Here is a 72,089-nt window from a genome sequence, read left to right as displayed (position 1 = left end):
AGAGCGAGATAAGTTTATTGCGGTCGAGAGAGTTGAGCTGTTGGTGTGAGTCAGAAAACTTTTCTGAGAAAACAATCCATTAATTTTCACACCGTATCATCGTCAAGTATGGCGTGTATACAAACCGACCAGACATTTTACTATTTAAATGGGTTTAAACGCGTATACCTACTTATAATATCACATACATTATGGTGGCCGTTTGCATGGTTTCCGTCCCAAAATTATCTAATGAACTCTATGATCTAATTACATATAATATAATATACAAATGTATTTAGTCGAAAATTACCCTTAGCATAGTTAGCGTTAACCTTCGCAACCCTATTTTGTAACAAATTGTGTAACTTATATAAGTTTTGCGTATGTATTTTTCTCATTCTTGAATTTGTGAAAAATGTTTATCTTATACTGCAGTATTTGTGTAAATGTTGTCTTGCATGACCTACGTAATTGACTTCGTCTTCACTCTCAGAGAATAGTTAAGCGTTTGACCTAAATCACATAAGAAAACAGTATACGCATAATATTATTACACTTTTTTAATTCGTTCATAAAAAAAATTAATACTATGTACATTTTATTTTCAAGTATTTATATTATCAATGACCACTTTTAAGGCATATAAATGACGAGCATTTATGTTTTTATAATGTTGTCTGAAAATTTGGCGATTAAAAAGTCGTTATGTTTAATAGAGTATTGATAGCCGTGTCCGACAAAAAAGTCATAAAAAATAAATAAGGTAAAAAAATAATTATCCAAACAAGCAAAATTTTAAACCTGCAGTAAATCGCACCATATATTATTATTCATCTATCAATTCTATTTTATTTTGTTATAATATAATTTATGTATAACTTATAATATCGATGTTTACATATTACATTATATTATTGTATTATTACTTAATATAATATTATTTAGTATTAGCATCGTAATTATTGTATTATTGGTTGAATTCTTATTCTTAAACGATTTAACAATAGTCAATTTGTTTGCGTAAATTAATTGATACTACAATAACGTAGTAATAACTACGTTAATTATTATGAAACTAAAACAAAATATGACTAAAAGACTTGCCGTTCGTCGTTTTGATTTCAGTTAAAGGAAATATAGCATAGTAGGTACGAGAATAATATATCTATATAGATAGTGATCAATAGATTAGGTAGCTGCTAGTAGCAATGTGTATAATACTGTAATTTTATTAGGTATAATATATGTAATTCTTATGGGTATAAGAGGGGCAAAGAAATATATTTTTATATTTTAAAAGTGTTAATTAATTATATTATTTCTTGCGACAGTTCAAGTTTGAATATAATATGGATAGAATTAGAATTTCACAAATTTGACATTAGGTACACTTTCAACGATTACTATTTGAGTACGTCTTTAAGTCGAACATGAACACCTATTATACAAAGAACAAACCCATGACCAAACCATTAATAGGTTTGCAAGGTAACGACTATTTTTATATGATTATATTAATTATGATATATTCATATATAGGGCATAGGCTAAACTTCTTCAAACGAGATCATTAATATTATTTAATTACCCTCTATTAATGCTATATATTATTTATTAAATCCCATATCCGTTGAATATTTCGGCTTACCGAATGCTACAGTGCCTACAAGGACGATGTATATAATATTGTATGATGTAATGTATATGATAAGGACAGTCGTACTATTAGTTTTATCGAAACAAGATAAAAAAAAAAAAGTTACGTAGATACTTCCCAATATGGTAAAAATAATATTATGTACGATGTACCTCATATATTGTGTTTAGTTATAATGTGAATCCATCGAACGTTATACTTATCGTTTCACGTGTTCAGAGTTTCAGACCGTAATATTACAATAGGTACACAAATATGAAAACGAGTGTCCGTTGATAAAAAAATATTACCATTGCCACCGTCGACCGTCGGAGAAAATCCTCCCGGATCACCGAAACCGCGGACGACTATTCGAACCGGAATCAAATAATATTATAATAAATTATTACAGTGTTAGGGCCGTGGTGGACGGGAAAATCGCTCGCCTCGAATATACAACAATACGCAAACACACGCGCGTGCGTGCGTATAATACGTATAAAGAATAATATAATATTATTATGATATTATTATTATTATTATAGTCGTGAATCGTGACCCACTGCAGCAACAGCAGCGCCGGCCGAATCGCACGCGGTCTCTGCGGTCCGCTCGTCACGTCCCGTTCCAGCACTGTTCGCGTACATTATTCGCCATGGACCGGTTCGGGACCGAGCGGGGTTACAACCTAATAGTGTATTATATTACCATCATGTAGGCACGGTATAATAATAATATTATATTATATTATGTGTACGGCCAAATCTCCGATTGTCGATGTGTATATTATAAATTATTATTATTATATAGGTATATTAATATGGGATCACTCACGTCCCGGCGCGATCGGACAGAGTGTAAAAATGTTTTTATTTTCTAATTATAATGGCTGACATGTATGCTAGAACCCGCGCAGCACTGCTGCAGTGTATAGTATAATAGCTGCCATATAGGTCCAACCTCTATCATGGCTCTACACGTCCAAATATTGGTCATAATATAATATTATATTGTGTATATTATAGTATATTATCATACTATAATATGCATTATAATATGTGCGTGTGTGGCGTTTCCATCGTTGCACTATATATATTATATAATATATATCATTATATTATCGTCCGTGCGTTGTTTAAATGTCACCGAAAACACCGTAAACAATAATATAACAAGGTGTGCATTATAATGTTATATTTATATAGGAGGTAAGTACATTTAAAGGTACGAACCGAAAACACCGTGACCGTGGCCAGAAATCCAATCGTGATGATTTAAAAACACGTATATTATAACGTATATATATGTATTATATTTAGCTGCGCGTGTCACTACGTTTTACATCTATATAATGTACATTTAAAACGACATCGTTTCTTTCTTTGTTCTTTCTGTTGTTTCCCTCAAACGCCTGATTGAAAAATTTATGTCACAGCGCATATTAGATTGTTATAATAATTACTCATTACCTATATATATACTACAGGTATTATATAAATCGTGTACAGCAATTTGTTTAATGGCCCTGCAAGTGGTCGATTTGTGTGAAATAACTTATTCTCCTGTTTGTATAATATTATATCTATGCCAATCTATATTATTATGTGCTACGAAAAACGTATTGATATAGGTTGTTAACACCTATCTCATACATATATTATTAATAACTGTGTTGCGTTTTACTTTATTTTAAAACCATCTCAGTTTGCTTTTAGGTTTTTTTTGCTCACTATTGTTATTATATTGTTGTGTGTTTATAGTGTGTATAGTTATGCAATTATGCGATACATTAGTGTTTCTATAATTTATATTGTTGTATGTTTTTAATTAATAACAACGTTGCTAAAACGATGCATGCACAATGCACATTATAATATTATTAAGTGGATTAGTTATCATTTTCTTCGGAATTCTGAGTATTTTTTTTAAACAATCTAGCACTTAGGTACCTATAGTTGTACATTATTTGATATGTCTATTAATAATGGAGAGTCAAATAAACAATTATATTTCAAACACTTACGACGTGTATATATTACGCTGAAATAGAAATGTAATATTATGTTTCATTGATTCGCCTAAATAATTATTGTTTGTAATAGTGTATCACAACGTAAGAGTTACGTTAATGTCTTGTGATTATACTATGTTTTTAATTAAGTTAATAGAAGTTTGAATTACTATGAGAGTTGAGATTATTCAATCAATAAATTAAACTAATTATTTATAGTTGGGTTTGTATAATTGTGTGTATAGTGTATAAAAATCATAATTATCCTTCCAAACCTACACTAATGATCTAAAATGAATAGATTTTAGAAGAGAGTAATCTCTTAAATTACAGAGTAAATACATTTTTAAGTATGAATTGATATTCAATCATTTAAAAGTACCTACCGATATTATGCATATTATTGTCATCTTGTGGAAATCGAATACTTGTTGGGTTCTATCTAATGGATAGATTTTGCTCCCACCTCATGTAAGTACCCAAAAGAAATGTATTTTATGACCAAATGTATTTATTGTGCTATGTAGGTACAAATTATAAGTATTCCTTAATAAAAAAGAATTAATATAGGTAGGTCGAAAGAATTGTAATATTATAAAATGTTTACATTTCAAATCTTTTTTAAAATTAAATTTGTAAACGTTTTTGTAATGATATTATGATAAATTATTTCATGGAAAATGGTCTATTATTCTAAACCATTTTACGCATTTTGCATATATTTTCAATAAATGATGATAAGAATTTCAATCTTGATGTAATTTGGTATTTTATTCCTATTAAAATAATATATTATACTGTTATCAAATAAATTCAAACAAATGTAAGAATTATTAAAATGCTAATGAAAATTTTATCTTTGTTTAAAATGATTTCACCGCTATGCATAATTAACAATAATTTTTAACGTAGATACACAGCATTCATATTGTATACTTATAATATTATAGTAGCCCTATACATTCAGTCGGACTTTCAAAATGTGTTTCACTATTATATTATTTTATGTGCTTTAAGGATTTTTATCGTTAAACGTTGTGCCATTGCATATGGTATTATAATAGAAAATAGTACATAATCAATTATAGAAACATGGGTAAAGGTAAACCTATATATAGCAGTTTGGCACATTATAGTAAAAATATACGTATTATGTTTATAAATAATAAATGTATATAGGTAGGTATATAATAAGTCACGAAATCAATCAGGTGCATTTTTTTCCACCAAAAACCATACGTGGCTTAAATTTTTTAATTTATACACAGTCCAAAATATTACCGTTAACGGTCAAACGTCATATTACGCATTTGTTGTTGACTGAGAAATTGTATACCTACTTAAAATAAACGTGCTTCACGCGCATGACATTTGCGTATATTATATGGACAATAAACACACAAAAAAACCGCAAACGCCGAACAGAGAGCAATAATTATTGAAATCTCTATAGAATACCATTTGCAGGCAGAAATTTAATAAAATAAAATATAATAATAATAATACGCATGCCTAAAACGAGTTGGTCAGGTCATCGCCACCACAGTCACGCCACGAGCACCGATTGTAGTCGTCGTTCTCGTTATCACCGGGGAATTATTGGGCCAAACAAACCGAAACTACTTTACTACTTAACGTCCATTAAACGTGAGATTACTGAGATTTACAGGGAAATATTTATTTTTTTCGTACGCATCGCTTATCATCATCATATACCTGCCTACCGCGTACATTATTCTCGTCGGGTTATAGGCGAACGCGAAAGGATTATACGCGCGAGAAGGGCAGGCGGACCGCTACAACTATGACTCGCGTTTTGGTCGGCGCACGTCGCGATCGATTCCGCATATCGCGTGCGATTATCGCGTTGTAGTCGTCGCGGTACGATCGAGCCGATAAGAATACCGCGGAGGACACAACTCTCGCCGTTATCATAACATGTATTTATACATAATTTTAAAGAGTCAATGACCTAAATAACACATTTTTTGTCCATAAAAAACTTAAATTACTATTAATTGTCATCGATATAATATGATATTTATATTACGTCCATTTATAACACTGTTACTTAAAAAAAAAAATCAAACGGCCATATTGCGGTACGAATAAAATATTATAATATACCTATTATTATGCTATATTATATACCTATAATATATACTAATATATGCGTGATTGTGTGAAAATAATAATAAATAATTATATACTTGACAATTTATTTGTTATCAGAAAAGCGAAATAGTATTCGCTCTGGTGTTAAACGTAACACGTTTTCTGTATCAAATATCAAATTGCGACAAAATTATGAAATATAATAATATAAGATTATGGATCTGATGTGAGGGATCTTACTTTCCATATAATTGAGCGATACATTTTACAATATTAATTATTATACATTATAATGCTCTGCTTAATAATATAATGTATAGTATATACCTACCTATATTAGTTCGAAATCAAAGTCAGGTAATTTCCTTACATTCACTCTCTGATCCCTTATTATATACATACAAAACTCAAGTTCACTATTAATAATTAATGATTATAATTATGATTATAATTATTATAATATAGTCGCATCTTGAGAAGTAATAGTAGGGTTCTTAAGGGTTTACGCGACCTTCAAGTTCCTTAAATGTAATGTTCAAGTATATAAATTAATACTTAACAATCATTTTTTTTCTCGAAAAGATTGCATTGACGATAATTAAAAAAAAATGTTTAAAGCCCAACTCAGCCCGTTTAAGAGGGTTCATTAAACAATTTCATGTCGGCGTGTCGAGAACAAATAAACGTGATCACAATTTTTTAACGGTATAGTCATGCATTTAAATATAAAAACATTATGGACTTGCTTCTTCGACAAAAACATCGTATTTTAGTGCGCCACAAATAATAAGTATATAACACACGTTCATCGTCCTACACTCCAAGTCAGATAATCATTTTTCGAGTGGTCTAAGCTATATCTATCCTCATCCTCATACGGACCCCTGAGTATGGTTATATATATATATATATATATATGTATGTGTGTGTGTGTTTTTAGATTCATCGACTGTTCTTTTTTTTATGAATTTTCATTATACTCTGGTGGCTTGCAATCATGATACTTCATCGACAAGTCCTACGCAAACGCTAAAAAAAAAATAAGAGAGAAAATCTCTCCTCTTTTTATTTTTTTTTCAGCAGTGTAAAATCGAGTTCGATTCCGTGAGATAAACGCCAAAAACAAGAAATGGGGTCGCGGGTAGACAATTTCAATTCTCGTCGCGCTTAACACATGATACTTCATATATAATTTTTCATTCCGTCAGCACCTTACATTTTTATCTCGCCATTCCTACTCGCTCCGTCTCCCACTTTATCCACACAAAAAAAAACGATCTTAGATAGCGACGACTGTCCTGTTGAAATTGTATTTTGAATAAGTTCAGACCGTCTACTGAATGAACGTTTTTATATGACGTAGTGTATCTGATTGAATATAATAAAATAGAATACATATATATAGGGTATGTAATATCCACCACTGCAGAGCATATTTCATAGACATGTTGCCTGTTAAAGAATGGGCTGTGCTCAAAATGGTACGGAAAAAAACTGTTTGTCACTTATATAATATGTTGTTGTTTTAGAAACAATAATGATGACTTATATTATATACTTCATAATATGCAATAATAACTATACAATGTCGTTCGAACAGTTAGTTACACATCGAAAACGAGCGCGTGCTCACACACAGTGTGCGCACTATATGTCTATATAATATACGTAGGTAATATACATATGTGTATATTGTAGTATATTTATGCGTCCATGTACATACGTTTTTTTTTTTTTGGCAATGTTACTTTTTCCACGTCATCTATTGTCGGTGTCCATTTATTCAAGCCCTATCTATTTGTTTACTTTATTTTTTTTTGTGTTTGCCACGATAAGGATATACGTTTAGCGCATCCACTGATAGTGAGTTAAGTCAAGGACGGGGTTCGATAACAGAGAAAATTAAATAGACATCAGGTAGCCGCCGCTGCCGATTATCCTGTGCATCCTGTAAGGCCAGCCACTGCCGCCTGCAGGAAAAGGATAGGTGGTCGGGTGAAAAAGGGATGAGAAAACACACACACTACCGCCGCCGCCGCCTGCACCACCCTCCCATAACCTTATATACACTATATAAAATAAGGTGATTACCTTATCTGACGATGAGCACTCTTCACGGTTGGATAAGCAATTTTTCACCACCAAAACACACACCGAATACCCGTCCTCGCTACCCTGTCCGTGTTGTATAACTCCTTCGACGCCGTTATTTTGTCTATCTGATCAATTCCTTTTCAACAATGATTTCGAAAAATCCTGACTGCCAGACCCGAGAAAACCACTCGATGTATGGGGGAATGGTTAGGGGTATTATTCGGATACTAGATGGAATGTGAATTCCGTTTAAAACGGCTATCGAAGAGGGTGCAAATATAATATATCCCACATAGACACGTGTCCGATAGATTTCTCCGATAAGGTCTTTTATGAACTAAAAGGTCAAGACTTTTGAATTCAACTTTTTCGTTTCAAAGCGGTAGGGTTTACTACTTTTAACTTTTAAGAACTTATAGGATTTAATCCTCAGCACATTTTTATTTAAAATGTAAAATATAAAATGTAAATTGTAAATGATCTCGTTTCAAGATTCGCATCAAGTTTCAGTTGCAAAAAATAAAAATATAAAAACTTATAGTAATTTTGCTTACGGTAATAATAATCAACTTCTTGTTAGCTTTCTTTATTTAGGTTTATCTCATTTTTAAACCCGTACAAGATTAATAAAAATTAATAAAAATAAACAAGTTATAAGAAGAAAAATGTAATAGTGTATTAAAAAAAAAAAATGCTTGCAACATAATTTTCCTACCTATCTACAATGTCAAATCAATCACAGCAGCGCAAGCTCTGAAATATTTATCAAACACATTATTTCGTTTTTATAAACGCTAGACGACATTTGTAGTCATAGATCAACTATAATAATATTATGTAATATTTCGTTGCTGCTTGTATATTATTATAACCGTCGAATTAAAATATGAATCGAGATAACCTTCGTTTAACACCGAATATTTATTTTTATTATAGTTTAATAAAAAAGTCGACTATTAATATAATATGTTTAACTATTCATAAAACCGTATATATTAGGTATGTGGACCTAATCTTTATTGAATAATAATTATTATGTGGTGGATGAATCGCAATATTCGTATAACACTTTATCGTAAATTCAGTTGGTACCCCATACTATATTGTTATTTTCTCAAACAGCTGCAGTCTTACCCATATTATAATTTATAGTATTAAGCTATCGTACCTAATACTATAACTATTTAACCGTTGAAATAAAATACATAATAATTAGACACACATACGTGATAGGTATTTTAGTTCTAATCGCCGCGATGACGTCTGCGGAGAATACATATTGGTAATTATATCACTAAACTGCAATTTCTTGTATACGATAATAATATGCTTTGTTCGCTGTCGTTTGATATTTTTGATTGTACCTACCTGCATAGTATTACCTATACAGCTACTGAAAATGTCGGTCACTGATAGAATTTTATCTCGCTGACGCGGGATATCATTTAGTATAATATTATTATGCAATTATGTGTGCAATTTTATAGGAGAGAATAAAAAAAAAAATGAAAAATAAAAAAAAACCCAGAAGTTACAAAATATTCACTCAATTTTTTAGCAAACACGTATTTCCGCAACAATGTTTTCGTCGTCGTCGCCAAAGCCGCATTACTGACAACTTTATTTTATATACCTATAATACGCGTTATAGTGCAGTATGTGTCTATTATATAATTATTATACTTTATGAAACTGAAAAATAATACAATTGATTGTATACCGCGTGTGCTGCGGTCTGTAGTCGTAATGGTGGCGTGCGTACCTATACTCTGCGGTATATATACATATATAGAGTTCTATAAGTGATTGCAGTATAATACCACATTTAACCGCCTTCTATTCTCCAGTATTTGATTTTATTATTAAAAAAACGATTCGTATATAACATATTATATACACATAACAATATCTCGGACGCCAGACGACTAGACGAGGTTAAGTGATTATCAACCGCGGTTGTTAGCGATATCGTTGCAGTATGGTTTAGTTCCATGGCCAGTGTCTTAGGTATAGATAGGTAGGTTATATTATATACATATGCATACAGGCGTACTCACAGTTGTTGTATTAGTATATAATATATAGATAATATAGCGCATACATAATGAAGACACACAGGAATTGGTTAAGACGTGATTATTATAATATTCTACGTTCTGATAATAAAATATAGATACTATACCTACATATACCTACTAAAACGTAAGTATGTTTTTCTTCCTGACTGTCGACACACACGTAGTTATATATTGTTAATCTCATTTTTTCCGATTTGAAAATAATATAATATGTAATTGTTAGCTGCAGCCATTACTGTTGTTATTAAGTATTGTTATTGTTATTATTATTATTGTTATGTAACCAAAATTACAGCATAGAATGTTCATATAATATATTTAAATGAATTTTGTATGTCGTTTAAATGTTTTAACTGTCCTATTATTTTATGTTAATTCAATATTGAAATAGCTTTGCTGATTTACTCTTCAACCAATCAAACTTGTATACAGCATAAGTCATAAACAATTATAAATGTATATTTAATATTTATATTTCATGTAATTTTATATACTTACTGTTGAGTGGATTATAGAAAAACAAGTAATTATTAATATTGTTTAATCAGATACTTTTGTGTATAATAATGTACAAGTTATAACATTTTATCTCGTTCGTTATTAGAAAATTGCAATCTATACAGTTCATTACAGATAATCGATTTCAATCAATTTCGCGTTAGTTATTATTTTAATTCATGTCCAATACCCTATATACATGCAGTTTAGGCATGGCTTATCCATTTTACTCCGCACACATTTTAGAAATTGTCGATACATTATTTTGTGGCAATCGTGGTCACGGTTTACTGTTTCAAATATTCGGCTATTATGGACTTACGTCCTCCATTATAATTACTTGAATGTTTTCTATTTTTCAATTCCCACCGAATTCTAACCATTTATTATAACAATTAATAATCGATTTTTATGGTTTTAGGTTTCGATATATCTACATGATATTATTATACAAACGCACAATATATACTGTTAAATATTTTTTAATTATCAAATTTTCAATTTTAATCAAACTTAAATTATTTCTTAATCACCATTTTTATGATTGAAATATTAACATTAAACACTTAGACAATGTAGTTAAAAATATGGTTTTAAAACAAATTTTTTTAATTTATAATTATTGCTTTGGTTTTGTTGGTATTAAATCTAATAATTTACCGTTTATTATAGCACTATAGTTTATTATCATCAAAATAATTTGTGTGATCGGTTATGTTTATATATTAAAATGATTTTTGCTTCAAGTCAATTTTCATTTCTAGCACATTCGTTATATAGTATAAAAAAAAAAAGGGAAAAAGATTTTAGATCTATAAAAATATCTACCAACCACCCCATAACTTCACGATTGGTTAGCCGAATGTTAATAGTAGATTAAATTGGTTTTAAATTGAGTGCTATTTAGTCTTGTAGTACATTTTTGTTGCATTTTTTTTTAAATCCCTAGACCCACACACAATACTCGATATCAAAATATGAAAAATAAATAAATACAGTTAGAAGACAAATAAGTGGAAGAGTAAATTTTGTTTGGCTGCAAATATTATATGAAATGAAAAATAAAAATTATAATTCACTCTTTAAGATTATTTTGGATAAGAATAACAAATCTATGATTAACGAGTTGTTTATCTTGTCAACTCGATTATATTACCTAATTTAATATAAATTAATATCTGTGAACCTTGAAAATGTTTTATATAATCCAATATGTGAATGGGTTGTATTACATCGTATTACGTCGTATTAGATTAAGAAATTAAAAAAAAATATTATTCTAGTCAAAATATTTTAATTTTTACTTATATACTGTGTGAAATCTACTTACGAGTTACAAGGGATGATTAATAGACATGTAATTGCTTATAATGATTAATAATCCATTTTTTTTAAATACCTCCCAAGAGGCAAGAAGTAAATACATTAGGTAGCTTTATTCAAATCATTTTAAAAATGCTGTAATTTAAATTACAATTTAAGAAGTATGTTAGATTATTATGTTATGTTAAGGTATCTCGTTTATGATGACGATCCCATTTACATGTTCACATTAAACGTATCAAAATATTATCATAGTATCTATACTTCAGATTTTCGAGGAATATTGTGTTTATAATTTCACTAATCAAATATTAAATCATAACCATGAACTTAATCTTATCTGCAGTAATTTTCGATAATTCGTAAAAAAATTAAGTACTGCAAAAAAAAGGACTCGTATATTATAATATATTTCCTATATAGATAGGTTAGGATATACCTATACCTACGAAATGAAAATGCTAAAAACTTAAAACAGGTTTTCCACTCATTTATTAATTAGTAATAATTAACAATATGCTTCCTATAACATACGTATATATATATCTATACTTATACTTGGAATATTGAAATACTGTCATTAATCATTATTATTGTTATTATATAATTGGAAAATTATGTTTTTCTCTTTTTCATGCCGCTGTCGGGATATCGAGACGAATTACATTTTATTATTTCTCTAGAGGCGTATACGAATGCTTCGTAGTACAGCCCACTGCTGCGTGACTACAGTATATCATATGTATTTAAGTTTATTATATTATACATGTATGTAAAGCGCAATCGGATCCGATGCGAAATCGATTTTTGCCGTTTTGTCATTTTTAACCCGTACTCGTATGTGTCCGTATGAATGTATGTATGCGTGTATGCTGTATAATATTATATACAGGTACTTTAGACGGATTATATTTCGATGATGTACCTAAACACACGAAAGCGATTTTTTTTTTTTGCCATCAGGTACGTATAGATAAGTGTGCTGCGGTCGGGAAAATATATGTATTTATGTTAACCACGTACCTACATATATATATATATAATATTTATTACATCGTATACATAATTTCGCATACATGCGCACTTATACGTGTATGTTATATATTTTCAATTTCCCCGCGGTATATAGTCTCGCCATCGGGTACTGCGGGTGGCCGTCGGTGGCGGAGGGGGATGAAAGAGATGATGACTGATGGAGGAGTGTGCGGAGGGATGGGTGTGTGACGAGAGGGAGAGGTAAGAAGACAGATGGTGGAGAAATATATTATTCCCCTTCGATGCGATGATGATAATAATAATAATAAAAAAAAAAACATTTTATTATCATACACACGTTATTTTTATATTTTTTTTTCAAATATCCCTTTAAGCCTATTTAGTGTTTACATTGACCGAACGTTGTCCGATAACGCCTCGGCGGGGACCCGAAGCTCGGCGCAAGTGTGCGTATACGTATATGTATATATATATATATATATATATATATTCGTATTATATATTATGTTATATTATTATATAACTGTATGCCCCGCTCTCGCGTATACCCACACACACTCGCGCCAGAGTGGTATACGTATATATAGGGTACACCTACCTCGTCATCATACCCCCGCGTACACCGCCGTTGAAAATATCGCCGCTTCTAAAGGGTTGACGTGCGCGGGCGGCCGGGGCGAGAGAGTGTAAACCGCGCCGCTCTGCGTGAGAGACCGTTAGTGTATTCCTGGCATCGGGCGATAAAGGCGGTTGGCCTGGAACGCCGAGATAACGGCGGCGGCCCAGAGGCGGGTCGCGCCTTTATATATAGACTGTACATATTATACATATATATATATAATATATATATACACACACACTTATATACTATATTATATGTATACAGTGCGAGTTACCGATACACTTGCAGCATACATTATATATATATAAATACCTACCTAGTAGGGGTTGAGCAGGTGGGTGGACGTTTGGCGGCGGCGGCGGCGAGGGTTACCAGAATTAAGCTCACCTCAACACGACGTCAGGTAGTAAATTAAATTCGTCCACTACTCCCTCTGCCACATACATACATACATACGTATATATATATATAATATACATAGTGAGCGAGATATAGATAGATATATCCTCCTCCGGCGGGCCGCCGCTCGCGGAAGTCCTTCCATTATCATTTTTTTTTCTCTCATTCTTTAATTCCCTTTAACAGATCGCTGCTACCGACCGATAAGCATTTATATATATATATATATATTATTTTGTCGCGGGTCCTGTAAATCTTGGAGCTGTGTTTCTCCCGCACACCCATCCCCGCAATCTCACCCCAGCGCATATACCTCCGATACCACCGACGTCGAACGGCGGGTGTCGTCTCCCCGGCCGGTATATAGAGTTATGTCAATACCGCGTCGCCGCCGTTATCAGCTCGGCCGTCGGTTCGGTTTGGTTTTTTTATTTTTCACTCTCCGTCCGCGCGTATTTACGTTTGTGCTCTTTGGGTAGATCTCTCTCGCGCACTCGCTCGTCGCGTCGCCGAGCCATATACGCAACTGCTGTCGTTGTTGCCGTCATCATTATCGTGTAATACAACATATACAGGCACCTGCTATATAATGTTATGATATTACCGCTGCAGGTTGATGCGACGCGACGGGATTTATTATTATTATTATTATTATTATCATTATCATCATTATTGTTATCGTCATCATCGTCGTCACCAACGCACCTCGTATATACACCCCTCATCCCTTGCTGCTCCCGGTCGCCAATCGTATTATCTCGTCGGCGTCAGTGTACTTCGCACATAATAATAATATACACACGATATCATAATATACGAGTGATCATTGTGACATGTATGCGTAGCGTTATACCTACCCCCGCCACACAATCCTCACCATCAAGAGTCAGATGATATTCGTCGCCGGCAGATTAGCGGAGTGACTATAATATAGTCCGCATATCGCGGTCTTTTTTTCTACACAAGTCCCCCTTAGTACTCTTCGCCAAGCGTCATCGTACCAGACTTGATTGTGATATACATGTAATCGCTCGGTTTTTTTTATAGACGCATTTTTAATATGGGGGCATATTATCAGGACCGGACGATTCGAAAAAACCGATTGCCATAAATTATAGATTAATAAAATAAATAAATTATAATTCGATAACGAAAACCTTTACTTACGTTCTACATTTCGCTTATCATCAGATGGAGACGCACACGTGACGATAATAATATAATACATATAGGTATACCCACACAAAGAATATAGTAATATATATATGTCGTGCGATCCGATAAAACGAATAATATGACGTGTATTACACGCATTAATTATAATATACATATGTTATATTATATACACGCATGTATTGTCCAGACTGCGACCAAACGATTTCGCACGTGTAAACTCCGAGTATACTATGTACATCAATATAGTACCTACGACCTGTCGTTTGCAGCGTTAACCTATTGGAAAATCGTCTAATATTATATTAGACTGTGGTTTACCATCATGATGGTAAATTAACAGGCAGCATAGAAATTTGCGGTCAGCAGAACCAATTTTGTAAAGTTGACTTTAATAATTATAGGGTGAATTGACCGATTTAAACTTGAAGGTATAAGAACATTGTCTGTGTTCTCTCGTTAGTATTTTACAATACTTAATTCTTACGCGAGCTTGATTACTTTTAGATGGTAATTATTCATGTCCATAACTCGCTTAAAAATTAAAAGATTGTAAAAAACCAACGTGGTCTTTAGTTTTGATAGGTAATAATAATTTTAATAAGTCAATTCACTCTCATATAATATTACAGCCAACAACACAAAATCGGAACAGCTGAACGTACACTTTAGTTTATGCGTTAGTTGGACGAAGGCAACACTTGTGGGTACGACGTCCTCTTAAAAGCGTTTCGTTCGAGTTAAATAATAATATAATAATATGATACGTCATAGAAATAATATAACACCAATATCGCTCGGAAATTGACCATTAGCGAAAAACTATAATAGCTTAGTGTGTAAAAACACTCTTTCGCATAATATTCTGTTTGTAGGGTCGTTGGTCGTGTTATATTACATAATTTCGTATGCTACTATTATAATATAAAATTATATTGACCGCGGCACTTGTGAAGTTGTTCAGGTTATTTATATAGTATTATAATAATAATAATATTATTATACAATGTGATACAGCTCTGTCGGCCGACGACGAGCGATAATGACGCGCACGATGATAGACCGTCATAATAATAATATCGTATTATAATATTATACAAACATTGACTCTGACACTCGGAATAGCAGTTCAAAGTTTACAGACATGTCTCGTATTCCACGTCACGTCAATAATTATTATAGTAAATAGTAATTTTCGTAAAATTAAAAAACTCTACAGCTCTGCGGAACTCTATTGTACATTATTTATTATTTATTATGCATATTATATACATATGTGGGTGTGTGTGGGTGTGTGTGTACACTAGTACGGATTTCGGGATAACAATAATATTATGATATTATTATGTTCCGTTTTCGATCGATCACTTCGCGGAAACGTTAAAAAACAAAACAAAAAAAAATCGACCACACCAATTATTATTATTTTTATAAATTTATAATATTATTGTTATATAATTTGCTCGTATATGCAGTGTGTTTTAGTCGCGCGTGACTCTCATGACTATCTCGCCGTCCATACAATAGTAAAAAAACTCTGAATTTATTATTGTATATAGTTCCGACGAATATTTATCATACGCGTGCGCGTTCTACGTATTAAAATTATAATAATAATAATTTTATTATTATTATTACTATATTATTACTATATTATCATGATGGTTATTATTCAGTTTATCGCGTACGACTCTAATATTGCAGTTAATCTGTTGACGCATCTGGTGGTCTTAGATGGTATCCCCGTATATTGTATGTGTCACGCACATATCGCGCTCAGTTGTCGTTTGAATACGTTTTCAACCATACCAACACAAGCCAACACAAATCTATTGAATTGGTCTTGTACTCGTTGCACATCGCGCGAGTCGTAGTTTTTTGTTTTTACATTTTTTTTCGCGTTGTATCTTGCTAAATTAAACACATTTTGACGTTTGTATTTTCCGCTGTGAACGACACGAATCAAAAGATGGTGAAAGTGATCCGACATTCAATCAAAAGCATGAGTAAGCAATACCTATATGGTTTTTAATTTTTTAATAATATATTGTTACATACAGTAAATAGTTTTAAAAAAAAAAAACAATTGATTTTTGTTTTCAAAATACTGTCAATTTGCATTCGGTGAATATAATTATTATTATTTATTATCATTTACATCAGATTATCATTATTGATATTTATTTAATATATTATTCAATTATTTTTTGCCCAATCAGTAAGAAGCTTGTTTGTACATCTCATTATCTCAAAAACGAAATGTTTACATTACATTTTATGTTTTTTTTAAATTTTTTTTTCGTTTGACTACGATTCGGTTTATGATACTGTAAGTGGTTACAGCTGGTACCTACAGTGTTTTAACAATACTGTAAATACGTAAACAAAAATACTGATTTTGAGTTAATAATCGTTGTATATGGGTAAATGATACGTTCGTTTATTTATTGAATAAAATACAATATCATCTAAAAATATAAATATGTATACCTATAGTCATAATTCGTAATAATTAATAAACACAACTATATATAACAAATCTATAAATTAGACATTGAAGCAAAACAAATTAGATTAAACAGTTATCTCGTACTTTAAAAATGTTTGAGTATTATAATATTATAAATATTTACTTAAACAATAGCAGTAAATACAATTAATTGCGAAGAAAAATAATTACCACTGTATTATTGCTTTTGGCATAGGTATTGTGTGAATAATAACTCGTCGAATATTTCTTATTTGATATTTAAAGCCGCGTACACATTTGTAACATTTTCTGTTACGCCGTAACACCGTTCCACCAGTTGTCGGTAAATTTGGCCGCATCAAAGGATGTTACGCGCATATGTTACAAGTGTGTACGCGGCTTAATGTGCATATAGACATAGAGTTTATTATTTATAATGCATAAACAGTGAATAATTATTTATTTAGCCATAATTGTAAAAGGAAGGTAGGTAGTAGGTACACGTTTATTATAATATTTTAAATTGATTTTTAATATACTTCCGATTGAGTCTAATTAAACGAATATCTCTTGAGTAACCGTGGAAGTCGACATTTCAATTCATATATTAATAAATATTATTATGTTTTATATTGTGTGTACAATATACACGCGTTATGCTGAGTACTTGATACTAAAATGTACGCCTTGTTACGTTAGGACGTGAAAAAAATGGTGCATAGTTACTTTTAATTGTCAGACAGAAAAAATCGAAAAAAAATAATAATAACTATAATGGACTCAATATAGGTAGGCGTATAAAATATATATAATAAAGTCGATTATTAATATTGATTTGGACAGCCGATAAACTTCCCGCTGCCACTATATCACTGGGAAAAAAACTGATAAGTCAGGTGGAAAATATCATCGGCAGCCGGCCGAATTCCAAATGCCACTGATAAGATTTGACCGATTAGAGCGATATAAATTATAATGCTTCGAGGTTGAGTCAAGATAGGGAGCCATAACTCTGATAACAATCATCAATAATCATTTCTATAGATGCAATATTTTTAAACCGTGTTTGACTTTTGCCCGACAAAACGCACTGCAGTCATTGGAGTTCAAATCGGTACACCTTTCACTGCTTGGACGAAACAAATTCACAATAATAAATTAATATAATAATAATATATATACATAGGATAGTCATCGATTATAATAATATGATGATATTATTATGTATAATAACGACGAGTAACAAGTAACAACTCGCATATACGATTTAGTATAGGTACTCATAATATAGTTTTCCGTCCAACGACACGATAAACTTGTATTTATTTTCACGCGATATATAGTCCGCGGGATCCATATTATAGCAGTGCGTACCTGTGTTTGAATATTAGGTCTTATTATATAAATATATATTATATTATGACGTGTATAATTACACGATTTTATTCTACCGAAGGACTTGGTCCTTTTGTCCATCGATTTAATGGCATTACACTCAGTTGTAATTGAAAATCGATGATTTCACGCCTGTATCACGAAATTATGAATACTTTTTTTTCTCGTTAATTTTTTTTTAGTATTTTTTTTATGAGTAATCGTCATACACCTCTAACAAAAAAAATCCAACATTTATTTTAAATAATCTATATTACACGCGACTGGGGTTCGCACGTGCACACACACACACACACACACACACACATATTATAATAAATATATATAATGTAGTGTATACCAATCGCGTTTTGACGTGAGATAGTCTCCCACTACATTTCATTTGTAATGGCCACACACAAAATCCATAATGCAACTAAACCCATTTCTCCGTCCGATACACCATTTTAGTAGGGTAGATAACACTTAGATAACCGGCGTTTTATCTGTACGTTCCTTGCGCGCTGCTACGGCGATAATACATTTATGTGTGTGAAAGGATTCCAACACGGTAAACAGGAGATTGAGATCAGATAATAAGTATTTATTAGCGTCTCCGAAGAACCGACTCATAGTTTCTGTCTGTAATTTTTCGAATTTCCTGTTATAACCTTAAACTCAGGGTGTTCATATAACGCGCGTAAAATCTAAAGATTAGGATATTATTATTATTATTATTATTATTATTATTATTATAAGCTTTTAAAGAGAAACCCATTTCGTTTTCGCTGTTATCTGCTGCGAGTTCGATAAAAAAAAAAAATAAATAAATAAATAAATAAAAAACCATTATATTTTTAATGTTTCAGAGTATATAATATAATATTATTATAAGAACTGGGTTTTGTGTGTATGTGCATCGAATATTTTTACGTCGAATAAATCATTGACCCTAGAAACGTATAATATCGTCGTTATACATCTGCATTCGCCAAAAGTGCCTATATAATATATATAAGTACCTGCATTATGTGCTCTTTTTTTTTAATAAATTCGTTTAGATTTTTTCCTATTCATTATAATCACGGTTTCGTTCACGCGTGGGTGTCACGATCACGAGAACTAACGGAATTTTGAGATCAAATGATAATTTATTTTCCAATATAATATATAATATATATATTATATTAAACAAACAAGTAATTCAAAATGCTTATATTTTAAATTAATTTAAATACCTATATAATATGGTGAGTGTACCTGGTGTACCTAATGTAAACATAATATTATTAAATTATTTTATATATCAAATATAAATATATGATATACAATAATTAACGTCATCAGAAATTCGGAACATAATTCATCATTTTATCTTGTAATATCTATATTATAATATAATATATTTTTATGTTTGTATAAATATTGCATACATTTATATTTTTTCGTGAATATTTTATTTTTAACTCCTTTTATATTATATGACACTCGGAGCCTGATAGTAACAAATTTCCTCAGAATTCAAATTATTCGACAATTTATTTACATATTTATAATAATATTTACAATATAATATGATACTTTTAAAAATGGTTAATTATTGTACGACGATTAGCATAACATCATAATATAGTATATACTATAATAATTATTAGTTATATATGTTTCAGGGTCACTTAAATTTATCGTTCATTTATTAGCTTATTAACTGTTATTTGTTTCTATTATCCATACGCAAATACATGTTAATAAAAGTACAGTAGGTATGTTAATATATAAACATACTAAGTTCTACTAATACAGATTCGTATTTACTACAATATTATAGTTATATTATTATATCTATCTCTCAAACGCCGCGCGAATGTCTCGCCTTGTCAAATATTGAATTGATTTAATGTCATCAATATATTGAAACCTTATATTCGTTTAATGGTAGGTTATTGACCACGATGAAACTAGATAGGTACATATATAAATTCAGATATCGCATATCGCATATAGTATATACAATACAAGACGTATAGGGTCGGTGACATTTTTTGTCGGTCAAGTGACTGACTATATTGCTGTACACAATATTAACGAACTGACAAACTTGTATGTAAGTCTAAAATCTCGCTTATATGCATCTGGAAAAATAAAAAAAATAAACAATTACCTAAGCAAAACGTAATAATAGCTACCAGGTTACGCAAACCGAATGTCATTCGCGTTTACGATATAATATTTATGTATATAGAAATATATATATATTGTACATAAACATGACGTGTAAGCGCGCAGTCTCCGCACAATATGTGCTGCAAAATATGTTATGATGATCAACGCTGAAAAAATGCAGTGTTTTCCGATACTATCAAGTATCAATATATAAACACCATAAACATGCCCAAATACGTAATACATTATTATACACAGCCTGCTGCAGGGGTTCACAAAGTTTATATGGTTAATTGCTATTTTATATAATATACCGCGTGTCCACAAAAACAGGACTCTTACACAGAAAAAGTAAAGTTATAGCGTATGTGAAAAATACAAGATTGAACAAAAAATGTAAGTCAATAAGTAATAATAGGAATTTATGATCCAATATTTTAGTTTCATGTCCCGCAAATAGAATTCAAAAATATGTATATAGAGCACTGAGTAATATAAGTAACTAAGTTATAGAGTGTACCCTGTTTTTGGGGACACACGATGTATCATATAAATTAACTGGACGTATAGATATAATATAATATGTAATTATTTTTTTGGTGATGGGAGAGGGTGTTGGGCGAAGTTGGTTAATACCTACGTTGTCCGTGATCATAAGACTATAACTGAAAAAATAGGAGAGCTTTAGCATCCCCTCCAATTTGTTCATTGAAATTCCTTTCTCGTTTGTACACATTGAGCCTATAATATTGTTGAATAGCTGTATATTATAGTGATTAGGTAGGTACTGAGTATATATTATTATAAAGTATAGCAGTTATTATATCGAAATAAACGTGGCAACTTTTCTGACAATGATAATGACGACGACGATATCTTCACCAAAACCATCGTGCGTCTCACTCTCTGACTTACATTTTTATGATTTCCCGTTCAATGTTTTTGTACCAGTCTTGCATATTCGCGTATGGGTCTAAGCGTATAACCACGTAATTAGCAACATGCTAAACGGTAATTATTATATCGATGAAAAATAATTGTCGATAAACTGTGCAAAGATGAGTGGGTAAAGTCATGTTTTTGATTGTAAACGACGTGTAAAAATGTCTGTTAAAAAGCTCTGGAAAAAAACGAACTACTGTCACGATCTGCTTTAAGACTAGAAAAAAAAATCTAAATTACATATTCAGTGCATTTATTTGTAAAAGGGATACTTGGAAACTATTTCAAAGCGAAAATCTGATATATCTGCACAATAAGACCTAAGTGGCTATGTTATATATGTCCTATAAGTACCAATTTCGAATGTCTATCCTCGTGTTGTTCTTCGCCGCGGATAATTATTCAGAGTGATTCACTAATTATTCTCACTAGCCTATTTTATGTAAAACCATTATAATAATATTAAGGACTATTATATAGTATCATATTAGTACGCATCAAGTGTAACGACTCAGAAACTACTGGTTTTTATTTTGATTTACACTCATCGAAAATATCTAAAAATCATGAGTATATAACAACAATTTACTGTATTAAAACTGTAAAATAATAGTTTGTATATCACCACAAGATTCTCTTTAAATCATTCAAAACCCAAAAGTATAAGTTTTGTTTAAAAATATATAGTATATAGGTAATATACCTGATATATAATACGCACTTTATCGTTATTATAAAATCAAAATTTCAATATATGCGCATCGTATTATTAAAGGATAAAACCGTGTGAACGCACATGGTCAATCACCCTGTATAGTACATAATATATTATATAAACACCATCCCCCAATAGAAAAACGCGTCCCCCTATTGTTCGCAACAATATTATATATTATATTATATTCCGCGACCGAGTCCGATATAACGCGCATATATTATTATCACTATTATTATTATTATTATAGGACTCGTTTCTACCCGCGCGCGCGCTCACACACACACACACACACACACACGCACGCCGGACAAGTATATAGTTAGCTCCGAGCTAATTACAGAGGGTTTTGTCACGATTCGATTATCGCGTTAGCGAAGAGGTACCTATCTATATATATATATACACACACACATACACTGCATTATAATATTGTGTATATATATATATATGTATATACGTTACATAACAATGTTGCGGGACCGCCGCCGCCGCCTCGTCTTAATCTCTCGTACGTATCGGCGGCGGCAGCCCGAAAACCGTTGACTGATATCGGTCGTCGGCGATCAGCTCCTCTCCCATCGTGTCGTCGTCGTCGTCGTCTTCGTCGCCGTGGCCGTCCCGCAAACACCGCACACACAAGCGGACGACGCGTAATAATACTATGTATACCTATACGTTTAACGAGTGCTCGGACACAAGCAGGAGTCTTCGCTCGCCCCGCGTAACCGAACCGCCGCGCCGCCCGAATACGCGCGCGGAAATTCGAAAATTAATGCGCGCCGCGGTTATCTGCGGACGCGAACACGCGATCGGCAAAACGTGTTTCGTATTATGCCTCTAAATGTTATATTGTATATGCACAGTGCACACTAACCGTATATACATAATAATAATAATAATGATAAACGCGCGGCCACTATAGGTAGGTACAATATGCCTCCCGACATCACTGTTTTACACGGCTGTACATGCGTATTAAGTACACACACATAGACGGCGTGGCCAGACATTTTAATATTTAAAATGTTTTTATACACATTGCGGCCGGGCGATGTGCGGTGGGAGACGATCTTCGAAATTTTAGTATACCATTTATACCTCGATCGGTATATGTATGTATGTATGTAAAAAAAATTGTGTGTGCATATTGTACGAACAGATGTTTTGTGGTACTTATCACTTTTTCTACGATATTTATTACAAGAGTAGGTACGCGCCACACATGCTGTGCACGTGTTGCATAACTCGTCATATCATAAACATTGTACATTTGTGATTTGACCTACTACATCGAACTAAACGATTTACGAGTACCCATATAAGTAACAATATGAAAATTCTCATAACTGGCTTGAAATAATCAAAATATCAACAGGCAAAAAAAACAAACATATTATTATTTTAATAAATTATCTGTTCTCGCTATTAAGTTTGATCGATTCACTCTTCCATAACAATATTATACAAGTGAAATCACAAAATTGGTTTTACTGAACGAATATTTGTTTAGTTGTACGCGTTTACATAAAACGCTGCAGAAAACATCACGAGATGTGGCATACTCTTAAGAATAATTTAAAACGCGTTGAATACAAATAAGTAAATAATAATGTAAATGTAATTTCTTTATTCACACCCTTATTTCATTGGGTGTTTTAAATGATCGACGATTTATCATAACAATATTATTATCAATGAATATCTGGAATTATAGTATCATAGTATAAACTGTTCGTATTTTTTATAGAATATATAATCGAACCTTATATAATATTTGTTTTGTATAAATATTTTATTTTTATTCACACAACAATTATTGTCCCTGCTGTACATGCTACGACTTTTGGAATCTGTCGGATAAAACTGCCCATACCCCCCACGAGGCGCTTATCGATAGGTCGCTGATCCGTCCGAGATAAGACCGCGTGTATATTATATTTTGTGTTGTACTACTGATGTCCCATACAACATAATATTTTTAATATTTGTATACATATATTATACGCGACAACATAATAATAATAATATAATATATTATTACTATACGTATATTATATGATTATATATTACGATAATAAAATATTATGATCTATACGCGTCTGCATTGCTGATAATATGTGTGCATTATTTGATGGGTAATTAAATATATGCACACACTGTATGGCTTATAATATTATAATAATGGTTTATGACCAGGTACAACGTCATATCACGGAGCCTTCATTGTACGGTACGAAATAGAGATCGTATTATATCTATGACAATAATAACGTTTAAATAAGTATAGGACCCCACGCGTCGGTTCGACACACAGATTATTTACTATATATTATATAGTAAATATAGATATATGTCGAATAGGAGAAAATAACAAACTGTGTTATCAAAAAAAAAAAAATGAATAATATATAACGTGCATAATACAATTATTATTACGTTATTACTATAAAAAATAATACAATTTCATGAAAACGAATGTGCAGATTTCGTGTTCTTCGCGTTACAGAATATTATTGAGAACCATTCGGTTTTATAAACATATTTTTTACCTATGTTTTCTATATTGCGTGGATCGACTCTGGTGGTTTGAAATCAAAAAAATCGATTTCCATGGTTTTAGCTACAAAATGGTAGTTTTTCTCTCGGGGCAATCACCAATTTATTACATTGTAATCCGGTAACGAAAACCGACACAATTTTGTAATATTTGGTAGGTAGGTACTCGGACAAATATCACGCAGCGGCAGAAGTGAAGAAGGACCGAACAGGCGATAACGGTTTATGGATAAGCCGGTCGCCACCATATAAAAACACTATATAATACCCACTATATAATAATATAGTATTATATCTATATTATATATTATACACATACACTGTGGGCGAGTCGCCGTGGTGCAGGTCCTTATTCCTCGCATTGGACGTGATTTATAAGTTGTTCGTTTCGATTTTAAGTATTCCAAAACTAAATGATAAAAGCCACACGATTTGTAATGAACCAGATGACACACACGTGGATGATAATATTATTTTACAATAATATATTATATTATTGGGTAGACACAACATAATATAGGTATATAGTAAGTGATGGTGATATAACGACGTTTCAACTGCTGGCTCTTCTACGATATATTTTATCCGACTCAGTTAATAGATATAATAATATGTGTTAGTATATTGTATATATATATGTATACACAGTAAAACATAAACCGCATATAGTGTGTGATAGCTGTATAATGGTATATAAAATGTTTATTGGTCATTATATCACGACGTGTTGTTATAAACTCGAGTCGACAATATTGAATATATCTCATATTATTATACTATAATGCATATCGTGAGAAATCTAATACGATAAATATAATAATACATATATGAGTAGGTTAGGTTAGTCATATAACTATTGTTTATAAGTCTATGTTCTTCTAGGTGTATATATATAGGTAAATTGTATAATATTATATATAGTATAGTTTTTTTCTACTTCGAGAAAATAATATTTTTACCTACCCATATGACGGTAGCTTAATGTATATTATAGTTCATAGTTATTAATTATATATATATATATGTTAGCTGAAAATTAAAATACAATATATATGATTTGTACTATTTAAGATATAAATAGGTGGGAGCTTACCAATTGTGCTTATAATTACCTTTTCATATACCAATTGCGCTCTAAACATTTTAGGGTCGATATACCAATTGGGCTCTAAAAATTGTAGGGTCGATAGACCAATTGCGCTTTATACATTTTAGGGTCAATAGACAAATAGCGCTCAAAAAATTTTACAATACCTAAGGAAAAATTATAAGTTGAATACATTTTTTATGCGAGTATTAATACATAATATAATATAAATAAATAACTATAACAAACAAGTGCTAGAGCGTAAGTCTCCAGCTGTTTAATACTCATAATGGAGATTCATTTCGGTAGACACTTTTCTGGATTCGTTGGGCAACCATACTATCTTTAATCGTGATTATAACCAGTCACTCTAACCAGTTATGAATTGATCAATAATACGTTTTTAATTTTCAAGCATTTTAGTGTGTTTATGTTGATGTTGATAGAATTAGATCAAAAAACAATATTTCTAAATCTGAAGATATTCGCCTGGTGGCCAATTTGAATACAAGCGCAATTGGTATAAATACCGTAAAATATAAGAGGCGCAATTGGTACACTGACCCTAAAATATAAGCTGCGCAATTGATATTATATTAACCCTAAAATACAAATTTTGTTTTGGCGCAATTGGTTCATACCCAAATAGGTATACCTACCTATAAGGATTAGGGAATGAGCTTCGTTTACGAAAAAAATATTCAAATATTCAATAGCGACGACCTTGAGACCGGAAACTTAGGCCATTAGCTATTTTATTTGTTTTTAGGTTGTTTGTGGGTTGTTAGTAGGGGGGAATAGTTGAAAATCCGTTTTTATGTGTGGCAAGGATTCGTTGCTAAAAATCCCGGGTGGTCACCCATCCGGGAACTAGCAACGCCGGCCGTTACGTACACTCAATGCGTTCTCGCAGATGAGTGCACGCACTGCGCCACACCAAGCCACAAATTTTGAAATAATATACTTTATAGCTTATAATATCGGTCAGCAAAATATTAATTGCAACTGTAAATCGATTAGCAAAAAAAAAATAAATACCCATATCAAGCGTATTTAACAAAATAATACATTGTTGGTAGTAAAAAAACAATCACGGTCCGATTAAAATAATAGGGATGAAAAGTGATGCGGCAAAACTGTGTGTATAAGTATCAAGGATTATCCACCTGCAGATATACTGCACATTCGCGATAAGGAATAATTATTTCTGGCGAATCCTGCCAGGATAGTCGCATACAATATAATATATTATATTAGGAATATTATTATAAATACCCGGTAGGTACCCCTATAATATAGTCACCGTAAACGCATAGCTGCTGTATATATATACATACAATAATATATATTTTGTAACTAATCAGCTACCTACCTACCCCATCAGTAGGTGTATTATATTATACGTGATACGTGTATTGTGTAAGTATTTATTTATTTTAAAAAAAATTACCAACACACATATAACGGTCGTATTATATTATTACTATAGTTTTGTAGGTCAGGGACGCAGGTCTTAATCCTCAAGCCCGCGCAACTATATATTATAATATAGTATACGTTTGGATATCGCATATTGTAATAAAGGTAAACATTGTTGTTTAGTAGTTTTCTTTTGGAAAAAAAATAACTCGAAAACGATCTCAGAGCGTATTATAATGATATGATATTATATATTATTTTCATAATAAGTCGTGCAAGGCGAAAATGCATAAGTTATTATAATTAAATTAAATAATATAATATGATAATTCACACAGGGACGCTGCAGTGTACCCACCTAATTGTTTAAACATAACGATATATTATTATACTAAATTACTCGACACGAGCATTTCGCGATAAAATAATTTTTCCCTCGTCTACCGAATTCCTATATCGTCCCACTCGCGCGTGTCCACCGTCATCGTCGGTGCGGTCTCCGTCACAGTGTGTCATTCATGCGGAAATCACACCAGTTTTAATATTAAGTATTGCATATTTTGCATTTTATTAATATTTTTTTATTAATGCAATCGCGTGTACCTACCGTTTTAACGAGCGAATAGCTCATATTATAATATATATATATATATATATATATATATTTTAAAACGTGGAAATTTCAGCGCTTATCGCCCGCCGCGTATCTTTGCGCGTTTGCGACGCGATTAGATAATATTAATAAAATAACAATATAATATAAGTAACACTCGAAGTAAAAATAAAGAAAAACCGTGTTTGGCGGGCGCGGGTTGGTGAGCGGAGGTGTCAAAAGAACAATAATGCTCGTTTGAAAATATATAATTTAAAATATAAACGAACACTTAAAAAACAATAAACGTCTGAAACCGAACGTAGGTATAAGTCCATATTATACGCGCGATACGTCTCGTACGAGTTAACCAACACACATGTTGTTATAATGTGTATATTTACAATATTATTGTGTTGTATACCATAACGATTTTACCTGAACCGTATAGTATCGCACGGTCGGCGCTCGTTATCTTATCTCGGTGTGTTTGTGTACCCGCGCCCAACCCACCTGTGTATAATTATTATTATTACAATATAATATATATATATATATATATATGTATCGTCGTCGTCGTCGTATAGCCGATACGCGCGTGTTTACAATAAATAAAAAAGAAACAAACACGGGCTATAATAGGTGTATCTGCAATCGATATTGTGTGTTTCCGAATTGACTGGTAAAAAATGATTCCAAACACGTTATGATAAATATAATAATATTTTAACGTGCGGGTCGAATCCGTGCGCGCGAGTTCCTTAAAAATATCCGTCGATTTTAGGGAGATTCGATCCCGGCTGTGCAGTTGTCTACTTAATAAAACTGTAGAATAGACCTATTATCTAATGCCGATATTGTATACTGACTGGGGAAAAGTCTAGTACGTATCATAACACTATCTTAGAATAGTACTTGACGGATCAAAGCAACGTGGCGTAGATATACATTTTTTAGTCTCGAAAACGTGAAAGCATATTGTACAATGTAGGTACGTACCTATATCTATTCTTTAGTATTATAAAGCTGAATTTCAGAACTACTGGTTCGAATTGAAAAATCATTTTTGTGTTGGATAGTCCATTTATCGAGGAAAGCTATAGGCCATACAACATTACGCTACGGTTAATAGGAGCCCGGGGAAGTGCTCATAAAGGGATTTTGAGATTTACGATGGAAATGTTTGTTTATAAATGGTTGCTATTGGTTATGGGAGAAATAATAATCGGGTACAAGCATTCGTCAAATCGAATTTTCGCTTATTGCTTCCCAGGTTGGCTGAGTTGCATTTACTGCAGCGAGTTACACCCAAAAGGAGTTGAAAAATCACAATTTTTTTTAAGAGTTGTCATATTATTACGGGCCACAAAGTGCGCAGGATCAGCTAGTATGATATATTTTTTATCTTACCTGTAAAGTAAAATTTCAAAAATGTTTCGTTAATTATATTTTGATCGTTCGATGGTAGCCAATAATTATTTACGAAGGAAAAAAAAATTCAACGACGCCGCATTAGCTTAATGAAAATCACCATTTACGATTAATATTATACTATTGACGTTGAGTATATAGATTCCAAACGATATTGTGTATTATACGACCGTGTGCCGCGTGTATATAAATTCGTTTTTAATTAGTTGTTCATGGAGTTTTAACGGCGTCTAGCATAGTTTCCATCATCTAGATTACCCGTCGCGTATCTAAAGTAACATCTTAAATACTATATATATTATATATGTACATATAATATTATAGTATGTATGTCGTAGGTACCAAGCCGCACACACGCATTTTTAATCGGCTATTGTTTGAGAACCAATCACGATCCGTCCAAGTTCCCCAGAAAATATCGTTTGGTAAAAACAAAAAATAATATGAACGATCGGTATAGGTATATAATATGGCATATTATAGGTAAACGGGCACAACGTGATTTGGCACGTTATTAAAAAAACAAAATGTATATAATATTATATATATATATAGGCACCTCGATAGGTATTTAGCGCCGCGTCGTTTAGAACGGAGGAAAAAAAAACAAAAACGAAAATCCCGGTAAACTTTTGTCTTATCGTTCGCGTATCGAACATTTGTATAAATATCATATAATAGATAAATATCACCTCGTCGAGCCGAATACAAACCGGTTGGATGGCTTTCGAGACAATAGCCAACGCGGCTTATAAGCTTAATAGGTACGTATTCCGTGTGCCTATTATAATACATATTATGTATCGACGGCTTACTAATTGTCGACCAAACAGATTGCACCGTGACAACAGGTAGGTACAATAATAATAATAATAATAATATTATTATCATGTGTGCTTAAGTCGGTGCGCGATGGTTTTTTCGGTTCGGAATCTCACACGTCGAGTTGATCGAATAAATGATGCGTGTACCGGGGGGGAGGGTTTCCATCAAACGACAGTCGTATCGGCTAAGGGTCGGTGGACATTTTTTACGCCTTGGGTGGTGATTTTTTTATGTGTCGTCGTCGATTTTTTCTGCGGACGCGTCTAGACGGTCTTAAATATCGACATTAAAAAAATAAAACATCACACAAAGAAATAAGTTTGTACACTTCGACGTTTATATTATTTCTTTTTATTACAAATTTAACAATAGTATGCACTTAATACGGTGTATCTTATTTTCTTGCGTAAGTCGCATAAGAAACATAAGTGAAAGCGAGAACAGTCAGCGATCTAATAGTAAATCCAATATTTCTTGTTAAAGCTCTTTGTATAATATAATAATATATTCGTTTCATAAGTCCATCGCTTAAGCTGGTGGAATCAACTCGAGATGGTCGAAAACTTTTATGGGCATGTAAAGACGTGTAAAATAGAATATTCTATGTGACTTCTATTTCGTGTTATGCCGTATTATAATATAGTTTTAATGCGGATATACACCTAAAAGTTCTATCTGCAGATAGTTAGTTGTAGGCATACTTATATATACTTAGAGACTAGAGTTGAATACTCGAATATATACATAGATGGGTACACGACTGAAAGCATTTCTATGCGTGCTGTAAAACTTTTAAATTCCACAAAACGAATTATGATAATTTGTAGTTGGAAAATGTAACCAAAATATGTTTTGCTCTTAACCATTATAAAGTAGGTTTACACATTACACGGTGGCTTACGCGTTCAGTTTTATTAAAATTAGGTACTAGACTGGCTTATAATTTAATAAAAAATTGAATTTGTACAAACTATACTTGCGTCAATTATGTCGCTCCTCGAACGTAAATATGTAAATTACAAATGAAGACAGACGTTTGGACGTGCAGTAAACGATTATACTTTGTTGTTTGGAAAGTATTCGGTATATAGAAGCTATGAATGCAGTTTGTGCGGATAAAATTAAAAACTGAATGAATTTATCCGGACGATGGAATTTTCTTGTTGTTGTATTTGCAGTATTATACAAATATTTTGTTAAATACAAGTTATAACTTACGATATTAGCACGATTCCACCCTCCCATCGAAAAAAGTGATAGGATGTATTAATATATAGTTGCCTGATAATATATGTGAATATAAGTTTGTAGTCCTTATACTTAGCGTTAATTGTGTTTTATGATTTCCACAGCCGGCGAGGACAGTGATGGGCGACAACTGAGGAAGTGGTCGAAGGTAGCGAAGTGACGGCAAAATGTGAGGTGAAAATAGAACAAAATCAGCAACTGTCGCCGCCGTCGCGACCGGAACCGGAAGAGCCAACACCCACCAACGACCCCCATCCAACGCTAAGGCTCAATCCTAATTTGGCTACTGACCCGGCAAGATGGTCTCCCGCAGACAAGCCGTCTACGCCTCAGCCTCCACCGCCACCACCGCCGCCGCCGTCAGCGATAGTGACGGCCGCCGCAGCTGCGTCATCGTCGGCATCGTCCACGTCGTCGTCGTCGTCTTCGTCTTCATCTCTGTCGTCTTCGGCAATCGGTGAACCTACTCATAATGTGGTCACTATTACTGCGCCTAGAGGTATGCATACAATTATGGTCATTATATTATATTTTTTTAATACGGAAAAAAGAGAGTTTCGAAAAACCCCTATTTATTTGAAAGAACCTGATTTTTAAGGGGTTCGATATAGGCAAGTTTAATACAGTTTTGAGAAAAATTTATATGTTAAATCTTGATTAAAGGCACGTAAAAATGAATTTAAAGTATCTTACAATACATGTTGTTCATGACTTACCATTGTTGACTGTCGCGTAGTTGCGCACAAGGTAATAACATGCAAAAAAGTTCTGATAACATCATTAAATACAAAAAATGTTAATATTGTTATTTTTTTCACACTTAAATAACTTTTTTTTGTCAATATGAAATCAAAATAACAAAAATACCACGGTGCAGAAAATATTTTCGTATTTATGTTTGGGCCTGAATAGTTCTGAGCGAAACAAGTTTCACAAACAATAAAAATGAGCCTCGATATCATTGAAATATAATTTATTGATTTGAGAGGGATTTTAATTGTTTCAGTATTGCCAAACAGACAGCATTTTAAAAACTGATAATATTTTTAAAAGCATTGTTATCATTTCCAAATGTTATCAGGCAATTTATATTAATTTACATATTTTAAAATGTCCTAATCTATCTGTATATATAGAGTAACACGATACCTTATAGAGTAACTGTAACACGATACCTACTTAATTAAGCTACACGGAATATTATATAAAAAGAAATCCATACTTATATAATGTATTATAAACATGTCTATCTAACCCGGTAGTGGCCGGTACACTAATTTTCTAGGTCGAATTTTTCATTATTTTCTTTATCAAAGTGATTTATCGTATTTTTAAGTAAATGTTTTTACAACTAGTCAGCGAATTGGCGATATGCTCGATAAAAATTTGATTATTTTGCGAATAAATTGATATCATATATAGATATTAGATATCATAATATAATATAATATTATTTCCAAATTCCCGACAGTAATTATTATACGAATAATAAAATAACATTTAGAATAACTGCACGCGTTGCATTTTGTATACGCGTACGCGTATAATATTATATTATGCTCTATACGTCAGTACGGATGTTCGCGATGTTTTATCGTTTTTTGGTTGAAATGGCTAATTAAGCTAATGATTAAAAAAAAGAAATCTTCCATCTCAAAACGTCACCAAATGTTTAAGTATAGGTTATAACTCGGTCGTCTGCGCTTGTATACTGGATACCTGCATATTCTTTATTATTATCATTATTATTACTACTATTATTATTATATTATCATAAATCGTATCGTTCACAATATCATATATTATATCTGTGGCGTATTTGTTCGCAGCAATTCAAATATTCATTTGCAACCCGTGCGGGATACGATTCAGTTCGCTGAGCACGTTGGACGCCCATCAGACATACTATTGTTCGCGCAGACACAAAAAAGGTAATAATATATATTGTATTATGTAAAAAATAAAATAAAAAAGAGTTTCGAGATTGTAGAAACGCGTAGAATGCACCTGCTGTAGACCTGCACCACTGCAGTGCAATCTCTATGTCCTTGCAAATTTATCGGACTTTCCGGACTTTAGTGCACTGTAAAGGTTCGAAAAGTTACATCGATATTTCAACATATTATATGGGATCGGAGTTCCTAGTAAAAATTGCGTGATTGTTGAAATTTATGAATTTAAAATTAAAAACTGGGGTACCCACTCGATCTGCTGTATATAGTGTAATATCGCTACCTACTAGTACTATAATAGTATACGGTTTGCGTGTACCTACCTACAGTCGTTAAGTATATAGGTCACTATGTATCGGATGCACTTAATTATTGCATTCTGCAATATAAAACGATTCTGAGCGAACTTCAGTGTGATGATAATTAATATAATTATTAATATGTTAAGTATTACGACGTTATGTACTTATGTATTACATATATTTAGTTAAAAATCTGTAGGGGCTAGAAACACGTATTAACACTTTATTACACCTACGATTTGATAAGTTAAAAAATACTTGGGGGCTTCAGGAATTTTTGAGAAGGCTAAGCATCCTCCCCCAGTGGTGTCATTTCAGTTTTTGTTAGACTAGGGCAATTTTTCACTGCTTTTCCGACTCAACGTTGTTTTCATTCAGATTCTTATAGCATAGTGCAATATTGGTTAACGAGGGGGGAGCGTGTGGTAAATGTGCCAACTTAAGATTGAGGTAAATGCTAAACTGGGATAAATGCCCCAGTTGCCCCCCCCCCAAATGACGCCACTGCCACCCCCTCTCCCAATTTACGCCTATGATGTATTCAGAAAATGGAGATTAGATACGGACCGTTTCAATATAAGAAATTTTCTAGGTGCGTGCGTGTCGTGTAAATGTGTACGTATATAGTAATTTGTGTAATAATAATAAATATAAGATTATGATAATACGAGGTTATGCGCTCAGCGGTGTAGTGTAAAATAAATAGCTCTCGCACGTGCACACACTGACTGCTCACGGTTAATAATTATTTGGTTTTATTATTGTCTTAAAGTCTTTTGCCCTTTTGCCAATTGTATTTAATACCTAAATACAGTTATCCTTAAACATTTTTGAGAAATATATTTGAATTTTCTATAAAGTATAAGTATTTGACATCGACTTCCTTTTATTACTTTAGTTCAACATTATTAAAATTTAAATATTCTTCATAATATAAAAGCTCATTATGAAGAGTTATATTCGATTACCAAGATATAGTTAGTGCAATTGGTATATTATAAGATTATGGGTATATTTTGGTACAGAAAACACAGCCAAGATTGAATCCCCGAATAACATGACATATTATAATGACATCATATTATAAGACTTATAATATAAGAGGGAGCCTAGAAATAATTTATATTAATCAAATTGCAAAAAAAAAATTCAATATTTTATCACTGTACCTATATATATATACATATATACCTAGTAGGTACAAAATTACGTATTTGGTGTTAATTCCAGAATTTAAGGATATATTTTTTTGGAATTAATAAGAAATAACTTTCAAACTAGAAAAGGTGCCCAGTTTCCCTTAGTTCTTGTTTTATCAAAACATCACCCTAAATAAAAATTATTAGGTAATTAATTAAAATATTCTAGGTACTTGAAAACGGGAAGGTAGAAAATTATATAATATGCACCAAACAAATCAAGTCTTCTTGTCGAAAAGTTGTTCTTAGATAAAATACAAATAATAAATGTCAACCTTTACCCATATAGCTCCCAACCTCCGCTCAGAATCCGAAATATATTAAATTACTTACATATATATTATTTTTGTTCCATATAAAAATAACTATTCCTTCACTACGGACATTTTTAGTATCGTAAACATATTATTAGGCAATCATAAAATACTACATTCCATAATTATTATCATATTATTGTTTAATCATCTATTGTTTTTTTTTTTTTGTTTTTTTACCCATGTATCAATATGTTACTAGTCACATGGTCTTACAAATTTTCTTAGATTAAATGTCTAATCGGTTTATCGGGATTGTCATTTGAATAATTGAGTTTTATATATTTTATAAATTTTTTACTAGCCTAGCCGGGATTTTGTTTTGGGGAGGGGTGGCTGATTATTTGTTACATTTTATACTTTTGCAACAATCTCTGAACAAAAATTAGTATTTTAATACATGGTCACGGCTTACGTGTAATATAGAACTCTGAAAGCATATTTTTTAAATTTCGAGGTAGGCTGTTCCCCCCCCCCCCCTACTCTGGTTATCCCACTGATCTATTTTCGGTCATTATTATCGAAAATAAAGTTTCGATAAAAGGCCGGATTACTGGACGTGTCGGATTATCACGTGACTGGATTACCTACGCCCTACTGTGTGTCTGTGTATAATATATATTGTAACATCTTACTTATATCATAAAATATTTATCATTGACAGATTCGGAGTCAGACGACACCAAGATGCCGATAGTCGTCGAATCGGACGAAATTGCAATGGGAAACGACACGGACAGCCGTCCGTCGTCCGTCGAGCCGTCTTCCAAGGCGATAAGAACTGGAAAACAATACAAGTGCCCCCACTGTTCGTACAGCGCCGACAAAAAAGTACGTGTCTATCTATTTTTGGACTTAACGTCTCGTGACTTTGACGAACGAGATTAAGATCGATTAATTACTATTCGATGATAATAAATATACAATACAATATAGCATTTAACGTACCTACAAACAGTTATAAATTATAAGTTACTATTAATATATTATTATTATTATTGCAATCGCACCACAATGTTACAATTTAACTTCTTTGAAACGGTAAAATGTAGGTACTGGTGTTACACGGCATTCCAACGATTTCTTAGCATAAAAAATGTATTACAAGCGTAAAAATGAAATGTACACCGGCTACCGGAATATAGTTGTGGGTGTATGTAAATTTGAAAGCAACAATAGGTACCTATATTTACCCAAAAATAGTCATGATTATGTTTAAATACAAAATTCGAGATAACTTGTATCATTTATGTGTATTCAATGACTTCTGTCAAAAGTAACAACTGTATTTAATTCCCTATTAGAACCTGATTTTTCCACGATTAACATAGGTAATTCTTTAAAAAACTAAAATTTAATGTATACCTGCTAAAACAGATTTATATTTTAAATATTTAAAATTATTTTCATTCTCTCTTCACGAAGCGCAGTAATATTAATCGTGTGATTGTGTATAGCACAATATACAAAAACACGATTGAACTAAACATGATTTTAGAAATTTTGTGTTACAAAATACGAATTGTAAATAGATAAAAAATTTTTAAATCGTTTTTAAACAAAAATATAAATTTAGAAAACCGTGTGGTATTTAAAATTAATAAATTGATTATACGAACGTATTATCCTATAGTATATACAATAATATATACATTGTTATTTTGGTAATTATTACACAAATCATTTTTCGTTTAAACATTGAATTTAGGCAAATATCATAATATATATTTTATAGATGTTATTTTCTACACAATGCTATTTTATTAAGAGAGATAAAATATATAGTAAATAGTAAATACATATTCGATATTGTTATCAGCTAAATATTATAATATTTATACTATTATGGGTAGATATTAATTACCTTTTAATACAATAAGTATAATAGAGAAAATATAAACTGATGGTAGATAAAAATTTAATTAAAACACCCCTATTTGTGTAACGAACAAAATAAAATATAATTTTTTTTGTTTTTATAACTTGGTTAAATGCATAGATATTATAATACTAATTTACAAATAAAATTAACGTTTTAGACAACTAACAATAATATGCTGCGCTATGCATTTTCTAGTCGCATGCAATTATATCAAAAACACTCAGTCTACTCGCCGGTATTGTGGACCATTATACTGTTTCTACGATTTCTTTAGCCCCGAAAATAATTACGAAACACAACAAATGAAATGAAAACAAAGAAAATATATATTAGAGATAAATAAAATACGTGACGACATGCCAAGATCTGTTATCTTTGTTTCTCACGCACGTATAATAATGTAGTTAAATCCCGTTCGGTAAATCCAAAACTGAAGACTTATAAGTTAAAGCTATTATTACAGCAAGTAATTTACATACTAAAAAACATACAGAGAAATGAAAATTTTGTTGTTTATTTATATTACATAATTATTATATCAAAATAACGAATTCTTCGATTTTGTTTTACATATTATTATAATATATACTTAACATTTAAATCAATCAATTGACAATTAATATTTGATTCCATTCAAAATCAAAATAATGTATGAAGTCAAGTAGCTATAATAATAGTTATAAATAATACATTTATAATAGAATAATAAAACTTATTTTTTATTTATACGTAGGTATATCAGTATATTATGGAAATACAAATATAATTACATAAGACCACAGTTTATTACTACTAAAATTCGTTGTATAACGTACGCTATTGGTTAATACATATCTATATGATATGCGCATTACTCATTACTCTCTGTCTCTCTAAGAATATCGGTTTTGATTTTGGGAAACTTGATTTCGCTATGTAACGGGTGTGATAAAGAAAACCCAATATCTTGGGTGGTGTCATCTTCGATTTTAATATTAACAGAAACATGATGACTTAGCGTGAGGTTATTGGTATATTATAGCAAACGTTTCAATACATATCTAATCGATCAATATTTAAAATAGTCAACGTTATAGAAAATATACAAGTCACGTGTTTTTAAATCGCTGAATAAGTTTTTTGATATTATGTTTCAATTACAATTTACAAATTAATTTTACATTTTAAAACACTGCGTGAAATTTACTGTAGTAGTGGACAATTAATATTAGGTAATACTTTTTACACAACCGTTGTAAAAACTGGGTAACTATATTATTATATCTCTATGAAAAGAACCTATATACACGTACATACGCACTCACACTCACATACATATACACATTATACGTAGTACGTATAATATACTTTGTATAGGATGACTTTTATGTTTTATCGTGAACCTGGCAATATCTTAGAAAATTCGATGACATTTAAAATATTTATATTTTTCCTACGTAAAAAAACACTGTGTTACATTTTTCTATGATAATCAGTATTTGCTCTCAAAATAAATATAAATCTTTGGATATTATATACCCTAAATTATTATTATTGCTCAATTTACGTGTTTACGACTTAAAAATCACCCCGTACGTACACTGTAGTACTAGCATAACCTGTATGTATATATATAATCAATAATATAGTTTCAAAGTACCTATAATATATCTCAGACGAAATCTACGATAAAAATATTCCCTGTCAAAACAATGAATCATCAAAACCACCTATAATTAAAAGGCTTACGTAGGTATATTTACATATTATTATCTTTGAAAACATCACATTTAAATATTTTTAGGGCTTTATAAGTTTTATTTGGTACTTTAAGGTATACATTTGTTCTTATATTTGCGATGATTTTAGATCAAATTAAAATTCTGTCTGGTATGACATGGAAACAATTTAACTATATTTTATTTTACATATTATCTTAATTATTATAAAATAGAATTTTTAGCTATAAATGCAAATTTTATTTTTTACATTTATTTTTATCATATAGATAATTTATCTAATAAATTGTATACATATTTAAATTATATTGTAATTAATTTTTCTTAAATTGTATAACATTTTTTTGTAATTAGAATTAACTGCTTACGGGTGCTTTAACATATATTATGATGCCTATTTAGTGCACCCATATTTTATTAAAATTATTAAAAATCATAAGTTATTTTTAATTATGAATTATTAAAAATTACGTATAGTAGGTTCCTATGTATAATAACGGTAGTATATGTATTGTTCGTATACTTTGAACTAACAATGAATAGTTATATCATGTAGGTATTTGATAATAATAAGGTTTTAACTTTAAAGGACATGCTTTGATATTTTTTAGGCATATTGTTATATATATCATTATGTATAGTGTATAAAGAGTTTTTAAAGTCATAAATGCATGCCTCGACCATCTTATTAATAATATTCTAATATTGAAGTCGGTTTGACGGTATTTGTATAATATATTTATATTATGTTATGTTACAGTATGTTAAGTGCTTTCAGGGTTTTCGTCCTTAACCTTGTGATATATATATTCATATTAAAATGTCGGTTCGTTTCCACAGGTGAGCTTGAACAGGCACATGCGTATGCATTCCATATCGCCGGTGTCCGTGCAATCGCCACCATGCCCAACGGACAACGCGGACCCGTCGGTAGTTGACCGGTACTGCCAGAACTGCGACATCCGGTTTTCCAACCTGCGCACGTACCAGGCGCACAAGACGCACTACTGCAACACGCGGCACGTGGTCAAGCCGACCCCGTCCAGCTCGCCGATGCCCAACAACCCGTCGCCCACCGGCGTGGTGCCCACTTACCTGGCGCTGCCCACCAATCCTGTCATCGTAGTTCCTTACACACTCGTACAAAACGCAAGCGTCCTGTCCGCCCTGTCCGCGGACATAGGCCCGTCCCCGCCCACCGACACCGCTTGCATCGTCCTGTCCGACGGCACGCTGCAGCCAATCGCCCAGGCGCTGGTGCCCACCAAGTTTGCCATGCTCGCCAACAGCGACAACATACAGAGAGACAACTCTCAGTCTCCGCCAGAAGAATTCTTTTCACCGGTAAGTAAAGATAATACCTAGTAAGGATAATATAATATATGTATAATATTATCAGGTTGAGTGCCAATACAAAAACTGTAATTTTCATCATAATATGGCGAGTAGGGTAGTTAATTGATGTAATACGATGTGATATTTCTCAATAGTGCCACCTGTATGGTTTTCAAATCCTATACGCGCGAAGTACTTACCTACTTTTCAAGTAGGGTTTCCGAGACCATCATACTGCAGGTATTACACATTATGTCTTTATCTAATGGAAATCGCCAAAATAGTTTGCCTCGTAGGACAAAGTTAAATTTTAGGCAAACCTCGCGATGAATTTGAGAAAAAACATTTTCACAAGTGTCGAGTGATGCGGTCAATGTGCCCTACGCGCGTGGCACATAACCTTATATTATATAATATATTATGTATTGTAAATTCGTATATTATTCGCTATGAAAAACGTGTCCGATTAGAACTCGACAAAACCGTTTTTGACGTAAATTATTATATTATCTCATAATATATTCTAATCACTATTATCGACTTGACGTAAGAGTTGGACGACAATCAGAATTAAGCATAAAATCATAGCGACTATCGCGTTACTATTACATATACGCGCTGTTACGCGGGAAAAGTCAAGCACGGTGCTAACGTCTTAAGCAGCAAAATATAAATAAATGCCATGCATTTGTCGATGTTGCTGTGTCGCCGTGGATTTAATGTTTCTGCGTATTTTTTTTTTATAAAATGTATTTTATGCTTTGTAAAAAGAGTCAGTTTTGATCAATAACATTTGTTTTAAATCATTACTATACTTGAGTATACTATATAATTATATATTTTACAAATATATAGGACTAGGAGCCCATACACGAATTTCTATTTGTGCATGCTTGCAAATTGTCTTAAAATATTCTCGCATTCTCGCATTATTTTTCATATTTCGGACAGACAACAACTTGGTAAACGTTAGGTTAGAACATGCTCTCGCAGGTTTTTTTATAGTTTATAATATTTCAGATATTTTTTTTTCTATTTTGTCGTTATTTTAATGAGTTTAAATTTGAATTTGAACTTGAAAAAAAATCACTTTGTTTTTTGTTATTATGACACTGCACATTATTGCATATTTTGTTCATGGAAAACTCATCAACATACAACCATAAAATTTAAAATGCTCAAGTGAGTGTATAGTTGTATAGGTACAGTAAAATATAATGAATATCAGTCTAACAACATTTTATGTTCAACAAAATATTTTCAGAACCAAATTTATTTAATTCTAAATTTCTAATAAAACAAAATTCTCTTCAGTATAAAATTTTTTGTTGTCCATGATAATTTGTAATATGGAAGCTTCGCTGTATATAATATACTGCAGTATATTAATTTAACGCATTCAATTCACAGCTCTATACAGTAAAAGAGTCTATTATTATATCGAATTTTTCACTATTTGGAATTAATTTGAAATCACCTTGAAACTAAATTTAGAATAAACTCAAAATTTCAAATATCTTATTTTCGATAGATCAAACATTTTTCTGATGCTATTGAGAATCGACATAACTATAGACCTTGTACTGTATGAGCGTATGAAAAATAACAAATTCACAACCCTTATTTTAGATATTATAACGTGTTCGATGCAATTGTATAACTGACTTACACGGTTGTCGTTGTTCTAGCCCAAAAAGGCGGAGTCCGTCAGCCCGGAGACGAAGATGAGACCGGCAGCGCAACCATCGTCTCCGCTCGATCTGCGACTGAAGCGCGTGGTAAAATCGTCGCCAGATAACGCCAGCTGCACGGACGGTGAGGAAGAAAAAGAGAACAGGCGGAGTGACGGTAACGTGACGGACACCGAGGACATAATATGCGCACCGTCCATACCGTGCATGATATCGCCGACGTCTTCTCCGACATCCGGTGGCAGTGGTGACAGCAGTGGCGGCAACAGAACTCCGCAACACCGGCCAAGTGCGCACCACCACCACCACAACCAGCAACTGCAACAGCAACAGCAAATGCAACACCACCAGCAACTGCAACAGCAGCAACAACAGCATCATAATCGCAGCAACATACAGCTGTCGACCAACGGCATGGTGCAGCATGGTGGGAAGCCCGTTCCGTCGTCGGCAGTGTACGACTTCGTTGACCGGAACGGCGGAAAGTTCAGCGTAACCAGCCTGCTGCCCGCGTCCGGCGGCCGGCTGCAGGACGGCATCAAGCAGGAACCGATCAACAACGGCGAGCCACCTCACCACGCGATGCACCACTTACCGGCCGCGCATCACAGGTTTAGCGCGATGCACAAATCGCTGCTGTCCCCGGCCGCCGTGGCCCCGATGCTACCCGGTGTCCAGCCACGCGGCCTCAGCGAACTTCTCAGCCCGGCCGCCGTTTTGCCGTATTTTGCGCCTGACATGACGCTCCGACTGAACCCGAACTCGGCGCAGGATGGTAGCGGTGGTGGAATGCCCCCCGCGCACCATCAGTTCTACTTGAAACAGGGCCCGTCCAAATGCGAGAGCTGCAACATTGTGTTCTGCAAGTACGAGAACTTTCTGGCCCACAAGAAGCACTACTGTGCATCCCGCCCGCCCCCGGACGGCGGGGACGGCGACGTGGACAAGACGAGCCCCGAGGGGTCACCCGGGTCAAAGCCGCTGATGGTGTCGTCACCGCAGTCCTCCAAGGACAGCGTCAGCCCTACGCCGTTGCTTAAGCCACCCATGATCCAATTTATATGCTCCACGTGCGGCGTCAAGTTTTCGTCATACGACAACCTCACTACGCACCAGACTTTCTACTGCCCGAACAGGACGGCCGTGGCGCTGCAGGAACCGGCAGCAGATAATAAGGCGACACCGCCACCGTCAAAGTGCCCAAAGTGCAAAGTAAGTGTGTCGAGCTCAGGTTATTTCTTTGAGATTGGGGGAGGGGTATCAAAAAGAGAAGGTTTTCGATTACCGTCTAATTTTCCAAATTCCTTGCACACGGCCGAAATTCATTGCTTCGGGAATTGGCCAAGTCGTGATTCGGTTGCATGTATCCCGACCCAAAAGCAATTGCCAACTCTTTCTGTTTTCGTAGCCAACTGTACAACAAAGTATTTTATTGGTCGTAAAATTGAGCCTGTAGGTTGTAATCGACATTTCAAACAAATATTTCTTTCTGGTGAATTAAATGATGTAGGTTTTCTTTAATTTTTTTAATTTTTTCGTTACATTTTCTTTGGATAAACACATGTTTGGTTAATTATTGATGGTCCCCGAAATTTTCCAAATTCCGAATATGTGGTCCTCAAAAATGTAATTTAATTGGGAATTCTTGATATAGTGATATATACATACACCTCTTAGAGGTCTAGAGTAAGACCCGGGACGATGCCTATACTGCAGCAGACGACAGTACAAAATTGACCCATTAGAGTACCCTACCTACTTATATAATATGACGTGTTCAATTATGTGCTTAATCCGCAAACGTTTTCCGCAGATGACCGTCGACGGAACACATCACCATCAGTGTCAGCCGGCCAACTGTTGGAAGTGTCCAGTGTGCAGCGCCGTGTGCACGAGCGCGTCGGCCGCTCAGAAACATTTGGACAACCACAACGGTATAAGGGCGTTCGTGTGCACCATCTGCCAGTACAAGGGCAACACGCTTAGGGGTCTCAGAACGCACATCCGCATGCACTTCAACAAGCGGATGATTCCGGATCTCATGGTGAGCCATCCCAACGAGCCGTTTTTCAAGCGCTTCGTTCTTTTAATATCATCCTACTTATTAAAGTCATTACTGGCCAAGTTCCTGTTTGTTGTGCGTCGCGATAAAAAATGTTTTTGCCACTCCTTATAATATGATTGAATTTTATACAAAACCTTAGTATATTATATTTAAGATATTAGAATCAATTTAAATATTATACTTATATAATGTAGGTATACATTTGTTTAAAGTAGAACCCACAGGGATGGATTTACACCATAGCTATTTCAAGGGTGAATTTTTTTCCCACCCCTATAAACATTTTTCGGTTTATGAATGATTTTTTTAGGACTTTATAAGTATCTTATGTATTACACATATTAAAAAAAATAACACTGATCCGTCTAATAATTGTTCAAGTGCATAAATCATAAATCGTTCTGATCGCGAAAATATAATATGAGATATAAAGGTATACCAATTATTTAATAGGTATTAACTATTAAGTGATTGATAATTCCTGATAATTTCTCGAAAAAAAAAATCTGTGAATAGGTACATGCGCGATAATCAGATATTACCCTAGTAACTTACAATATCATTATATTAAGTATTAACAACTTTAAAAAAATATGACGTTATGCTGACCTATTTATGGCTGCCTATTTAGTCTGACACTAATATTATACCGCTTCCGAGTGAAACCAATGTTATAAAATTCTAATAAGTTGGTAAAATAAAATAAACAAAATAGTTATTTTAAAAGTGTTTCATCATCACTTTAAATCATAAATATAATTACGAATTCGTATATAAACTATTTTTTATTTACCCATTTTCTAAGTGTTAAGGCTTCAATTATACAACTAAATGGTTATTAGCCTACATTTATAGATGTATACAATTAGATTAACATAAACAATTAGCAAAGTATTTGCAACCCATTCGTGGCTACTGCTGTTTTAAATGTATTTAATTATGTACATAATAATTTACATTTAGAGATGAAATCAATTATTTTTAAATCTTGCAGTCTTCGTTGTGCGGCTTTTTAAAAGAAATATTTTCGTTTTTAATGTTTATAATTTATTACAAATATGCCTCCTAATGGTTATAGTTTTATCCAGAGCGGGATTTATGAATGCAGAGACCCAAGGCGGTAAGGTTCATCCTTAGTGGTGGTGGCCAATATTTTTCAAATATATGTTAATAATATTGGTGAAGTTTAATATAATATGTTATAATTTAATTTAAGAATATTATATAAGTAAAATATTTTTTTATTCAAAAGCAAAAATAAAATTATGTTAAAATAATTAATTATACTAAGCAAATGATAATATTTTTATTAAACTTTCAAAATTTAATTTGGTAATATCATAACACCTGTCCGTAACGAATACCGACCATATTCAGTAGGGTTTTGATAAACTCTGCTAGTCCTCAACTGACGATTACAAACGCATATTTTTAAACTCACTTTTACACATTTATATAGGAAACTATAAATTAATACAATGGGAGATTGAACAAAATATTTTGGATTCAAATTGTGATTTTAATTTGTATTATTGATTTATGCAATTATACTGTAATGATATATTATGTTGTATATTAAGATATAATAAAACTCCCATTATGTGAAGACGCCCCCCCTGCGCCCTCCCCTAAATTCTGACAGGGTTTACTTCTATAGTCCTATATATTATATACCACTGCTGAAACATAATTTAATATGTCTGACAAATTTGTCTTTTTTGTGTGTGCAGGAAGAAGATTACGTGACGTGTTTGATCGACGAGAACTCGGCGTCATCGATGGTCGATGGACGCGCCAAAACGCCGACCACTTTGGATTCCGCGGACAAGCCGTCTGCGCCGTCCACCGTTCTTATCAAGACGGCCTCAGCCGTGGCCTCGTCGTCATCGTTGTCGCCGTCGCCGTCGTCGTCTTCGTCATCCACAGCTGCGGCCGCAACCGTCATAGTGGACGATGAGCCAAAAGAATTGGTAGTCGTCAAGCAGGAACCGATCAACGGCATGGCCGCACCGCCGACGATGGAAGAATTGGCCACAGGCGCCTACCGTCGGCAGCAGCACGAACTTCCGGCCACTGCGTCTGACGAACTGCTGCAGCAACAGCTCCCGCCACCGCCGCCGACGCCGCAGCTGCAGATGCAGACCGCCGGTGGCAACAAGCGGACCGGCATGACCGCGAAATACTGCAAGGCGTGCGACATATCGTTCAACTATCTGTCCACGTTCATTGCGCACAAAAAGTACTACTGCCGGAACAGCACAGAATACAAGTGCAACACGGAAAACGCCAAGACGGCGACCGTCACTTAGGTGGCATGTAACGCGCCTCCGACCGATAAATCGTACGATTGTCGTACTACACTTTTATTATTATTATTATCATTATTATTATTTTTATTAATTATTATTATTATATTATCATTTATTATTTTATTTGAACGTATATGCTTACAACTCGCCGACGATCGCGATCCTATAAAATATAATATATTATAATATTGTTATATTATACCTATACATAATAATAATATAACGACGACGTTGACGAACAACCTGTTGCAAACTGTACCTATATAAACGGTTATTATACTTTAAGACGACGACTTTATTATTCTTCGTATACATCCCCTCATTTTGCGATTATATTAACTATTATTATTATTATTATTATGATTATGATGATGATAATGTTATCATGATTATTATTATCTATGTTTACTATAATATTTAAATATTATAATATTTCGTTTACATATTATGTGTCAGAACGATTCGTTTATGTAATACGATGTAATATTATGTTAGAATCGATCATGTTTTAATATTTTATAATTTTTTTTTAAATATAAATAATTAAAGAATTTAAAGATTTATCATTTCCAAACGTTGTTTTCATATTATATTGTGTTTATTTTGTTTCTTTATTTGCTATTATTTGCATTATTATTATATTATTATTATTATTATTTTATTTCATCATTATTTTTATTATTTTTAGTTAATATTGTTCAGAGTAATCAACAACTATATTTCTAACATTTATTATCATTATGACTATAATATAATATCATTATTATTATTATTATTATTATTATTATTATTATTCTAACGAGTTAAAGTAGTATTTATGTTATAAGCGGTAACCATATATATAAATATCCATCCTCGTATATTATATTATATATTGTAAAACGCGATATTATTATTATTATTATGTTCTTATTTTATGGTATAATTATAATTATTTTTATTATTATTATGGAAACGAAAAAAAAAAACGTTTGATGTTTTTACTATAGACTGTTTAAAGTATATAAATATAATAACATTATAATAAAATATAGTCCTGCTGCATTATACGTTTACATGCCCGGCGTGTGTTCTTGTTGTTTTTGTTGCTGTTGTGGTGGTGGTGTGGTATCGGTGGTGTGTCGTATATTATGTGCCTCTGAAATCGCTTTAATTCTATCCCTTCAATTGGAACATATACATAGAGGAATCCATAGAAAACCGATAATCACCCTACACTATAATATACCTAGGCACGTTACACGGACACATTCAGTCTCGTCCGTCGTCCAGCACACGTCGTGCACGATAATAATAATAATACTTATTATTATCGTCGTTGTCGTCGTCGTGGTCTCCTCCTTCGACACCAGTGTCGTCTCTCTGCGGCTTGCAAACGATGGTTCTCAATTTTCCTGTGGTTGTGTGCGCGTTGGTGGCGATCGTCGTCGGCGGATGCCGCGCGGGCGTAAGTACAATATAAATATATGAATTCAGTGCTTGATTAGAGAGGGGATGTGGCTGAACGGAGTCCACCTTCTTAAAAAAATATTTGTGCGTACCGGTACTTGGTACGAAAATTCTCGACTCGCCGGAAATAGATAGGTAGGTAGATTGAACTATTTTCGTATGTACCCCTTCTAATTAAATCCTAATTTAGGTAATCAATATAAGACATTTAGGTACGCGTACGCAGAATTTTTCAACTGCACTTTTGGAACCCCCTTTTAGAATATGTTTCCCAATTATTTAAGCACTGAATATGATGATGATGATGATGATGATTTATTTTACCATGTTGGTCATAATAATATATAAGGTTTACCGAGACACCGAGTATATACAGCTTACCCACATCGTTTCCGCTTCGAGGGTATCGGAGTAACCGACCCATTTTTAGTGCGAAAACTCTAGCTTCGTGGGAAATAGGTGGGTATCAACACCAGGAAACTGGTAGGTTGTTCTATGTTATAGATATATAGGTAAATTAATAAAGTATAGTAATATAGTAATGCAGTGGCGCAACTTAATAATAAGGGGCCCATGTGAAAATTTCTAGACCAGGGCCCTTACCTGCTAGCAAGAATTAAACACAGTACAGCACTTGGTATAAATCGAACGTGGTTCAAAGTACTCTTTAAACTTTCCTAATATCTCCAAGAACAATTTGAAATTTTCACAAAATCGGTCAAGTAGTTTTTGAGAACCTATATTATAATAGCCACGGCTTACAAATATACATTTAACTCTCATGTTTGTTTTAAGATATAATTTCTTTATTCGAAACAATAAGCGTACGACAATTTAATGGATCGTTTTACCTCGTCTACCAGAGTAACTTATGGCAAACATTTAAAATACTATTTTTTACTAATTATTTAAAAAAAAAAAATAAACAAAAACGTCTGTCGAAAATCTCAAAATACCTCTCCGGGTTGAACCAACTGGGTCTAAATAGTGAATCTAAACCATTCAGAGACTCTCAAAAACACACAAAAAATGTCCAGTGGTTTAGGAGGAAATCAATAACATACAAACATTTATTTGTACTATATATATATTATATAGGCATAGATTGTTATTATTTTCGGCCACCCGGCACCCAATTCATTTTACCAAAGAAAATTATTATACATTAAAACCTTCCCCGTGACTCGACCGATTTATTAGTGAAAATCGTATTAAAATAAGTAGAGTTCTTTTCGAGATATGCTCGTACATACAAAAAAGGGGCTTCTATTTTATAATGTATACATATAGATTAATAGATTATATTATATTAACTGTATTAATATTTAATTATTATTATATTATTTTGTATATTACACATTATAGTAGGAATATCGTATATGAGATCTCGGGGCCCAAAAAATCGGGGGCCCCTGTGAATTGCACGCCCAACACTCCCGATAATTGCGCCACTGTAGTAATGTAAGTAATGTAGATACATAGTCAATTGCAGAAAAAATATAGTATACATATAGTTGATAATTAATAATGGATTCCATAATTTTAAAAAGATAATGTCATATTGGCATGGTAGTTAAAAATTAACAAAATCGCATACAATATACATAATTTAATAATTTATGATGAACTCTAACTTACAAAAATATATTGGTGTACCTAGGTAGTAGTATTGTAATATAGTACCTATAATAAACAAGGTGCAGAACAACTGTAGGTAAGTTGCACAATCACTTTGATAAAATATTAATTTAATAATTATTCGACGTAATTTATTTGTTATAATAGTTTTATAAATAAACAAAAATATATCAATAACTGTAATCTAATATAACCATGTAGTTAATGTTGTAACAATAGCAAAAAAATAATGATCATGAAAAATAATTTATACGATTATTTAATCGTATTAATTTAATCTATTCAACCCATTACCAAACTTAGTACTTACTTTAACTTACAAATATTTAAGTAATATAGGTACTTTCCCAGTTGCCTAGCCTAGCGGGAATGAGTTAAGGTATAGTAATCTATATGTATGGGAATTGAACACACTGAACACAGTGTTGGGCCAAATACTCAATGATTGACCAATCATTAAAGTTTTTGAGAATTAAAGGATTATATACCTATCTATAAATTCATAGTAAATTTCATTTCAATAAGGTCATGAATTTTATTCAATAAACCTAAAAAATAATTTTGTAACTAATAAAAATGGAGCTAAACAAAACCAATAGTGGATAATACTAGTTAATCCATGTAGTATCATACATTTCACTTATTAGATTTTTCATCTTCAGACATTTTATGTTTTAACATATCAATATAATGTCTTCATCTAACATCTTAATCTTTATAATATTTAGCATTGACAAATTAAACAAGTACCTATTCTTAAATTTTATCAATATTTAATGATTATGGTTATTTTAGTCCTTATAAACTATTTAATCATCCACTGTTAATCGTAGTTTTTTTATCCAACACTCACTGTACACTTGAGTTCAAACACTAAATAATTAACCTGTAAGTGTTAACCATACCTATACCACGTTTATAGTCAGCAAGTGGAATAGTGAATATAGTACTTATATACATTTATAATAACACATAGGTAATACATATGTATAGGACCTCCAGACGTTCACGGTGACCGATGTGGCGTACTTGGATGTGGAGGTGGCCGGCACCGAGTTGGGTACGATCGAGATCGGTCTTTTCGGCCAAATCGCGCCGAAAACGGTGGCAAACTTTATCACGATTCTGACGGCAGGCATTGACGGCCGCACTTACGCCGGCACCAAATTCCATCGGGTGTTCAACAAGTTTGTCATCCAAGGTTCGTGATAATACCTAATTAAATTTAGTTTTTATTTAGAAAAATTGAAAGTGACCTTATACTGTTATTAATACACGGCAACATTGCACAGAAAATCGTATGCCATAGTGTTACCTATAGTTTTAGGGTAATCTCGACAGTCTATTTATTCGTTTATTATTTAAAAAACGTTCGCAATTGTGCACCCAAAAAGATAATACGTACGCAAGTGTCACAATTGTGATTTACTGATTTTTTTGGACAAAATCGACTTAAGTTGAAAATTGAATTAATCTTTCCCCTTTTCGGACAATGTAAGTATGTAATGTTTCAGCCATTCCGTAGCTGGCGTTTTCAGTAAGTAATCTATTTTGGTAAAGATTTGAAAAAAACCAAATTATAAAAAGCATATTCTTAATTCTATTTATTTTTGTTATTATTCATAAAGTTTGGTATACGAAGAGTGCAAATACATGTTAGTTTAGCATTATGTGTCAAATTAAGAACTTTAGTTAGCAAGAAAGCTATTAAACAACGATTGCAGTAATATTTGATACTAAAACTAGACTTCAATATTAATTCATATTAAATTATCTGGTATTTTGATTACTAAATCCAAAAATAATAATAATAATATAATGGCATAAATGAGATATAAAATGCATTGAATAGAATCTAATTTAAAAGACATTTTTATAATATTAATTATTATGTAGGTACATGCCTTGACTCTTAACAGACGCAGATGCAGGATTTTATTTCGGTTAGGGTTTTACCTGAGTAAATAATTTACATTATTTTTTTCTAAACACTTTTTATATAATTGGTTACAACAAATTATAGTTGCTCTCAAATTTAGTCTACATTTAGAACAAGGAGTGTTTAACTTGGACACCTGGTCATCTATAGAGCCTCTTTGGGTCGTAATAAACGTGGTAATAATCGATGGACGTATAATCGCAGACGTTTAGCAATGTTCTAAATCAGGCAAACAACTGAAACTATGATCGATATCTTTGTCATATTTAACAATTAATTTTATATCTATTAAAAATGACCAACGATTGATCAACTATGTGTATTGAAATGGTGGTAAATAAGATTTGTTTAAATAAGACATTTTAGGGGGGGGGGGTTAGAACCCTGGAACCCTACCCCTGCGTACGCCACTGACTCTTAATACATTTTAAAATATGTTCAACTATTAGATTTTGATTAATAACTGTCCAATAGGTTTTGCAATTTGTACATAAGTCATACTTATCTTAAAATTAAATAACTAGGTAATAAGATTATAAAAAAAGTATATGAATCCTGGAAAGTAATAATAATTGTAATTTACAACTGATATTTTATAGATTATATTTCTATAAAGTTTTAATTTCCAACTATAACTAATAATTATTATTAATTCATAGGGTATATATAACTGTTTTATAAATTCTTTATTGAGCAGTTTTTATAAAAAAAAAAAATGTATTGTTTTCATAAGATATTATAATTCATAGAATATATAGAAGTTATTTAAACAAATATTTATTTAAATAATAAATAATATACATTTATAAACAGTTTCTTGTTATTATGAAAACGATTTCCAACATTTGACACGATAATTACGATCGACCAAATCAGCTAACTTCAAATAGATATTTCACGACTATATTATTTTTGTAAATATAATTTGCTTATACAACTCCTAAAAATGTTTAAAAAAAATGCCTTGTTATTTGAATTTGTACATTTAAACTATTGTATTGCAGAATTCCTACAATTCTTATAAATATTTATTTACTATCATTATTAAATTCCTCAAGTAATTTACGACTCCAAATGTAACCACTAAAATGTTCTCTAAATCTCCGATTTGTATAATATTCCAAATGGATAAAAATATACAATACTTATACACTATATTTTACAATAATATGTACATAATATTATAATTAAATATAATTTTTTAGCGAAATAAGAAAAAAAGAAATAAAACTAGACTAAAAAGAATATAAATCGTCATCAAAGCTGTGTTAACAATATTTTAATACCTGCCTAATTCTGGTTTTTAGTTTTATTACATGGTTTTGAATTTAAGTTTGGGAAAATGGGCTGTGTGCTATGTCTTGTGTCCATAGGTGCATCGTACATAAGTGTATATTAGAAGTATATTCAGTGGCGTAGCAAGGGTATGGCGAACTGTGCCTACGCCAGGGGCGCAAATCGTGAAGGGGCGCAAAATTGTGCTTTACAAATAATACTTATTTTTATTCTACCTTCAAAATGAAATTTTTTCATAATACATTTCGAAATGATTTTGTTTATCTGCACAAACTACGTAATGATGAATTGTGTTCCATTAACTGTAGTTATGATCCTGCGAAATGTCCCAAAATAACACCAAGGTTAATATAAAAGGGCTATTTTAATTGAACATGTTCCTCCAATCACTTTTAATCAAAACTACTATCCACATGATGAGAATAACCGTAATCTTAGTAATGGTGGACAGGTTCGAAGGCAATAGTTAATATATAGTATTTCAAAAAATAAACTTTTGTTTTCCATGCATTTTTTTGTACCGCAAATTGTGCTTTTATTTCTGGTCTTAGCGATTGGCAACTTTTGAACTCTCGTTTGCCTGATCATCAAATTAACTTACTGCATAAACAAAACTGTATAAAATGGAAAAAACTAGAAAAAAGGATACTTGATACTAAAACTATATTGACTGTGAGGTATAAACATTTTCAAAAATGAAAAAGAAAAATTGCGCAACATTTTAAAAATAATCATAGATATTATGTTTTGCAGTAAAAACAATCTTGAAAATAACTGATAATTGAAAATAATAAATGCTAAAAAAATATAATTTCGTCAATTTTTTTATCTTTGAAAAGGCGCATTTCAAAGTTCGCCAGAGGCGTTAATGAGTCTTCCTACGCCACTATGCATATTCATTTTATCTGTTTCAGTGCCCCACTGCCACAGAAGGCCGATATTTGGTTTGAATTGGCCACGTTGTTCTCTTTAAATTGACTTTTTAAAATAAATTATTAAATATGCTTTGATGAAAATAATAAAAAGTAAAAACAATTGCACAACTCGATAGCGCTGTAGTGTAAACTTTGCACTGCAAAAGTGTGTACCTACTTCTGTAGAAAAAATTAATACCTATGGTCAATAAACCTGACCTAACCTTATTACGTATAAATCCGTTTCCTACGTTGGTATAAGAATTTATTTGTCCATGGAGCTATCACAATAATTTAAATCGAGTATAAAGTGCCCCCCCCCCCTCAAATTAGGTTACCATTATTTGAGTTGGAAAGAAATGGATTAAAATATACATGTTAATTTATAATATAGGTATTATACCTACGTATAAGTGGCGTAAATTACCATCGCCCGTGCGACATAAATATAAAATATGTATTATTTTCTCGTCAAAAGTATCGACTGTAAAATATCTACAATGTTATAAGTTATGACTTAATATTTTATTTCTTATAACTTATTATTTAGCGTCTGCAGTGCACATTTTCTCGCGACCGTATAATATTATTATCATGATATCGTATAATAGGTACAGTGTACATACAATAGTTGCGTCATTCACTCCGGCCGGATTCGACGTTTGCATGCTTTGGACAACGCGTAAATAATATTACTATTGTTTTACTGTTATTATTATAGCATAACCGACTGTGCCGTCGTCCCAAAGTTGGAGTTGGCCCCAATAACACTCTGGCCAGTGGCTATATGTATATTGCTATATATATTATTATATTATGTCCTTAAACGGAAGCGCAGTGAACTATACGTTAAGTATACTGAGTACAGTTGTGGTGTTATTACCTATATTATGCGCATACGATGCTTACGCGTGTGTGGTTTTTTTTTATATGTGTCTGATGTGATTTCGAATTTTTTTCCCTCCGTTTTCGATTGAATCACTGGTTCTGAAATGACGCAGGGCAAAAGCGGCGGTGCGGTTATAATATTGTATACCTTATATTGTATATACTATAACAAATTTTGATCATTGAACATCTCGTGAATTCCCGGTGGAAGGGTGGTGGGGTGCTATAAGCAAATATGACCTCTCAAAAACCAATACAGAGTACCTATACTACATGGCACTATACATTAAAATAATTGTATTCAGAATATTGCAGTAATTTGACAAATATATTGTAATCTAAACGCACATATATTCGCACAGCGTTAATATTATAATTTATTTCTTACCAATCTATAACAAGATGTGTATGTTATTATTATATTAAGAAATATTCTATTGCTTTAAGTAAAAATTGTATTGTCTTGAAAGAGGTGGAGTTTAAATAGCCTGGTAGATTTACTATTATTAGAATTCAACGTATTTTTACTTTAGGTACCTATTACTTGAACTATAGATAGTCAAATTAATTCAAATGTTTACTTTCACTCAATTTCTTTTGATTCGTGAATAATGATCCTGTATCCAAAGGTGGTCAATTCAATAGTTAAAATCGCTGTAAGAACATGCAAGTATGTTTCTGTAAATATAACATATGATGAACTGTGTAGGTATTAAAATCTAAATTTTTTTGTTTATGGCTTACGTAAAAAAAAAAAAAATAAAAAAGATTTTCGAAAATTGATGTTGTAGAAACACTTATCTGAATAAGTGTCTTCAAACGAAAAATCAAAATCAAAGAATGTCGCTCTGCTGTATAATAGTAGATGTAATTTGTAGGTATCTTGTCATTTAGTAGGTCACTATATAATGGATGTTTTAAATTTTGAATTCAATTTTAAACCATTGTATAAGATGAAAGACGATTCTGAACGCAAAACACAAAACGCAAAATGCGCCGTTCAAATGCGTCAGCCTATAATGTTTTTAAGAATATTGTATTGTACTGTAGTAATTTGTACCTATATTTAAATGACTATTACTTATTAGTAATTTATTTTTAAATTATTAGTAATATAATATGTAAAGCTATTTTTTGCAAAAACAAATTATACTATATATTATATAATTAATTTTAACAATATTAGTTCATGATATGACATTTCTCCCCCGACCAAGTACCAACTACATCCGATTTGACACCAGGATATACAGTAACCACATTAAAAGTTGACGATTGAAGCATTTGTACTACTTCAAAAAGTGGAGAAAGTACAAAAAAAATCACACATCATTATAATACAAATAATAGATTCCTACATAAAGTACATTCATCGCTCCACTCAGAATCTAAAATAGTAGGATGCGATTTAATTTGAAAGTTGCACAATTACTTTATAATGTGTTAGGTACCCTAACTCAGGGCGCGGTACCGTAATAAAAAATACAGTTTTTTTTAACCGGCATCAATTAAATTTCTATCTATACAGGCTTTAAACTATCTACCTAATTTAAAAGATTCAGACTTAAATATATTATACGCTAATTTTACATAGGTACCTAGGTTTGTTTACTATGCCTACAACTTGACGTTCTTAACATTGACTTTTCATAATTAACCGAAGTAAATAGCTTAATATGCTATATAAGTATATAACGCTATATGACACTAAATAACATCATAATATTATACCTATATACGACGAAAATCAATTTATATGGAGCTCATTTAAGTTAATATAAAATTCAATTGGACGCACTCTCAGAGAAATCGTCTAGATACACGTCACTGGGTGCAAGGGTAGTTTTCTGACCTATGAGCATCGGAAATTCGCAACGAGTGCAACTTATTTAAATATAGTTTGGGTATCTACGTAAGTTGTTATTTATTACTGCAGAGTTGGCGCAAGGGTGTGCTGGGTGAAGAATGTGTATCTGCAAAGGGATCTCGCACATTTTAATTGGCTTTGGGCGGGGGGGGGGGCTTACTTTTATAAATTGTACTACTTACTTTTGCAAATCAATAGCGCTGGCACTGCTTATTAGGTACATATCTCGTTATTATTATATAAATATTCGTACTACGCAGATATTTTTTACTAAAGTAGTTTTTGTTTTTTGTTTTATGATCAAATCGTCTGATGTCCCTCACCCACCCACTATATGCCTCCACCGCGAAACTCGGCTGTGATGTTTATCTCCACTTGATTATAATCTGCCCAGCGAGCGTTTCATTCCGCCATACAACCAAATATATAAATATAAATGTATAATATATATATATATATATGCGCGTCGGTTTTCGACGATTATCGCAGATTGAAATCTAGTCAATTTATATTCAGCCGACTGCCATTTTATACTCAGATGACTATCGCTGATCGAAATCGCCGCCGAATGTGTATTCCTGCCGGACGGTTTTTATTGTTGAATTTCAGATCCCCGTCAGTGATACCGTCCAATCGCCGGGTCGCATTATATTATTCACGCACACGCACACACACACACACACACACACACACACACACACACACACACACACACACACACACACACACACACACACGCACGCGCGCGAGCGCATTCGGGTTTACAAGTTTTTTCACCTTGTATTACTATATTTGGGTAAATGACCCGGCAACGAAAGATAGCGGACAATAATATTATAACTACAACTACAACAACGACAACAACGATAACAACAACAACAACGATGACGACGACAAACGTCGTTATGCACGCGCGTGCGTAATGCGTAAATATTATTATAATATATTAAATAAAATAACGAGGGCGGTCACGACGTATTATAGTATAGGTATTAGGTTCAGGTACCTATAATTTAGGTATTTTATGAAATAATAATAATACCTACGGGATTATTCAAATCATCCGATGCTTTGCGCCTGGCTCCCTAGGTCACCCGATCTTACGCCATAATTGTGCCTATACTTCTTTTGGGGACTTCGGACATGTCAAAGATACTATGTACGTACCACCGTTATCACACAGAAGAGCTAAAAACTTGTTGAAACAATCTACAACGGATATGATCGGAATGGATTTGAGCTCCTACAATATAGATGTTGTTCGTGTGACCAGCCAATAGGAAGCCGCATAGAAAATGTGTAGGTACCTACCTATTAAATACATTTGAAATATTATTATTTCATTTAATGTATCATATAATATCATACTATAATCTACTAAACCTTAAAACTAAAATATATATATAAACATTTTAGATCGTGGATGAATCATTCTGAATAACCCTGTATATAACTATATAAATGTGAAATGAAAATCTCCCTACAGGCTAAACTCTGGAACTACTTATCAGATATGCTTGATTTTTTTTTAAACGAAAGAGTATATCATGGAGAAGGTTCTTATGAAATACAATTTTAGGAAAATCCACCGGAAAAGTAGGAAATATGTATGTAAAAAATACAACAGTGGCACCATCTGTCCAGAAAAAAATAAGCTAAATAATAAAAAATTTAGTTTATTGTTGCAGATCAAAATAATAATAGTGTATTATATATTGGTTTCTATTGGTTAATCGGGCATGTTTGTTGATTTGTATTATAATTTTTTGTCATTATATAATATATATATATAAATGAATGTTTGTGTGTAGATTAGACCACTGGGAAGAAGATGGGCTAAAAAAAAAGTGTTAAATTTGGTTTTTTTTTTATTCATCTGATTTTAGTATGGTTAGGTTAGGTTAGGATTTTGTATTGATTGTTTAGATTAATCCACGGTAGGTAGATTAAGTAAAAATGATAAATTTGGTATAACTTTGATACTTTAGAGTTAAATCAATAATCATACACTTACGTAAAACAGCACGGGGTCCGCGATCTACTGCAGGTAGATTGCCTACCTGATAATGTACTGCTGCGAATCAGAATTTTTATTCCGGGCAACAGAAAAGTTCAGATAAATTTTGAACGAATTGTACAAAGTTTGAGTCACATAGAGTTGGTACATTTAACGGGAAACGAAGTGCACGGGATCAGCTGGTATTTTACATTATTATATACTATTATTTTACTCAAACTATTTCCATTTCGTGCGACTATATAACGTAGTCCGGAATTGATATCGTATACGATACGCGCGCGCGAGTACCCTCTATATACATACGTATATAAATATGTTCATTTTTTATAATACATATTATTATACTGAAATAATATTATTATGCGTGCGTATCACATTATACGTACAGCCGGACCGTCTAGCGATTATCGCATACGACAATCGCGTGCGTGTATTATATGCGCGGCCGTAAACGCAGCGAGAGTGCGAGACATAATAAAACGATTTAAATCGAATCCGCCCGAATCGCAATACGAATACATTATTTTTTTTTTTTAAATATCTGGGGAAAAATAGTAATAGTAATAATAATAATAATGCAAATATAATAATGCCTCTGAATCTTTCGAAACGAATATCGGTTTCCTTTTCATTTTCCGTTGAGGTTTATCTCTTTTCGATCGATAGGTGCCTAGGCCTAGGCGGTTTATGCAGTGGACATAATAATAATGTTATGTTATAATATATTTATAAATATAATATGACGCATATTAATATTATGTCCATAATATATACTCGTAGGTTTCAGAAATTGGTAATCTCGAAACGGTAAATTGAGATTTCCGGCAATGTCGATCGTATAAAATGCGCATTCCAGCCGTTTATTCTATGATATTGCCGATGCGTGTTTAACGCCGTCGTTTATAAACCGTGTCGTTTTTCCGGCTCCTGACCCCAAGTCTAATATATATTTATAGTTTATATCAACTGGAATTCGAAATATTAATCTATAATTTGACACTCCAATACGATATTTTATTAAAGGTAGGTATATGAAGTTATACTGGTACTTAGGCGGAGATTTCTGGGGAAGTGGGTACGGGGACTTAGCCTTTCCCAAATAATTTATTCGAAGCCAAAGCCCACTCCAAAAAAAAAAAATAAAACCTATTTTATATGTCTAAATTAAATCTAAATAAAATTATCCACTATATTAAATTATTTTTTTTTAGATCTGAGTAAGGGGCCTATGTTCATTTCAAAATTATATACATATTTTTTTTTTATTCTGTGCTCAAGTTTTTGTGTAGATTAACTGATATACAAATTCATCTATACCTACGTGTCTCTTAAGATTAAAAAATTTCTCAGTTTGGTATTTTGGAGGGATAATTTTTCGAAATTGGAAAAACTATCAAAATGTATAAGATTATTAGCATTTTTTTTCAGTGCTTTTGTCTTAACAATTAAGCTCGACTTTTAAATTTGCCATATCATAAAATTCATCTTAATTATTTAATTATTGTAACTCGAAAAATAATTGTTTAGACTTTAGAAACTTGATATTTAAACATGTATTAATTATTATCAATAAAATATAACTTTAAATTCATTGAAAATTCAAAAATTGAATAATGCATATAAAAAATAATTATTTGACTGTTCGAGCTCATAATCATGAAACTTAAAATATAGATAGATAACTATGTAAATGTGGTGAAAACATTGTTTGGAGAGACGAAATTTTTTTTTGGGATTTTATTGAATTATAAATGGATGGTTATTTTGCACTGTGCTGGACTTTAGATATAGCTGGTATAGTTCACTTCTAAAATCTTAAAAAAAAAATATATTGAACATTTGAAACTTTATTAGGCATACAGTTCAAAATAACAATTTTTGACTAATTTAATTATGAACTACACCCTGATTTTAAGTATAGACGATAGCTTAAAAAATATAATGTTCTAGTTACGTAAATAATATTTTATTTATTCTGCTCTTTAGGTTTTGTTAAGAGGACGTAACACTGGTATTTGTTGTTTCCGTCTTACAAGTGCGTAATATAGCAAATTTACAGTCAACAGAACACGTGTAGTTAGTTTAAAAATTAGAGTGAATGGACCTATTATGAAACCTGATGGTTAGAGTATTATTTGAGTTTGTATGTTGGTTTTTTACAATAGTTCAATTTTTTAACAAGTTATGCGTATATAATATACTGTAAATAAAAAATGCTCATAACTGAATTTTCGTAAAAAACCAACGTACAAACACAGATAATGTTCTTACCATCAAGTTTCATAATAGGTCAATTCACTCTAAGGTTTAAACTAACGAAGTTACGAGTATTCTGCTAAGCGTAAATTTGCTATATGTTACGCACTGGTAAGACGGAGACACAAAATATACCAGTATTACGTCCTCTTAATATAACAAAAGGTTTTATAAAAAAGTAAAATATTGTAACGGTAAACCATACGAGGATGTAGACTGTATAAGTTGATACCAAATACTTATTGTGTGTATATATTGTACCGTAAATATTTAGTATACCATACAATTGTATCAATAAATTCAATGTAAAATAGCTTAAAATTATAAATTACATTTTAAAAAAAGATGGGTAAGTGGATGCCGCTCTGCTATACAGCAGGTTAAAAGTGGTTCACTGTATAAAGGATGGTATGAAATTTGAATTCAATGATATAATATTTTATACGAAACACGATTCTGAGTGGTGACGGTTTGTCAGTGTGAATATTTTATATTCTATTTATATTGTTATTACTTATGATTAATACGGTAGCCTGTAAGTTAAATTAATATTATAAAATTACAACAAAATAACTAAAATTGTTAGTCTTGGTTATTTAATATGTAATTTCTTCCAAATTGAACATAAAATAACTCAAAAAATTTATATTTTCGAGATTTTTGGTCACAGAATAACCTACTAACATGGAATCTTGTTGTAATTTTAGCTATAAAAGTTGAACGTTTTATACATTTTAAGCTACAAAATTATTTTTAAAATTAAAATTTGATGAATTTTGTCAAAAACAGAACTTTAAATGCTTATAAAAAAATCGTGCCTAAGTATTTTTAATATTTTTCAACTGTATTTAAGTAATATATCAGCCTTGTATTAAATTTTGTTGACAATTTTATCAAGTATAGGAATTGATAAAATAAACATATGATATAAATCTCAAGTGCCTACGGTTATTACTTATTTGTTTCTGAATTACAACAAATAAGAATATCGTTACATGAAAAATCAAGTGATGAAGTGAATAACCAATGTTGTAAAAATATGAACTTCAAACGCTCATAAAAATTTAATTTGACTTTCTTATAGACATTTTTTTTTTTTTGATAAAAAGTAGATAACCTTATGAGGAATCTTGTATTACATTTTTAAATCTTAGATTTAAAAAGAAAACTTTTCATGAATTTCTAACTTAAAATAATTTGCAAATTTTCGTAATTTTTACGTATTTTGTCAATATTTGAACTTTAGATGCTTATAAAAAAAATTGTAACTATGGATTTTTAATATCTATTAAATTTTCAAGTATTTTTACTCAAAAAATAAAGTTTTATTGACATTCATAGAAATAAAAACTAAAAAAATTGAAAACTGATAATGTCCGTAAACAGCTCAAAACAAATCAAAATATTTTTAATATTTTACAGTGTGTAGCAAATGCTAATATAAATGTTCAGTGAAAATTTTATGTATCTGGTCATTTGTTTTAGAGTAACGTCAAAAATCTAAATCGATTTTGTTAAAAATGTTAAAATTCCCGGTTTTTCTTAATTTTTATGTTGTTTTTCCCGACGCTTTAAAAATCTATCAGGAATTTTTGAATTTTGACCTCCCGAGTGCACCAACTAGACCCACTTTTTCCTATCGAACAAGATACTGTAGAAGAAAATTGAAGCGCTTTTAATAACACAAACCGTGTTGACAGACACAAAAAAAAACCACACATCATTGTGAAATTAATAAATTCATTGCTCCACTCAGAATCTAAAAAATGAATAGCGTATGGAAAATAATAAAATGGTAAAAAGTTTTAAATTTCTATGGCTAATATATTTTTTTTTTGGAAATTTTCTATTTATGTTTTCTATTTATTTTTCTATTTGCGTGGATATACATTGTAAATTACTAAAAAGTTTTGCGGTAGGTATGTCGAAACTTTATACTTTCAACAAAATATTTCGTGTAGTATAAACTATAATAAGTCGAATTAAAATATTATATAATTTAAAATCAATAACACTATTCAACCCTATTATATGTATGATGTACTCATTTGTTTGTATAAAAAAAATCAATAGAATATAATATACTTCAAGGTTTCCATTAAATCTTTTTTGTTATATAAACGTCTAACGTTGGTTATAAATAATACGGTTAAAATAACATGACATGTCTATATAACTATATAAGTAGGTACTGCAGACTTTTAAATACATGTGTATTGCTATTCGATACAGACTATAGTACATTTTTTTAATCACAAAAAATGTCTAAACATATGTAATAAACACAGTTTTATGGTATACCTATAAATTACATAAATTATTGATTCACGAGTTCTCTTAGTGGGGCCCAGTGTACATATATATGTATGAAATTAAATAAAATAAATAAATATTTTGGCAATTTATCAAGTCGTCGTCTCAGAATGAAAAGGTTCTAACTTCTAAATCGATTTTTTTGAAAAATGGTTTTTTTGCATATTATTATTTAATATTTGTTGTTGTATAATTCAATCCTGAAATCATATCGATTCATTGATTATTCAATGAGATACAGAGAATGAAAAGGTTCTAATTCATACGTGAATGATAGGTACAGGCTAACTTTAAAACGTTCCCCTGAACAATTACAAAAATTACGTTAGAACCTTTTCATTCTGAGACGACAAAGTACAGTAATATAGTATAATTATATAAATACTCGAATATTTTTATATTTTTCCTTGATTATTTGAAACTTAAAAAATCATCTGAATCAGTATACAATATACATGATGTGTATGCGTACTTACTATAAAACTAATATTTATGATGTCCACAGGTGGAGACATATTGAACAACGACGGAAGCGGGTCCGTAAGTATATATGGCGACACGTTTCCGGACGAAAACCTGAAAGTGAACGCTACAAAGCCGGGATTTGTGGGAATGGCCAATTTTGGTCAGTGTTTCGAACAATTTGTATAGTAATATTAATAATAGACATAGAGGCTATATATAGCTCAAAGAATCATCCCTAAAATTACCTTAATGCCACTTCAAGTGTATGGACTAACAATTTTGGGCCCACAAAATATTTAATGACTGAAAAAAAAATCATCGGTCATTAGTTTTATCTTACCCTGCAGAGGCTTGCAGCCTATTATTATTATTATTTGGTAAGAGGATAAATGAGGGAATTTGCGACTATTGAGTTTGAGGCGTTGAGCCGCGTGTCTCGTAAAATATTTTTAAAAAATTGGAAAACAAACTAACGAAATTACGTGACGCGTGTTACAAACACAGTAATATATGTATAGTAACATATCGCTTTCGTTACGTTAATACAAAAACATTAATTCGAAGGACATGAAATATTATTCTGGATCGGTGTTTAAATACGTACCTAGTATGTAGTGTTTGGCACTAGGCTCATTGCAGTAAAATTTTAGCGCATTCGGTGTCAGTCCACCGGCCTATGTCCCTTGCACCTCATCCCACCAACTGTCTGACCACTAACTGATGGATAACTTAAATAATTATCCCAATGTATGGTTATCAATTAATGCTCAACATAAATTGCAGCCGAGTAACGTTTTTTTCTATCTTCTGCGCAGGTCCAGACACGAATGGATGTCAGTTTTTCATAACGACCAGGTCCACGCCGAGTCTGAACGGCGAGCACGTAATGTTTGGCATCGTGGTCGAGGGACAGGAGGTTATACATGCCATCGAACAGCAGTTGACTGACCATCTGGGCAGGCCCACCAAAGAGATACGAATTTCGAGATGTGGCTTGCTAAAGCGACGGCCGCCATTTGACGTCACAGACCATCCGCGCAAGTGAGGCACATCACGGACGTGATCGGTCCGAATCGGAATACGATTGCATAATATATTAGTATCGTCCATGGCTACAGTGCTTCACCGTGTTCACTTGTTTTCCTGTACTTTATAACTAACAGAAATATAGGCTAACACGGTAGTTCACCTTATAAAATATTTAAATATTATGTTTCATCAGTGATAGGTATTAACAAATTTGTGATGAAACCGATCGGTAAACTAAACTCAATCTTTGCATCGTAAAGAAGGTGGAAAGGAAAATGTACATCTTAAAAATAGATTTTACTGAATTAATAATCATATTACTCATTACCTTGTCATTTCATTGTTATTATATTATAGGATAAAACTATAAAAATAAAACGTATAACGTGTGGATTGGTAGATATTTGATAATATTCTATCTATAAATCATTATTGACTAAGTTGTATAGGTACCAATAATACACTAAAATAATTATGATAGTTTTTACTTATTGCTAATTTACGTTAAATTAGTATGTCCTCACAGCTTACCCCATGATAATCACATGTATAATCACATTATATTACCAGTTACCACGCTACGGCGGCTTTAGTTAATAAATATTTATTGCACCTTCTGCATTTTGCAGTACATAATATTTTATGCTGGGCTCATTTTTATATTAATATGTACAGCTTGTAGTTAGTTATTCACAGTAAAATATCTTAAATATGATACAAGGTACCTAATACCTAATCTTAAAATTAGCAAAATAAGGATTTATTACTTACAGAATTGGAATTTGCCATTTGGTATAATATTAGATATATTGTATATACTATTTGAAAATAAAGTTTAAACTAAAGCTTGTAAACTTTAATTTTTAAGATAAGGAGAAAATAAATCAATAGTTTTGTCTCATACGGCACCATCCTGAATACGATATAATATGCTTCTATAGGTGCATACAACACACTTCATGATCAGCGTTGAGCTAAGAAACTCTACGGTTAAACGATTGTTAAAGTTCATAAAAATTGCATGTTTATATTTCATACTAATATTTATACATTATCCTATAAATTATAATACAGCCATACAGGTATTAATTATACTAAGAATTAAAAACTTATTTAAAAAATAAGAGATGACAAAATGTTACTATACTCTAATTTAATTTATTTTAATATCAATAATACATATAATAGAAATACCGTTTATAATAACACATTTTGTAGTGACATACCAGATTTAATTTCCTAAAACTGAAGGTCCCGGCAAAATTTCTATGTATTTACCATTTTGTATTAGTTGTTATGACGTTATAATAATAACCATGTTTACCATGTTTACCTTAATGTAATTTATTATTGATACGAATTTATATAAAATCTAATTTATCTATAACGAACACTCAATATTCGGTCAATATTATCGATGATTTATGACAAGAATAACTATCAAGATCCTATGGCAAAATATTATAAGAGGAAGCTAATTGTTTGTTTTCCCTCTATCTGACCTATTTACACCAGTGACATAAGCAAATTTGCATTCAGCAGAACCAACCTAATGTGGTTATAGCTTTAATTGACCTATTATAAAACTTAAAGTTAAGAACATTTCTTTCGTTATCTTTTTCACGATACTTAAATTTTAAAACGAGATAATATGATCATTTTTGAATTGTAACATTTTACACACTCATAACAGAAAATATTCTAAATATTTGATCCACTATAATATTAAAGATAGTAGAACAATGTTGGTTTTAATAGATTAGACTAAGAAAACAAAAAGTTCGCTGACATCCTATTAAATAATGAGCGTAAATTTATGACTATTAATACATAATAATATAAGATAAAAAACAACTTTTTAATTTAGAAACAAAAATACAAAGATTTATATAAAAAAAATGTTGCAAATAAAAAAAAGCGTGTTAGTGGATAACGCTCTGATGTAAGTCGGCTATCTAGAAGGGCACAGTAATGAATATGTTACATTTAAATTCATAGGTACCTATAAAATTATCGTAATCAAAAAAACTATTCTGAGCGAAGACTGTCTATAATATTAGGTCAGCCTATAATATTACCAAGTATATTTGATGATATTATTGTGATTAATGTAATTTATTTTACCATTAGATTAGGCATCAGCGCGTGTAGACAGTAGATTAAAATATTTTTTGCCAAAAAAATGGTATTTAAAAATTTCACTGTGGGTATAAAATATAATAATGTATTCTCAAATTGTCATGAAGGTGCCAGTGAATAATATTTTTAAATTACAACAAAATAACTAAAATCAATAGATATTTTTGGTATAGGTATTCTTCAATATGTATTTTCATCCAAATTTGAACTTAAAATGTCTGTAAATAATAACTGTGTGTATATATTTTTACATTTTTTGGTTACAGTATAAACTATATATGAGAATCCTTGTTTTAAATTTTTAATACTTATAGAAAAAATCGTTCATATGTATCTTAAATATTTTTTAATATAATATTCATGCATTAAATAGATTAAATTAAACTAGATTAAATTTCCATCCAGGAAAGAACGTGAAGTAGAAAATTGAAGAAAGCATATTTTATTAAGCTTAAAAATAAAAACTCATATTATCATTGTATAAAATCAATACATTCATTGCACTTCGCTCAGAATTTAAAATATATTTGTAGCCTGTAGGCAATGAATAATAACAGTTTGGTAAATATGTAATAAAAATATATATAGGTACTACACATTTTAATGAACAATAACACACATAATTTGAGTTCACGTTTTGTGATTTTAATACATATTATGTATAGTATAATGTATACCAGATAGTGGCAGATACCTACTGTTTTGTAATAATATATTTTTTTAAATTTTTATTGTCATGACTATTGGTTATCGGTTATTATGACATATTTTTCCTAGTCCCTCGAATGTCATTATAAACGATTTATACAATATTATGTATTCTACTATAATTCTAATTATGTAGTTTAACCGTTTAGGGGTTGACAAATTCAATACATTTATCAACATAATATTATTGTCTATTGATATACTTAATCTTTATAAACTTGAATCATTGATTGTCGATTGATCATAAAGTTTTCTGCGACTCATTGTATATAAATACTGCAGGTTGTTTAAATAATTTGTTTTACTTGAATTACAGTTCGAATGTTTGGAAATGGATAGTTGCGTCTGCCCTACCGGTTTCGATGTCCACGGCTATTTTGTTACTATTCCAGTGGATGATTGCTCAAATCAACAAAGCGATCATTTAATGGGGACTGCCAGAGGCAATAATAAACTTATATGTGTACACAACACGCGGCATAGATACATCACGTGGAAACTGGATGTCTATATAATATTATATCAGCAATCAACATAATATACAATAACAATCCACTAAAATGTATTCATTGTTTCATACAAAAGTGGGGCAAAAAGCGAACGTTTTCCATTTTAAATGCTACCTATATAATTATGCATATTATTGTAATCTGGAAGATAGTTTTTCTACTGTATATATACGGAAAATGTTCACTCGTAGACAGCAATAACAAGCCAATTATATTTTTACACATACTTAATTTGTAATACGTATTAATTTGTACATGTATAACATATTTTGTATTCTGTTCGTTTCAAATTCAAATATATTTCCATGTAACACTGTTTTTCTGTAATCTATTTTCTTAATACATTTCCACATAATATATATATATGTTACGGGTAATGTTAACATTTGGATAATGTCGACATTATCCGGCTAATGAGACATTAGCCAACTGTCATCATAAGCCGCCATGAATATTGGCTAATGTTAACATTAACCGGGTAATATTACATTAGCCAAGAACTTTTGGATAATGTCTTAACAACCATAAAAATGTAACATACATGAGATGCAATAATTTAAATTATTAACAATATTAATCATATTTAAGACAACAATCATAAAATACAAAATATTAATATGAGTTTAATTTTAATTTTTACACCTTAACCTTACTTATGATACATAATGTGTTATCCTTTATTATTACCCGGCATGCTCCGTGACATTTTGAATTACACAAAATGCTAGATGCTTACATTTACATCGATGGTGTCATATTTCCCCTTACTTGAACACGTTTTATATCCTTGACATTTGACTCGCAATTTCCCTCAATGATTTTTCTACATGTACCACCTCATCAAGCTGTATTAAAGATAACGGACAAACACATCACAGATCGACGCTCAATGTCGTGTTTTGTACAACATATACAATTATAAGAACAATGTCGTGCAATTAAGATAAATATTAAGCCCATATATATTGTTCACTTTATCGGTAAGATAAAGTACTGCTGCACTATATTAAAGCAGCTTTAAACTCGTAATTCAAATAATCTACAGATAGACGGATCTACATGTGTAATCCATAAAATATAAAATTATTACACGTGTAGATTACACTCGGACCCACTTGGTATAAAGAAATAGAATTCAGTTTTCACTCTTAATATCATCCAATGTTGAGTGGCCAATGTTGACATTATCCGGATAATGTTAATATTTCATTAATATAAACGAAAAATTACACATTAACCAAAACGCATGGCTAATGTCGACATTAGCTGGATAATGTTGACATTATCCAAATGTTAACATTACCCGTAACATATATATATATTTTTCGTCTACAATTTACAACAAATTCATAATAGTATATATATATATATATATATTTACTAGGTATTTATAACCGAAAATTGATAGTGTTGTAAGTCAATAATTGCACACGAATATGTTGAAAAAACGCTGAAACCATTTATGTGCATTGTATTTCCATTATGCAATATGGATCCCGTATAATTTTGCAACGCTGAACAATAAATTAACATGTGTATTGAACTCCTATAGAGTCCTATTACCTCAGGTAATAGCTCACTTCTATACGCATCATCATTATCATTTATCTTAAATTGTTAAACACTAAGGGGCTGATAGATATTAATTTCATATCTTAGCTGTTAGTTAACATGTTGACTTTATTTTTTTATGTGTTTAGGTATAAAATATCTATATACCTAGATCACGGTTCTTTATGAACTAATCAAATTAATTTCAAGAGTATATTTCAGTTAAAAACCAAAAAATGTTTGTGTTATGGAATATACACTCACTAGGTACTAGATAGGCATCAAATCAACATTTATTTAAGGTATCTACCAATAACTGGATTTCCTTACATTTTTTTTATTTAATTTATTTAAAAAATATAATAGGCATACATTTAATAATTTATTTAATTTGCTACTAATTTGAGAACAATCTTCCTGTTGAATAATTGTCTGAAACGTAAAATTTAGCTGTTTTTAATTTAATAAAGTCATTATAATATGTGTAGAAATGTATTGATATTGTAATAATGTATGTTTTTAGAATTTGAATTGCTTATTTATCAAATTATATTTCGTTAAATGGATAATTTTTATTGACATATAAAATTGCATTTATCTTCCTTACATATTACTATTAATTATTTGCAATTTGAATGTTGCTATCAAACTGAAGATGTAGGACGTAGGTACTAGGTATATAATACATTTTCAAATTTAAAACTCAACTGTTTCATTAATATAGTACTCATTTACAGTCCTGTAAAGAATACTTTTAAAAAGTACTTGAGTAAATACTCAAATACATATTTTTTAAGTATTTAAGATACTACTCAAATACTTTAATTGTAAAGTATTTCAAATACTACTCAAATACTTTGAAAAAGTATTTGGAATACTTTTCAAATACTTTTGGTTTTTAAAGTGGGTTTATTATTATCGTAATATAAACACATAGGTAGTAGGTAATCTAATAGTTATCTAAAAGTTTTAAAGGGAATATTGTTATTCAATATTCAATAACTTTTTTTAGAAATCTGGTTTTCACAAACCTTTGGGCTTCGGCTAACACAGAAATACAGAATATTAAATAAAACTATTATTCTATTATTGTAGTTGACAATAATATTTTTCCAACCAATTATTTCGAATAAAAATAAAATGTTAGAAATAAAAAACCAAAGTATTCAATACCAAAAAATATTTAATACGAAAAAAAGTACTTAAAATACCATTCAAAATACTTCATGCTGAAAGTATTTAAAAAGTTATTCAATACTTAAAAAAGTATTTGAATACTTTTACTCAAATACTTTTACTTAAATACTTTACAGGACTGCTCATTTATTATAAAATATTATGATAAAAATATCTAAATTTGTTGTTTTTATATTTAGTAGGTGTTCAATTCCGAGCAAAGTTGATTACAATATAATACACAAATATGTAAGTTGTTTATTAATTATGTTGAATAAAGTTATGTGTATAGTAATGAAAAATAGTAAATACAATTTGGTAAATTTGGTCGCATGGGTTATAACTTATATAAAATATAACAATACAATCAAGTTGAAAAAAAAAAACTTTGCTTTAGAGTTATAACTTATAAATAAAACTTAAAATGTACACACTACACAATATGTATATAGTTATACTGAAGTGAAATAAATGAACAAGTTTATAGTATAAAAAAATACTTAAAATTTTTTTTTTAAATATAAAATACTTAATAATGGCTTTATTTATTTTATAATATTATTTTATATAGTTCACTACCTGTATGTATGTATGTATGTATGTATGTATGTATGTATGTATGTATGTATGTATGTATGTATGTATGTACCTATGTATGTATGTTGAACAACTGTGTTAATTTCGATGAAATTTTTTTCGGTGATTCAGCCAATGCCAGGGTCAGTTGGACTCACTCAGACACTTGGACAGTATACTTGAGTATATTTCGGGAATAACAAATTATTATTTATTTCGCCGACATAGACAAAAAAGAGAAAATGTATAGAACTGTAATTGTAGCGCTATCTATCGGTAAAAAGTAGCTGTAAATAAGAACAGCTTAATATAATATGACTATTCAACATGAACTTCAAACAGAACTACCACTGGAATAAGCATTATTATTAATTAAAATTAAAATTATACAATTTATATGCCCCCCTCCTATCAAAATATTGAAGATCAGACCCTAGTCAGCAGCACAAATTCTAATAATTAATATTTTAAACTAAAATATGATTAAAAACTGGGGGTGGGGGGCTTGGCCACTATAGACCTCCCTAATCGTGCCTATGGTGTAGTGTAAATAGTGTACATTTTCAAGCCTTAGATATAAAAGTTGAACATTTTATAAATTTTTAAATACAAAATAATTATTCAATTTTAAATTTGATAAATTTTACCAAAATTCAATCTTTAAATGCTTATAAAAAAAAATTGTGCCTATGTACTTTTAATATTTTTCAACTGCTATTGTAACAATATATTAGGAGCCTTGTATAAATTTTTTACACTTTTTGGTCCAACAGATAAAACTTTATTGATATTTATAGAAAAAAAAACTAAAAAAAAGGTGGGTAAGTGGATGTTGCT

The 72,089-nt window shown here is 31.5% G+C and overlaps 2 protein-coding genes across 2 annotated transcripts; both read left to right on the top strand.

Annotated features, from left to right (window-relative positions):
* Window positions 1-31,872: 31,872 nt before the first annotated feature.
* Window positions 31,873-47,291, top strand: LOC100164976 (zinc finger protein ush; the record flags this gene model as incomplete). Its single annotated transcript, XM_008185855.3, has 7 exons — window positions 31,873-32,251; window positions 33,582-33,683; window positions 36,184-36,350; window positions 39,960-40,463; window positions 42,143-43,357; window positions 43,959-44,189; window positions 45,941-47,291. Coding segments are annotated over 7 exons (3,177 nt in total), but the record flags the coding sequence as incomplete, so codon positions are not given.
* A 191-nt stretch (window positions 47,292-47,482) lies between these two features.
* LOC100162891 (peptidyl-prolyl cis-trans isomerase, rhodopsin-specific isozyme-like) lies at window positions 47,483-68,266 on the top strand. The gene is made up of 5 exons (XM_001949969.3): window positions 47,483-47,966; window positions 50,600-50,807; window positions 63,605-63,724; window positions 64,380-64,605; window positions 67,757-68,266. The coding sequence occupies exons 1-5, from the start codon at window positions 47,898-47,900 to the stop codon at window positions 67,866-67,868; spliced, it is 735 nt and encodes a 244-aa protein (XP_001950004.1). The 5' UTR covers window positions 47,483-47,897; the 3' UTR covers window positions 67,869-68,266.
* The last annotated feature ends 3,823 nt before the right edge of the window (window positions 68,267-72,089 follow it).

Source organism: Acyrthosiphon pisum, chromosome X (genome assembly GCF_005508785.2).
Source record: "Acyrthosiphon pisum isolate AL4f chromosome X, pea_aphid_22Mar2018_4r6ur, whole genome shotgun sequence".
NCBI lineage: Eukaryota > Metazoa > Arthropoda > Insecta > Hemiptera > Aphididae > Acyrthosiphon > Acyrthosiphon pisum.
Note: the sequence above shows the minus strand (reverse complement) of the source record. Positions and strands in the feature narration are given on the sequence as shown.

What these genes read in the sequence shown, in the direction of transcription:
- LOC100162891 (XM_001949969.3), top strand. Translation starts at nt 47,898, where the DNA reads ATGGTTCTCAATTTTCCTGTGGTTGTGTGCGCGTTGGTGGCGATCGTC. An exon ending in TCGGCGGATGCCGCGCGGGC is followed by an intron (nt 47,967 to 50,599) that starts GTAAGTACAATA and finishes ACATATGTATAG; the next exon opens with GACCTCCAGACGTTCACGGT. An exon ending in CAACAAGTTTGTCATCCAAG is followed by an intron (nt 50,808 to 63,604) that starts GTTCGTGATAAT and finishes TGATGTCCACAG; the next exon opens with GTGGAGACATATTGAACAAC.